Source organism: Liolophura sinensis, chromosome 10 (genome assembly GCF_032854445.1).
Source record: "Liolophura sinensis isolate JHLJ2023 chromosome 10, CUHK_Ljap_v2, whole genome shotgun sequence".
NCBI classification, from domain to species: Eukaryota; Metazoa; Mollusca; class Polyplacophora; order Chitonida; family Chitonidae; genus Liolophura; species Liolophura sinensis.
In genome coordinates this window covers 26,312,838-26,384,926 of record NC_088304.1, presented here as the reverse complement: position 1 = coordinate 26,384,926, position 72,089 = coordinate 26,312,838, and the positions used below count along the sequence as shown (strand labels likewise).

The following is a 72,089-nucleotide window of genomic DNA, read 5'->3' as shown; positions in this document are numbered from 1 at the left end:
GAACATCCAGGATTCATGTTAGCATCACACCTTAAACACATGTTCATGTGATCGTTGACGGTCTAAGAAGTCCAAAAACCACATGCCAGTGAACATCCAGGATTCATATGTTAGCATTACACCTTAAACACACGTTCACGTGATCGTTGACTATCTAAGCCCAAAAACATCCATGTGGATATCCATGCACCATATATGTTAGCAATACAGGTGGTCAGTTCATAATTAATCTAAATTCTGATAGTTCTGAACTGAGTAATATCACTTGAACATGCGATGAATTACAGGGCTTAATCCCACATTTGACAATTCTTCATCCAGATTTTGTTCATGACAACACAATAATGTCAAATACCGAAGGGTGTTGGCTTTTCACGCTACATTTGAAAATGTACCATCATGTGACATCGTCCACTCCTCTCGGTGTCAGCTGAATTACCACTGATCCTTTACTGATTGCCTTCAAGAAAAAAACCAGGAGAAAAATCATTAACAGGCAAGACAACATTTATTTCACATGGCTGATGTTTTACACCCTATTTCACACGACTTCTCTCTACCAAATAGCCTTATGAATGGACAAAACTGTGAAAAGTGACCACTCTCGCCAGGTAATTTTACAAATACCCAAAATAAATCTATTTATGTATTTGACTGGTGTTCTACGCCATACTCAAAAATATTTCACTTATACGAGGACGACCACCATTATGGTGGGAGGAAACCAGGCAGATCATGGGGAAAACCCACAACCATCCGCAGGTTGCTGGCAGACCTTCCCACATACGTCCGCAGAGGAAGCCAGCATGAGCTGGACTTGAACAAACAATGACCGCATTGGTGTAAAATTAATTGATCAGGTGGATTCAAGCCTGCAAACTCTAAGAAAGTCCTTAGCTGAACAGCACCTGTAGGAGAACTATTCAGCCAATCAGCACATCACATGGCTTCACCACACTTAGGCTCATTTCAAGAGTTTCAAGAATCACATAGAAAGCTACAAACAATTAAAAATTCCTACCAGTCTTGAGCTTTTGGCAAGCCTTGCTCTGCGTGTGTTGGCTGTTGTCTTCTCCTGCCGTTGAAGTACAACGCGTGTGTGTGGAGAATGGAGCCAGGTCCTCCCCAAGGCTATGTTTACGGCTCCGAAGTCTGCTCCCAACAAGTTGTTAGTCACCTGTACAGAAAAAAATGGAGTAGTCAGTCTTATACAAAACACTTGAAAGGTGTTCCAAATTTTAATTTATTTATTTTATACAGTTGATTGGTGTTTTAACATGTAGCTACTCATGTCTCGGTTTGAGAACAAGACTTACCAGAACAGCACAGGAGAACTCAGAGCTGATCAATCTCAGTTTTAGGCCTATCTGACACATCAGAGCATGACCTAAAATTACCAAAAAAATTGTACATGTAAATCTTCAGGTACATGTAAATTAATCTGACATAACAGAATTACTGAAAGTTTTCCCATGACTTGAAATTGAACATCCCTTGCTAATGAGGACTTTAATCTGAATACATCCTTTCAAATCAAGAACAAAATGTTACCTCTACCAGATAGAAAAAACGCAGCTTTACCTGTGCACATAGGCTCTGAGAAATACATACTCTAATGATAAAAAAGCGATCACTTGCTTACTGATCAGTTAAATAATTATTGGTTATTAAATGAATATCAAATGATGTGGAGTTTTTACAAGCCTGCTGCAAATTCACCCTATGCAAAAATAGTGTCCACATCAGCGGGTATTTGTTACCTATTTATTATATGTATCGACCAAAAATTAGACAATTCAATTTGGGAGCAATGGTTTTTAAACTATAAACACGAAACATCAACTTTTGACACAAAGAGGAAAGGAAGTGAAACTTGTAGTAATATTTTTATGAATGGTATAAGAATACGCACAGACAGAAAAGATGTGATATCAATGGATGAAGTTACGCTAACATCACGTGGTTATTGCCATATTTATTTACTTATTCGACTTGTGTTTTATGCTGTACTCTAGAATATTTCACTTAAATGATGTCGGCCAGCATTATGGTGGGAGGAAACTCAGGGCTACTGCCACAGTGTAATTTGAAATACGTGTCACAACGGGGAAAACAATGACAAAAAACAGATAAACCTAGAGGTATAATATACACACAATGTTACAGAGAAATGCAGCGTTGTCTGTTTATCCAGTACTGACAATTAATGAAATGTTTGTTTATTTATTTACTTGATTGGTGTTTTACTCTGTATTTCACTTTTACAATGTTGGTCAGCATTATGGTTGAAGGAAACCGGGAAGAGCACGGGGAACCCTCAACCATCCACAGGTTGCTGGAAGACATTCCCACATACGGCCGAAGAGGAAGCCAGCATGAGCGGGACTTGAACTCACAGCAACTGTATTGGTGAGAGCCTCCTGGGTCACTGCGCCGCGCTGACGTGCTAACTACCTCGGCCACCTCACCCCCTGAAATGCTTTTCTTGTATACAAACCATCAGACTGCTGGCCTCCTAATACAGGGGAGATAACCCTAGTCACACTGTCCACAACGATCAACTTGAGAGAGGTGTGAAAATCATCTGACTGAAATGAAGAAATATGCAGCCTTTTGTTAAATACTAACTTTTTTAAATCATTCAATAGTTCCAGGGTTTTTTTTTTTTTGATGGGAGAAACTAGAAAAGATACACCCTGATTTCAAATCCTGGCTAAATCTACAGCCCTGGTATACCTCATCTCATGCTAGTGTGAACATTCAGACAATTTCACAAGCTGAATACCATTTTAATAAGCACTACCTTCCTGGCCAGATTTGATCGGGTTTCCTCCAACATTTCCAGAAGACTGAAGATGTCCAACTTCTGCTCACAGCAGATACAGTTCAGGGATGCTGGGATATCCTGCCAGAAGGAATACTGAGCTGTCAGAAAACTTTTATTTCAATTGCTGTGGACTGTACTCAATACACCACATATATGCATGTATTCAAGCGTTGTTCACATAATATATACACTATATGTCAGTTTATGGGTAGAGAAAATCAGAAATCCTGCATAAACCCCAGGAAAGTTTGTGACAAAACTTTCACACATGTGACACAATAACTTCGACGTCATAAGGTTGTTAATGTTGGAAGACAAGTGGAATGTAAGACTGCGTAAACAAGACTCATTTCACCACTTAATGCTTAGCAATGTTTCCAGGGGGCTGTTTCTCAAAGGGGCTGTAAAGTTACGCTGGCTTAATCGCCATGACCTCGCATACTGAAAACAAACGCCACCTTGGTATTTGCGACTGGATTTCATTATGACCCCTTTGAGAAACCGGCCCCCAGGGCTTTATGAGTACCAGATTAAGGATACCTGTGATTTATACACTTTTGCCTGACCCTGAAGCTGCCTAACATGAACCTACATACACACATATAGACCCAGCCAGAATACAAATCACATACTTTAATTATGCTTACATGCATTAATGACTTAATATATTGTCAATTCATGCATTTATGATAATTCACTCATGAGTTAAAAACAAGTGAGTTGCTATGGCAATAAAAAAAAAGAAAGCCTGTGTGTGAATCTCACAAACAGAAATCTGACTTTCAAGTTTCAAATGTTTCCTACCTTACAGCCACGTTCCTCCAGCACCTCTTCCAACCTTTCCGCTGTGAATGACCCACATGTGTCTATGAACAAGACACTTTTGTTCGTTTCCATGGCAACCACGGCAGCCACGGTAAAACAGAGCTGAAATGAAATCTCATAATCTGAACATATACAGGCTAAAGTTTGGAACAGGAACAAGAACAATGCTGCTTCATATTTTAGCCTTTTTGTCTGTTGGTCTGTTTTACAAAGTGTTTACAAAGAGTTTTACAAAGTGTTTTTAAATTGTGATAGGCTACATGTCATACATATAAGTTATCAGGTAGGTATAACTGTCGTTACCTATGGCAGGGCCAACCTTTACCTGCCATCACAAAGCCCACCTCTCATCACACACCATCACAATACTGAGATTACAATGTGCAGTCAATCCACCAAGTAGAGACCAACACAAATATGAGCGCTACGATTTCGGTGGCCTCAATTTCATTCCAGAGGAGATTGACAGCCTCAAAGATCATCACCGCACGTTAAAATGAAACCAACCTGTAATGTTGACAGCATCAAGTATGTAAGCAATGATTAGTGACTTCTCAGCATTTGGGCCCTTTTAAAATTTTGCAGAATTGAATTAGTGATTTTTAACCACACAGGTGGACAATTTTTTGGCTAGTAGTTCTTATATACATATTTGTGTTGGTCTGTACTTTCGCAGGACACGTGAAAAAAAGTCTCTTAGGTCAGAGTTGGCGGAACTCTGACACTATTCCAAGAAAATCAAATAGAGCATTGTGTAGCTCTATCCCGTAGTGTTAGCAAAGGTGTAGAGGTACGTGGAGATATTGAGCGCAAGGGTACGTAAAGGACATCTCATTACATATTAAACTCGATCTATATTATAGACACTTTCTCAGTTTTAACTTCTGGGAAGACAGACAAATATGTTCATGACTCAAACAATGTTTCTTGAATAATCATGAATAGCTTTCTATTTATCTTTATATGTATTTACTTGATTTAACAACATACTGCAGAATTTTCCCACTTTCAGGATTGTGGTCAATCTTATGGACAGAGAAAACCAGAGAGCCTGTCGTGAAAAAATGACCTTTGGCAAACTTCTGTGAATCACCTACTGATTGCCACCACGGCTACGAAAACAGATGAAGTGAAATCAAGAAAATTTCCTTTCAGAATTTTGGACTGTTCTCCTGGTGATTTTAGTCGCTAAATGCCAAGCTGGATTTGAACTTGCGCTGACAACCGACCTGTGTTTTACCAGCTGAAATATCCCCTACTACTTCTGTAAGCTCTCCGGTATATATTCCTCCATCTAACAGTTGGTCTAATCTGCAACACAAAATCATCACAAACTTTACCAGTAGTTGTTTTTCTTGTGTAGTAATTTCACACAAAACAAATAAAGTTCAATCATACACTGGACAAAATAACAAAGGCATGTTAAAGTACGAGACCTGATTAACTGCCAAATTTATATGACACAAAGATTTCATTACTATGAAAACATGAATATAAAACCTGTGAGAAGCAGTTTTTCTTTTACTGTTATTTTTTACTTTTTGTATTTCTAAATAAATTTTATTATATGAACAATTTTCTACCAATTTTTACTGACTGTCCTTCTCATACACAGAATAATGTAATGCTCAACAATGTCTCTCATCAGGAGAGCCTGGGCTTATACATGTACTTGTAGGTTAGCAGTGGGTTCCCCTTCTGTGTTCAGACCGTCTTCAGCCCCAGTGCATACATCAGATCTGCAGTAGCAGACACTTACACTTGTGATCCTGTGGACAGGATGGAGACAGATGAGAGGAGGTGAGTGTAAACGTCAGCCCCGGTCACAGGAAAGGCAGAATACTGAGCCAGTAACACACGCCGTATTGACAACAGGTCCTGTGGAAATATACACGCAGAATTTGAGTAACCCCAGTTTAGCATATACTAGACCTGATTTAAATTTTCGATCATAAACAATTTTACCTCATTTTGAGAGTTCCATTCATTTCAGAAATGCGTTATAAGGTATACTTAGAAGGTATGATGTGATATCCTACTGGCCGTGCCACCCGTGGCCTTTTTTTTCCTTTCGCCAATGTGACTAAACTGATCAGAAATGTTTTAACCGATCAGACAAAACAACGTAAACAGCAGTTCTGAAACGCTGTGAATTTTTTAATTCACGTTTTGATTTCGCTCCTGGCGAAAGTATGAAATTTACATTTACCATACTTATGTGAAATATACACAGAATGATGGGTACAATGGCCAACTTTCTAGTGCAGCATAATGGGGTCACGAAATATGCACCCCCGGTAATGCCGACTTACTATCCCACCTTGTACGGTAACGAACGCTCAGACGATATTTTCTCTAGGTTGGACGAAATGTAATCAGTAACGGAACAAATTCCAAGTTCTTCTAATGTCTGGAGAAGCTTTGGCGTGGCTCCTGTACACATGCCAACACGTAGCTTCGGCATTTCTACATAATCTTGTCTGCTATGCCGCTGAAAGTTTGTAGTTTGGCGCGAAATTCAGCATGGTGTTTTTTACCTCTCCACACAGAAGAGCTCTCGTTTCAAAAGTAGTCTTACATACACATTTTTATGCTTTAACGTAGCTATAGGAGAGATCGCACTAAAGTGCTCCATCAGACTTATGCTCAGAATGTTCCTACGTGTATTCTTAGTAAAACCCACGCATTGTTTGGTCGTTGGCCTACCTTATTAGAAAGAAACTCCCGCCGCCTTGTTTGGCTTCGCTTTGACGTCGGTAGCCTACATCTACTCAGAGAAAACGTAGAATTCTGCCCTCTTGAACTTACTGTAGAGTTTCTCTATCCGTACTGATTGTCCATCCGATCGCTACAGAACACATGACAGACGGGTATAGTAGCAATATCTAGACTGACATTTTGTGAGGAAGGGTGGGCGGTAGGCCTATAATCAATGTGTAGAATTCGACGTTTTCCTATAGCAGATGCACACTAGACTTCGCCCCGCTGGACCAACCTTGTCATATACGGCTTGTGGCTAACCGGGTCAAGCGCGTAAATGATTAATCTTACGGATATTTATACAGATTAATTTATCGGAAACATAATACACTGTGTACGATAGCATATTCATGTACTGTGCCATGTATTGCTTGTTGTTACCTATACATGTAGGAGCCTGCTATCAATAGGCCCTACTGACATAGACGGGGATACATGTATTTATTGTGCTGTCTCACTGAAACGATATGCGTATTTCAATGAAACCAGATACTGGTATACAGAGTCTACCTAATGGGAGCACCGTATTAAATGTTGGAATAACCCATGTTTGCGCTTAAACATTACTAGAATGTATCCAGCATTGAATTATATATATATATATATATATATATATATATATATATATATATATATATATATATATATATATATATATTATTTTTTATTTTAAAAATCCCCGAATATACTAGGTATATACATGTATATAGGCCTAGGCCTGTAGGCTCCTTGGCACTGACGTATGGGCCTATAGGCCTATTGATTAATTATGCCTACACACTATGTATACCCGTGTATATAACATACATGTATGTGCTTATGTTCAGCTGTAGATAAAATGAATATGTCTATATGCTTCAGTATTTCTGAGACAAAAATATACCAGCTTGCAACATATCAGTTCAATGCATTTCTCACATATGTTGTACTATGTAGGCTTTCGTATATACTGTATAAACAGGTGCAGTGCAGCTCAGTGCAAGGAGCCTCTCAACAATACGTCCCTGTGAGTTCCTCTTCGGCAATACTTGGGACTTAGGGTCTGTTAGCAGCCTGTTCATGCCATGGTCCGTGGGTTTCGCCACGGGCCCTGCGTGCTTTCCTCCAATCATAAAGCTGTTATGAGTCCTTAAAGTTAAACACCATGATCTTGAGTACGGCATAAAACACCAGCCAGTCATTGTCCCCAAATGGCACAGCAACCATCGTAAAGAGAAAAGACAGGACGTTATGTTGTTTAGCTTGACTTCATAATGAGTGTTTCACTGATCATTCGTGGTGTGCATTAATTGCATTACTGGTATATCCAGAGAAATGTAGTAATTAGAACAAAATACAGTGTACATGAAAATCGAATATTGCACTAAGTAAAGCTGAACAGGAAAAGCTTAATTACGAAAATAAATATCCGATTGTAGTTAAACTTAAGCATGCACAAGTTTAGGTTACATGGGGAAGATGTATATGCTATAAATTTTACGGCAATAGGTTCAATAATTTGGCAAGAGTTGCAGGACAAAATCAGAGTACATGGAGTACACTGTTATGTTATTAAGTCCTAAATGAGAGGTACTTATGAACCCTGTTGCCATTAAACAATTTAATCTGTTTTGAAATTAATCAAAAAATATGGAAATCTGTCGATTCAACATTAGTTTTTGTTAAATATACAAGACAAACACTCCGGCGAATAGTTACTTGCAGTCGGACCGGCGAGAGCCGGATTCGAACGCTCAATCACAATCGAGTGCAGTGGTACATTACACAATTCAGCCATCGACGGGAATGACAATAACTCTCTGGGAATGCTATTCAATGACTCTTATGGATCTCATGAATACTGACTCCGGCTTCCACACTCGGGCCGATTCACGTCTATTGTTGTTTATACGGACTGCATCATATCTTGTCAATACGTGTACCTGTACATGCGTTCCGGTGTGACATTGGTATGCCTGTAACACCGCCAACTTTTTTAAACGATAAGCTTCGGATATTCTGAGATTTGTTCATAAATATCGGTAATTTTTCGCTTTGGAGAAAATGTGGATAAACAACCGATAATGTTGATCAACTATATAGCAGAAGATCGGGCGGAATATTAAGAAAGAAAAAGACTGATGCATATTATATGCAGAAAGTGAGACTGCTAGCGCGGCTATATCCCGCCCAGCGTTAACGACGTGCGCAAGCGCTGGTCTGACTGACCACTACTCGCTGTACCCACTATATTGTCTAAACTATGGCCGCTCGGGGGGCACCAGAAAAACACAACTGGCCATTGTGACACTGGTCAACAGATGTCGGCGTAAACTGGACATGAAGAAGTGAATAAACAAATCAAACTGAAACAATGTGCTGACCGCGGCAGGTCTGCGTATATGCTATCGAATGGCAATGCAGGGACGTTTATAGGCCTATGGTCGCACAAGGTGAATTGCTAGCTTAATTATAACCGTGAAGATGTTTCCTTTTAAGAACCGGCAACGCCACACTTGTGGAAACCATCGTAACACAATGGACTTGATGTGAAGATGATGGTTGACATATCGAGTAGTTGTCCAACCGATGGTTTAACTTTGACCCCAGGCCGGTGTCCCACGGGGAATGTGTGACATCACCTGTATACCGAACTGTTCCAGAAGATTTCTTCGTAAGGAATGTTCATGAGGTAACAATGTATGCAGGTGAGTTGTTTATCTTAATTGGTTGATTAGTGAACATTCCTTTAGGTTTATTGTCTGGATGTGAGGATTATATGGGGTATACCCTCCGGCTGTTTGTGTATGATGGTCCATGCATTTTCTGTTATGTAAGCCTATACCTATATATATATATATATATATATATATATATATATATATATATATATATATATATACTTCTCATGATTTTTAAACATATTTTTTGTTTCATGTACCGCTCGTACAGATATGATTATGCACTTTTTATAGTATGTGACAATTGGTAAGACATGATTTCTCTTCCTTTGGTCTCTGTCACAATACTTCGTAAGTACACTTTTCATAACTTTTAAGGTAAATCACAGTGCTTTATGACGTTTTAATCCAGAAAATGTCATTGCGGAAGAAAAAGGTTACTGATATGAGAAAAATAGATTTAGTGCGTGGTTTTGCGATAGTGGTTGCCAAAGATACTCACGTCTCCCACTTTTCCACCTTCCACACTTCCACAAGTCCGTGGAAAATTTTGTGAAATTGGGCTCTGCTTCGGAGTGCATTCACGTCATAAAAAAGACCGCATGCACAATGTGGTCTTTGATCAACACCTGTTATCTGGGTCAAATGTTATGGAATGTGTAATTTTGTGGAAATTGAAAACTAAGGACCCGGTTGTTCAAAACTGGTTTAAGACTTAATACCAGATTTAACTTTAAGACAATTCTTCAATTTAGTACTTTGCTTAAAAAAATTGTGTAACACTATAATAAATATGAACTAAACTTGCTCCTGTTATACATTGACTCTGAAGCACTGCACTGAGTTGGAATAAAACTTTAAATATAAAATATGGCTTAGCACCAGGTTGATCAACCGAGCCCAGGGCCGGTTGATCGAAACTGTTTAAATACTTAATACCAAATTTAACTTTAAACCAATTCTTCACTTTTGTACTTAGCCCAAACATAGTTGCATAACAATAAGAATTAAATACGAAATTAGTCTGCTGCTGTTATACTTTAGATTTTGACCAACTGTATTGGCTGCTGAAGAGGGTTAAACTGTTAAAATTTGACTTAATACCAGTATTAACTAATACACTTTTGAACAACCGGTCCCAGGGCTACATGCTGAAGGACAAGGGCCCACTCGCACGACACTCTCATAACGTTAAGAGCACGTAACTACCATGGCGACGTAATCCCTACAATGCTGGTTGCCATAGTAGTTACGTGCTCGTAACGATAAGATGGATTCGTGCAAGTGTGTCACGTGCTGTGTTTGTTATATGTATCTGGACAATGTATCCAGCTGGAATTCTGAACTTATCGATTGTCCCATATGGACGACAGCCTGGTTTTAGTCTGTGGAATGGGAAACTTTTCCCGTTGTGAAGTCGTTTCTTCCTGCCTTTTCGATGTAAGCAAACCTACAACATTATAAATACTCAATGACTTCACGAGAGCAATGGACAATTCGGCCATTTGGACATGAGTCGCCACTGAGTTGGAAAAAGTACCCTAATACTTCATGTATGCATCGCGGGAAGTTGGCAGATAGTGTTTCGGATTGAATTTTACGTACATGTATATAGTGGTCAGAATTTCATAGTAAAAAGAAGCATACCAGCATGGATCCAGGTCAATTTGCGACTGTTCGACTGGAACCCAGCGAATAATTCAGTCAACATAGGGTCCTAGTTACACACGGTTATCTCTACTGTTATCATTTCAGTAACAACAGACATGGCGATCTTTATCAATATAATTGCGCAATATCTTGTAATATATTTGCTTCGGGATCCATTTGAAAAAGCGACATTTACCACCAAAGCCCTCGCGATTCGTGCTATCCGGCAGCTGTTGGGTAGTGATGACATTGCGTATTACCGGGGAGTGAACCAGTTGGATGACCTTTACAACTGCTCAAACCACGGCCTAGCGTAGACACACCTATACCCATAAATGACTCAATCGTATGACCACTATACATTAGCCGACATTAATGATGCATTGTTTTACTGAGCTCTCAGGCTCCAATTAGGAGCGCTGGTTACGCAGACAAATAAAGCTGAAGCTGCCATTTAATAATTGAAACCGTGTGATCTGGATGAACCGTCGAGGGGAAAGCGTACAAGGCTAAGTTGGGTGTTTTAATGCATGACTTCAGGTCAGCAGATAGTAAGTGCGCGATTAGAAGCACTTGCTACGCAGACAAGTGAGAACACACGACGAAAGAGTGCGAGGCGCGTGTGGTTTGGGTGTATGAATAGGACCATGTGATCGCGGTGTGTGATTGAGACGCGTGTGATTTTGATGTTTGAGTGAGACGTGTGATTGGAACGTGTAACTGAGACGTGTGATATTTCTGTGATTGTAGTGTATGTAAATGTGACTTGTGAATAGGACGTGTGTTTGGGGTGTGTACTTGGAATCGGTGATTGTGATGTGCACCAGTTGCCAATTACTGGGGTATGGGTGAATGATGTGTACTTTGGTGTGGATTCTGCTGGTGGACTAAGCCTTTCACGAGTTTGGTCCCTTTGCACTGTTTTAATGTGATTGTATATTACATGTGATAACAACACAGTAATTCTAGACCAGTGACGTCTAATAAATTGCAATAGACATCACTGCATTTTTCCCCCTTCTTCTGCTTAAGACATGGTGCTAGGGGGCATGTAAATTGCTACTATTTTCTGCATTTACATGAACAGGTCCAGCTAACACTTGCTTCCTCTCCGGCCGTACGTGGGAAGGCCTGCCAGCTACCTGCGGATGGTCGTGGGTTCCCCCCGGGCTCACCCGGTTTCAAGCCACCATAATGCTGGCCACCGTTGTATAAGTGAAATATTCTTGAGTACGGCGTAAAACACCAATCAAATAAATAAATAAATTAAATTTACATGAACAGTTAGAATAAAACTAAGTTAACTGACAAGAGACCATATTTCACCGGTTACGTGTGACCATCGTGTGCCATCTATCACACTGTCGTCGCTGCTCTGGTTTTACTCTCTATGCTGTACATCTTTATTTTTTATTTTGTGTATACTGAGGTGTTTGTAAACGCGCAATTGTAACGCGTTACTTAATTGTTGTAAGTGCGAGTGTGATTGGTGTGTGTAATTGGCAGGAGCCATTATGACACTTTTATGGTTGTTTGAGTAATTCGTATGAACGATTGTGACGCGTGCGTGGTTGTGTGCGTAATTGATCCTGGTACGATTGTGACGCGTGCGTGGTTGTGTGTGTACTTGGTAAGAAAGATTGTGACGCGAGTGTGATTGGTGAATGTAATTGATAGGGGCGATTGTGACGCATGCGTGGTTGGTATTTGTAATTGGTAGGAGCGATTGTGACGCGTGCGTGGTTGGTAGGTGTAATTGGTAGGATCCACTGTGACGCGTGCGTGGTTGATGGATGTAACTGGTAGGAGCGATTTTGACGCGTGCGTGGTTGGTGGGTGTAATTGGTAGGATCCATTGTGACGCATGTGTAGTTGATGGATGTAATTGGTAGGAGCGATTGTGACACGTGTGCGGTTGTGTGTGTAATTGGTATTGGAGCGATTGTGACGCGTATGTGAAATTGGAAGGAGCGATTGTGAAGCGTGTGGTTGGTGTGTGTAATTGGTACTGGAGCGATTGTGACGCGTGTGTGGTTGGTGAGTGTAATTGGTAGGAGCACTTATCACGCTTGTGATTGGTGTGTGTAAATGGTAGGATGGATTGTGGCGCGCATGTAGTTTGTTTGTGTAATTGGTAAGAGCGATTGCGATGAGTGTGTGGTTTGTGTGCGTAATTGGTACTAAAGCGATTGTGAGGCGAGAGTGATTGGTGTGTGCAATCGGTACTGGAATGATTGCGACGTGTTTGTGTGACTGATGTGTGTAATTGGTACTGGAGTGATTGTGAAGTGTCTGTGAAATTGGTACTGGAGTGATTGTGACGCGTGTGTGGTTGGTGGGTGTAATTGGTCGAAGCGCTTGTGAAGCCGGTGTGGTTTTTGTGTGAAATTGGTAGGAGCCATTGTGACGCTATGTGGTTGGTATGTGTAATAAGTACTAAACCGATTGTGACTCGTGGCTGGTTGTTGGTGTAACTGGTAGGACCTATTGTGACGTGTGTGTGGTTGGTGTGTGAACTCGGTACTGGAACGATTGTGACGCTTGTGTGGTTGGTGTGTGTAACTGGTACTGGAGTGATTGTGATGCGTGTGTGGTCGGTGGGTGTAATTTGTAGGAGCGATTGTGACGCGTGTGTGGTTGGTGTATGTAATTGGCATGAGCAATTGTGACGCATGTATGGGTGGTGGGTGTAATTGGTCGAAGCGCTTGTGAAGCGAGTGTGGTTGTTGTGTGAAATTGGTAGGAGCCAGTGTGACGCGTATGTTGTTGGTGTATGTAATTAGTACTAAAACGATTGTGACGTGTGGCTGGTTGGTGTGTGAAATTGGTTAGAGCGACTGTGAGGAGAGTGTGATTCGTGGGTGTAATGGGTAGGAGCGATTGTGACGCGTGTGTAGTTGGTGTGTGTAATTGGTAGGAGCAATTGTGACGCGTGTTGTTTAGTTGTGTAATTGCTACTGGAACGAATGTGACGTCTTTGTGGTTGGTGTGTAATTGGTAGGAGCGATTGTGTCGCATGTGTGTGATCGGTGTGTCTCTTGCATACGTGTGATTATTTATTCACTTGTTTGTTTATTTATTTGATTTTTCCTTTGTTTTACTATACATGTCAATAAGGCGATGAGCGCATATCTTTTGAAGATAAATAGATGCTATATTTTATTGATAATAGATTACAAACCGTTTACGGACGAAAGAGCGCTTGATGTCCAAATATCTGCAGCTGTGTTGTTAAAATAAGCTCATCCACTCCTAACCGTATACATCTTTGAAAACAGACAATGTCTTTAATAAAATCCATGCTAGATTACACGATTCTTCTTTTGCCCTTCAGTTTGTGATATTCCTTTTGTGGAGCACGGGGAGGTAACTCTTCTGGAAGGCGGACGTAAAGCCGTGACCAGATGTTACGACGGATACCACCACACCTCCGGAGACTCGATGCGAATATGCAACGTTGTGAATGGAACATGGAGTGGGGATACCATTATTTGTCAGTTGTTGCCTGGTTAGTGAGAAACTGTCAGTGATAATAACTGATATATAAACATATGTCTGTGTAAATGGATATGTAGTGAAGAGTAAATATATAAAAGTAAATATATGAATAAATCGAAAGCGCTCTTTCTAAACTGTCTTTTTGTTTCTATTATTTGATTAATTCAAATGAAATTAATCACCATGCAGTCCTCTTAATATTCTTTGCCATTTTCTTCCCTCCACAAACAGGTTTGTCAAGCACGAAGATCATGCTTCTGATCATAGGACCCATCCTCCTTTTCTTCGCCGTCTGTCTTCCCATCGACTACTATTTCTTCAAAAAGCGGAAGCAGGAATCACGTGAGCAACAGGGAATGGTGTATCACCGCGAGCTCCGTCGGGTGGGGATGACCCGGGCGAGCATGGAGGGCACACTGGAAGAGCCGGATCCTCGTCCATCCGGCGCCTTCGGCTCTCTCCGCAATCATATTACTCGATTCAAGTCTTTAATAGGCATTTTGTCGTTGAAACGAAAAGTCACTGGTAGTGGAATGGATCAGGAGAATCCCAAGCAAGAGAAAGAGGTCGAGGAAAATGAGAACAGCGGGCCGAAATCGGACCTGGACATAATCGCTGAAAGTGAAAGTGAAAGTGAAACTGAAAGTGAAAGCTCCTCGGTGAGTACGGACAGAGGCATTCGACCAATCCTTAATCGCGTTACGGACGGCGTTCTGGCGGTGAATGAGCCAGTCATATTGAAGGTTTGTCCGACGGAACAGGCAATAAAGACGGGTCAGGCGCCTGTAATGGCTAAACTGCCGCCCATAAACCAGGTTCACCCTGTTCAGGAGAAACGACAGCTTTACGCCATGAAAACAACGTCATATCAGAACCTGGCATCAGGCGAAAAGTGTGTAACGGAGCCCATCCCCGTGCCATTAGGTCGATCTGTTCATATTTGATGAAAACTGGACGTTGAAAGTGGCAGTGCTAACATACATCTAACACGCATGGTTGAGACGGGTAATCTTGACTGATATAAAATACCTAAAAGGAGAGAACATTTCAGGAACAGTTTATTCAGCGTGCACGACGTGACAGAGAATTCGTTAATCAGTTCGCCAGCTGGTTATTAGTTCTGTGAAATAAATATGTGAATATCAAAAAATATCAAACCAGTGATACGGAATTAAGTCAAATGCACATTGCACGCACCTGTACTTTATAATAAGTAGTTAAATCAAATAATAGTCAATTAGACCAAGATAACTGTGTGCGTAAATGAAGAACGAAATTTCTCCATCATATTACATTAAATGACAGACGCCAAAAAAAGAAATAAAAAAAGTAAAAAATACTGTCATTATCTCGCAAATCTTGTGAAGATATGCAACATGAAGATCGTCAACTAAAACAACTATTCAACTTTTCTGGTATACAAATGAAAGTAACAAAATACGTGTAGCTTAATCAAATTCGAATAATCCAATAAAATATCAATTCAGGGGGAACAACTCTTACATGGTATAATCAAAGCAACAGCGCTATATATCATTCAGATCACTGCCCTACACCAGTCACTGAAGGAATATGCTTAGCCAAGTCAAAAAATTAAAAGAAAATAAATGCATTACTACATACTGCGAACTGCTCGGTCAAAAACTCGATGAAAATATCTCCCATTTATGATAAAAAAAACATATCTAGACAAGCACTTAACTGTAGAAAACACAATGCACTCATTACCCTGTCTAGAACAAGGGAGCACTCTGCTGTGGAAATACAATAAACTAGAAGATTTACTGAATGAAAAACATGCGTATAATGCATTAACTCTACACAAAATAAAATAAAATAAAAATCTTGATTACCTGAAGAGTAAATCTCCTAGCATTTAGCGTACAAAATTTACAAGTTTCTTACAGTGCAGCAGTGCGTGCAGCCTGCAATATTGATCAGTCACGGTGGCGCAAAGGGGAATAACTCAAACAACCCATATCTTTAAAGACCAACAACTCTGTCCAAGTAGCCCCACCATAATGCTTGCTGCCGTCGTACAAGTGAAATATTACGAGTAAAACATCTATCAAATAAATAAATAAATAAAACCTCTAGTGTGGGTGCTCGGCTCAGACAGTTAAAGGGTTTCGCTGCTACTATCAGACCCTTGACGAGGTTGTGTGTTCGAACCCATAAAAAGATAACTAAATAAATGACTTTATGGGAATCAAGTTTGGACTGTGTCATTTATAATGGATAAATAACATTTTTCAGTTAAATAACGACGAGAAGTCATTAGGTGTGTGTACATATACTGTGTCTCCTTGTGGCACCGCGAGTACATGTCGCCAAATTGGTGCCACCACTGAAGTGTCATGCCCAAGACACCAGACATAACACCCCACCCAGTCACATTGTACTGACCAACCAGTGTCTTCGCTCTAACCTCTCAGTGCTGAGCGTCAAGCGAGGTAGAAACAAATACCAATTTCAAAGTCTTTGGTATGACCCTTTGGTTTGATCTCGTATCTTCTTACTTCGAGGGGTACGCTGTAACCATTAGGCCACCGACGCGGTTATGTGTCATTTACATCTCGGTGGTATCTGATCTGTGTCAAATTCCTCGACACCGCATGCGTCGCGCCCGTCTCTCGCTTAAGGTTATATCAGCACATTGGTTTTCCTTACTATTTATGCAGTAAATTTGTAACTTACTGTACAGTAAGAAGGGCATTGTCTAGGCCTACTCGTGAAATATTTTTAAAAAGAATTTCCTTTCTCTTAACCTCCCTGCCTTTTCGCCATGACCCCAGTGACCTGGGTGATTTTGCTCCAAATGTCTGTACAAAACTTGGTGCTTGTATTCAGAGCTAGCGGTGAATGCGCTGTGAGGAGTGCCCTGTGGGCACGGGCAAACTGTCTCAGAAAGGTGGATGGCCTATAGACTTGAACATGTTTATTGAAATCTTAAGGTCAGAGTTGTCAGTAATTTGAGGTGATCCACTCGCGATCCGTGACGTATATTGACGTTTCCACTTCACCATATATCTTTCGGCATACAATATTAAAAAATAATATAAGAATAATAAAAGAAGTTTTTTAAGCCGTGAATGAACGAAAAGAAAGGAAAACATGCCAAGGAGAATATAACTCACTAACACAGGCTCCACCATATGTAAGAGATCTGTCAATGCGGACTTCGTTTTTGGGCAGAAAATGGTAATATTATCTGGTAAAATCTGGTAACACAGAGATATGTTACCTGAAAATGAAATAAGAAATCAACCTGTGCTAAGCCGAAAACCGCATATGATTGTACAGTGCTCTCATTCTGCGAGCCTAGTCTTATCCAGACAAAAACGCCGTGATGTTTAAAAGGAGAAGAAAACATAAACATGGTGCCAAAATCAGACGAAAGAGCGTGAGAACTTTTTTGCAAATAAGGCTCTTTAATAATTCTTTCGATTTTTGTTTCATTCAGAAGAAAAAGAGTTTTGTATGGTGGGTATATGAGACAATCTCGTGGTATACAGTGTCTTTGAATAATAGTGTTCTAAATAAGGATGTGATGCATGTCTAATAAATTTATTTGAAATATAATAATATTTATGAGAAGCTTCCGTTACCGGGGTGGTTAGCGCGGTGCAATGAAAAAGGGCCCTGTGAGTTCAAGCCCTGCTCATACTGGCTTTCTATCCGAAATATTTTTGGGCACACCATTCAAGTGTCTTTTGCGCTTTAAAGAATAATCGAAGATATACTGAAGATCACATATACAATTAAGTTTTCGCACTCTTTCATCCAAAGTTTGTGTATTTTTTCCAATTTTTTTCCACTTGTAGCGAATCACACAAAACAGATTGTAAATTAGTTTATTTTAACACCACATGCAGTTAAGCAATGGAAAGACTTTGGCCAATGAAAACTTTTATGCTTAGAGATTATGTCCGTGTGGCACGTCGAAGTAAGCTATTTTTATCTTCAGTAAAAATCAGTTCAAAATTCATTTCAAAGTTTGATATGTTTTTTTTTCATAGCATTAGAGGAAAACAGGAATAATCGATTAAATAAAATTTAAATCTCTCAAAATTACGGAGAAGGCATTTGGAGTGGAGAAGCAAGGCAGAAAATTGGGGAACCCCAGCTGAAACTCGGAAAAGTCACAAGACTGGCCCAAACATCAACTTTACACATGTAGAGATGTGGGATGCGCTGGAGTGGACCTGGAAAACCCACAAAGTCAACGCAGAAAACCCGGCCGTTGGTTTGTACAGTCAATACAAGAAGACCAACAAATATCGTGTAATTGTAACGGAAAATATATCAAAAGTTTGACTGCATTTTATTCTGGTAGAAATGAATTAATTTTAGATGTAGCTTCACTACAATTTGAGTTGATACTTTGCTAAATTACATTTTTGATATCACTTAACGAGACGCCTGCGTTTAAGATACATCGAGTTGTCGCAGCTAGTATAAGTTAACATTAACACCTTTTTTTTCAAAATCACAACCAATGTGAATGACTTGCACCCATTTTAAATTTTATCTCTATTGCAGCTGTGACTGAGGGTGAAACGTAATGATAGAATGTATGCTAAAAGTATCACACTTTATGCTTATAGCTTTTCCATCGTCGTGAATTGTATTTGTGTTTTCCCTTCAGGACAGCTTCTTTGTGACTTGTGTAAATATTTAATATACGGTCTTAATAGGTCTTTGCTCTTTGACAGTTGAAAAGTCAGGGGCATAGATCATAGCCTCGTTAATTCACATAGTAACGTCCTAAATGGTGATCAAGATCATAAAACAATGAAAACCACCGGGCAGTTTAATTCAAGTGCCGCAGAGAGCATTGACTTGTTGTCTTTAGAATTAATACGACTCAAGCGGCAAAAGTGCACTGTTTAGTATTCACGCTGGAATTGTCGTCCATCAGGTTAATGAGGACGGGGCAGCATTATTTCACCATCGATTTCACCTGTGCCTTCTACAAGTGTTGCAATGTGCAAAAGCAAACACAAAATTACCAGCGGAAAACTATTGCTTATGTTAATGATTACTTCGAATGGAAGCTTTAATCAGTATTTTGTTTCAGCTAATTAGTGCCGTTGATTGGATGAAATATTTCGTGGCTTTCCTCAGTAAAGGTATGTTTTTATGTGCTTAATTCACAGACAAAAAAAATCGAGACTCTTTAATTAACCAGTTCAGATCTAAACGATAAAATTTTTAAAAAAATGTCAGTATCTAGGAGACAAGCGGAGTGATCGAACCGCTGCCACAGCTATATACGTAAATCATTTACAACATATAAAGGGATAATACTGTGTATTTGTATCGTATCTCAAGTAAAACAATCCAGGATCGATACCCATCAAAATAGAATGGACTGTTCCTTGTGCCAAGGTCAAGTTGGGTGCATGTTTTACCATAAAGGTACTGACACACGTTTAACAATGGTGAAAAATAGTTTAAAAATTCCATGTATCCATATTCACAACCAAATTACAAACCAAAATTCAGTGGCCCTTAACCTAAGGCAAAACTGAACCACTGCACCAAATTTCAACAAAATTCCTTCAATACCTCTTAGTAAATTTACACATAGACAGATAGACAGGCAGATAAGCAGACAGGTATGTAAACAGACAGACGAACAGGCAGGCGGGCAGAGAGACGGACAGGCAGGAACGCAGAGAGGCAGGCAGACAGGCAGACAGACAGACAGAAAGGCAGGAAGGCAGAAAGGGCAGGCAGACAGACAGACAGAAAGGCAGGAAGGCAGACAGACAGACTGGTAGGCCGGCAGGCCGGCAGGCCGGCAGGCAGGCAGACAGAAAGGCAGCCAGGCAGACTGGCAGACTGACAAATGAAGGTGTTAACACGCCAATTCACAGCATATACAAAGCTGGGGTCCGTTTTCTGACTCCCCCCACGCGGAACACGCGGAACACAGAGTACCACCTTCATTCTCCCACAAAGCTCGCAAACCATGTGGATCTGCGTCTGCGTGATAGATGCTTTCAGCCGCCGTAGGTTGCGCCATCATGACAATTTGTGTTTGACTTTAGGACCTGCATTACACCCATTTTGAAAAACGTGTCACAGGTCGTGAATCGAAATATCCAGGAAATAGAGTGGATATACATGTAATATGTTCGACTGTGTGTCTGATGTGGAAGATTTTGTCCTCCGTATTCTTCTAAAAAATAAATTTATTATAATTTAAAAAATTTTTAAGATATATTTTTGTCATCATGAACTGTTCTTGAACAACATGTGCTATTTTCAGCCTACCTTCTCCACTCCCCGTGCACTAAACAAGGAAAATTTCCCACGAGCAAGTTCGAGTTCGCCGGTAAATGCTACACGCTGAACTACAGTCATGGTATGACTCCAAAAGACATTGTGACTATTACTCTGGACATCTTGATATGATTGACAAAACTCTTCTCAAAAATGGATCCGTTTTCCGACAGCTGTTTTATGAGTTGTGTTGATACAAGTGTGCATGGCTCGGTCTATCAGATTGACAGACTGAAGGCGAGTGGAGATGGACCAATGGTGAGTGAACAATATAACGTGATTAGCGTCTGTCACTCAAGGATATCTCGAAAATCCTGTTCCCACATTTTTCATTGCCACTGCAGAAAATTGTCAAATATATGAAATATAATTATGGTTTGGCTGTTTAAAGGGGGCCTACGTGGTCGAGGGGGAAAGCATGCCAGCACGGCGCAATGACCCAGGAGCCTCTCACCAATGCGGTCGCTGTGAGCTCAAGTCCAGTTCATGTTGGCTTCCTGTCCGCCCGTAAGTGGGACGGTCTTTCAGCAACCTGCGGATGGTCGTGGGTTTTGCCCCGTTTCCTCCCACCATAATGCTGGTCGCCGTCCTATAAGTGGAATATTCTTGAGCGCGGCCTAAAACGCCAATCAAATAAATAAGTAGATAAATAACTGTTTACATCCCAGAAGCCTCTCATGAAAGAGGCTGTGAGTTGTGAGTTGAGTTGAGAGGCTGTGAGTCCACCTCTACCTGGCTTCTTCTCCGATTGTAAGAGGAAAGGTCTGCAGCAACCTGCGGAATGGAGGCAGGTTTTCTCTCCGGTTTCCTCCCACCACAATACTGGCCGCCGTCATGCAAATAAAATATTCTTGAGTACGGCGTAAAACACCAATCAAGTAAGTAAATTAAACAACACACACAAACAACACACAAGTGGTGTAGTTCCGAAAAACGAAAGCTTCATTATGACTCAATATTTTAGCATTTTATTATGACATCATTAGGAGCAACAACACATATTAGTCTAGGAAGAGTAGGCTTAACATATCTAAATACATATTTATCGGTCAAACAAAAATACAGTGTACTTGTGTAGTATAGTATACATACGATTTTATAAGCAAGAAGGTATCAGGACCTATGGTGACAGACAGAAACAAAACAAAACAAAATAAGATCAATTAACCTGGTTTAGTAAAGATTAAAGAAAAATCTTTAAAAAGTCGAGACAGCTGAGGAAGATTCCCACGCTATAAGACCACGTGGTGCCAAACCAGCAAGAGCTCACGTCCTCCCGAAAATACACAAAGATTATGACGAAATCTCATCAATGAGATCAATTTTAGACAGAAATGGGGCCGTGCGGTCGCGGGGAGTTCAAGTCCAGTTCATGCTGGCTTCCTCTCCGGCCATACTTGGGAAGGTCTGACACCAACGTGCGCATGGTCGTGGGTTTCCCCCGGGCTCACCCGGTTTCCTGCCACCATAATGCTGGCTGCCGTCGTATAAGTGAAATATATATTCTTGAGTGCGGCGTAAAACACCAATCAAATAAATAAATAAGTAAATCAAATGGGGCCGCCTACTTCAGTGTAGGGAAGTGCCTTGCTCACTGCTAAATCCCCTCTCACAGAATGATTATTTATTTGGTGGACCGTTTTCCCAAATTTTACAAAGAGCCCCACAGGGCTCAAATGAGAGCAAACCATGGTTATGGGAGAGCCTGTTCAAGTATGAAAAGCAAAGATAGTCATTCAAGGCTATGGAGGGGCTAGGGATATACTTTACATCAGATCTGGCTAGGAATATAGTAGTACATGAAGCGGCGACCAGAACTGACTTACAGTGAGAACAGTGAGGTAGGAGTGAAGTATTACATTCATGATGGAATAAATTTTAAGTAGATGACAAGAAACTGCTTTTAGAGAAACAACTGATCACTTACTTTTTCTCTTTGCAGTCTTGGGATTTCCTGGACGAGAGCCCTGAGTTGATTTAGGCTCTGTCGAAAGAAAAAAAGGAAGCCGGAACCTAACATAGAACCTTATAGAAAGCCCTGTCTAAAGACTTTCTTTGGTCAGCTATCTGAGAAACGTAAAGCCACAAGCGGAATCTAAGCAATTCATTTGTCCAAAGGTCTCTGTGACGTACTTTGGCATTTTCTCAGCCTTGTCGGTCCTGATTTGCTTTTGATTTTACAACAAACGTCAGAGCCGTGCACAGTCAAGGAGAAACCCACGACCATCCGCAGGTTGCTGAAAAGCCGTCCTAAATACGGCCGTAGACAAAGCTAGTAGTATCTACAGTAGTTCGCACTACACAAAGTATGCAGAAAGTAGTGTTTATATACAATTCTAACTTCGAAAAGCCAAAAAAAAAAAAAAAAAACCAAAAAAAAAACCATATCTTCATAGCAAATAAGAAAAGCGTTTCATAGCTTACTCTTTTCCACAGGAGGTGTTTGGTCATTTGCAACAGCATCTGTTCGAAATACAAAATGTTGTAAACTGTGAGCAAGTCGCTACCAGACTATAGATCATCCCAAAGGTAAATTCAATTTCTCCGCTCGATTAAACTTCACGAGAAGGGTCGCCCATTATATATGCCATCTGGGTTCCTGGGTCACACACTCCTACCGTTTGAAACCGCGAGGCTTTTGAACCATGATAACCATCAAGATGTAAACAACATAGTTACAGACTGAAGGCAGCGGCCATTTTGGAAACTTTAAATCACCCGAGGCGTTGAACTTCAGGAAATATAGATAAATATTTACCTTTGGTGTGATCAACAGATCGGGATTTTAACAGCCGGGCACTCCTTAGGGCCCCAGACATTGTGAAGAAGTAATTAGACAAGCCAGTAAAGTTATAGTCAAGTGCGTTCCTAAATTTTACTAAGTATCCTATAGCAGTGAATGGAAGCAATCTATGACTCTGCGAGCATCAGTCTAAATATAAAAAAGCAGACAGCGTCATTCATGGCTAGCTTTTCCATAGTTCAAGAAATTGTGTTTGCTTCCCTGTTTTTGGGTTGCTTTTTAAATATAATGTCTGCATCCAAAGAAGAGTCGTGTAAAGGGTTAGGAGCAGGTATTACTTCACATGCTTTTTAAAATTTATTTAAAACTTCCATAGATACTTTGAATGTGTAAATTCAATCACAACTTAATGAATGTATTTTTCGCTGGCTGCAGAATTATGGGACTGTGTTAGAGTTACTCTTCTGCTGATTTTCACAGTGAATTTACAGTCCAACTTTTAATATTTTGTCAAGAAAATGTGAGATAACTCTTACTATTAAAATAAAAACTATCACTATAAGTCACAGTTTTACAATTTTATAGTGCTTTAAACTTAAATCTAAGACAGTTTCGTGATCCTGGGACCGGAAACACTGTTTGTTTGATTTTTTGTCGGGGTTTTATATGTTGTAACCTAGCCACCCTACCTTGCAAACGCCAAACAGTCTGAACTGTTGCGAGAATACACGGTTTGATGAAAGATGATCGTTTTTGTCTCCAGGATTGGTTTTTTGAACAACACGTGTTCGAGAAGAGAGTCCCTGCCATTACGATGTGTCCTCGACTGTGCATCTACCCCATATACCGGGTTTTCAACTACATCTGGCAAAATGGCAAATGCTGAGGAAACAAACTGGATGGCGCGAAGAGGTCAGCGTGGGACGCATGGGAAATTGTTATGATTTGAACCTGCAAACATGGCTTTATGGGATTGTCAGTAAGAGTAATGTATTTATTTATTTATTTATTTGATTGGCGTTTTACGCCTTAATCAAGAATACTTCACTTATACGAGGGGGGCCAGCATTATGGCTAGAAGAATCCGACGACCATCCGCAACTGATTCCACCTCACATTACACGCATATTATCATACAATACTTCTGAGTAGGGTGACGCAAACAATACATCTTACATGTAATCATTTATGTGCAATGGAGAAGTATTGCTCTGTCCTCCCACTATACAGCGTAAAACCCCGCTCAAATAATAAATAAATATGTAATATTTCTTTCTTATATGTCTTCCATTGCCAGTGGAATGGTTGGAGACGACTTGCTTTTCACCAATCAGGCCAACACTGTATTTATTTATTTGATTGGTGTTTTACGCCATACTCAAGAATATTTCACTTATTCGACGGCGGCCAGCATTATGGTGGGAGGAAACCTGGCAGAGCCGGGGGGAAACCCACGACCATCAGCAGGTTGCTGATAGACCTTCCCACGTACGGCCGGAGATCAGATGCTTTCATTCGTTGCCGATTCTAATGTCATGTAATGATTTTCAGTGTGACATCATTCAGCAGACACTCGGTCATCATCTATAAAAAGCGACATAAACTATTCCCGAAAAAAATCTTTACTTTACATACATTTTATTCAAAGTAACGACATCCCGGAGACATCATAGACACAGACATGACCTTTCAGAAATGAGCGCTAAGTCTTTGGTATGACTCGACCCGGGTTTAATCCGAGGTTTCCCGAATTCCATGAGTAGGTTCTTAGCACTAAGCCACTGAAGCGCTCCCACGGGCACTGTCGTCTGCTTATCGTTACCAAGGCTCCAGCAATTGTTCGGTCAGGGAAATCTACAAAGACTAGAATCTTAATCTTCCGCAGATTAATATTTCATACATGTCATCTTATATTCATGTTTACTGTTTGTGGTTTGAAAGCATACTGTATCCCACATTCATTCATTCACATAATAACGCTTTCGACACAGACAGAGGTCATAAAAAATTGACTAAGACCGAAAACAACAATAACAGCAGACGATTAGTTTTGACGTCCGTGTATATCACGTGAGCTCGTGCACAGGCATCCACACATTAACAGGACCTTCCATCCATATTCGGATAGCTTACATTAGGTGACATAAGAAATGCAATAGTTAAAAGAGAGAAAAAATAGTCGTCAAGCTTTTACAGTTGTATAAATGTCGACTATTTCGCCTCAGGTAGCAGTGACTGGTACAGTTATATGGATGGCAAACTTACTGGTTTATTTCCACAGTGGTAAGTAAGATTTCTTTCATTTATTTACTTGATTTGATTGGAGTTTTACGCTGTACTCAAGAATATTTCACTTATACGACGGCGGCCAGCATTATGGTGGGTGTAAGCCGGGCACAGACCGGGGGAAGCCCACGACAATCAGCATAATTTTTCTGCGGTCTCGTAAGACCATAATCTTCCCTCCATGCATTACTTGCCTCCTCTACTCAATGATCGAAGCCCGATGACATCATGTTCTGGGCTGAACGTTTGTAGATATGATCGATTGTCTTGCTCCTTGTAGGATTTAATATTTTAATATCTGATAAAGGTCAATCTTATAGGGGGGGGGGGGGTATTCAGGGTTCAGGTATGTGTCTTTGCTTAAATGATATTATACCAACACTTTCGCGCAGTAACGGCTATTTTAAAAAGTTTCTTTGGGGAGAAGTTTCTGAAAGTCTTGTTTTCACCTCATTGTAAAAGTTTCTTTGGAGGGAATCTTTTCGAAAATCTGGTTTTTCTCTCATTGTAAAAGTTTCTTTGGAGGGAATCTTTTCGAAAATCTGGTTTTTCTCTCATTGTAAAAGTTTCTTTGGAGGGAATCTTTTCGAAAATCTGGTTTTTCTCTCATTGTAAAAGTTTCTTTGGAGGGAATCTTTTCGAAAATCTGGTTTTTCTCTCATTGTAAACGTTTCTTTGCAGAGAAGCTTTCAGAAAACCTGGTTTTCCTCTCGTTGTAAAAGTTTCTTTGGAGAGAAGCTTTCAGAAAATCTTGTTTTCCTTTCACTTTAAAAGTTGCCGTGCAGAAAAGCTTTCAGAAAACCTGGTTTTCCTCTCGTTGTGAAAATTTCTTTGGACAGAAGCTTTCAGAAAATTTGGCTTTCCTCTCACTGTAATAGTTTCTTTGGAGAGAAACCTTCGGAAAATCTGCTTTTCCCCCTTATTGTAAAGGTTTCTATGGAGGGAAGCTTTCCCAAAATCTTGTTTTCCTTTCAATGCGAAAGTTCCCTTACAAAGGAGCTTTCAGAAAATCTGGTTTTATAAAAGCTTCTTTGGAGAGAAGCCTTCAGAAAATCTACTTTCTATCACATTGTAAAAGTTTCTTAAGTAGAAGCTTTCAGAAAATCTGGTTTTCCTCATATTGCAAAAGGCCTCTTTGTGGAGAAGATTTTAGGAAATCTGGTTTTCATCTCACTGTAAGTTTCTTTGGAGAGAAGCTTGTAGAAAGTTTGAATTTCCTCTAATTTTAAAAAATTTCTTTGGAGAAAAGCGTTCAAAAAATCTGGATTTCCTCTCTTTGTAAGAGTTTCTTTGGAGAGAAGCTTTCAGAAAATTTGGTTTTCCTCTCGTTGTAAAGGTTTGAGGAAAAGCTTTCAGAAAATGTCGTTTTCATTTCATTGTAAAAGTTTCCTCGGACAGAAGCTTTCAGAAAATCTTGTTTCCATCTCACTGTAAAAATTTCCTTGCCCAGAAGCTTTCAGAAAATTAGATTCCCATCTCATTGTAAGGTTCTTTGGAGAGAAGGTTTCAGAAAATCTGGTTTTCCCCTCACTGCAAATGTTTCTTTGGAGAGAAGCTTTCAGAAAATTTGGTTTTCCTCTCATTGTAAAAGTTTTTTGTGAGAGAAGCTTTCAGAAAATCTGTTTTTCCTTTCATTATAAAAGTTTTTGTGAGGGAAGCTTCAGAAAATTTGGTTTTTCTCTCATTATAAAAGTTTTTTTGAGAGAAGCTTTCAGGAAATCTGGTTTTCCTCTCATCCTAAACGTTTCTCTGGAGAGAAGCTTTTAGAAAACCTTGTTTTCATCTATGTTGTAATGAGGCAGCATCATATATATATATATATATACATATAACGTTAAGAATCGTCCGTTTAGTAGTGAGACACCCACCGTCTAAAGGCGCTGATCCCTTCGGGGGCGGTAGATCGAAGGTCAAACCTGGGTCAGGTCACACCCAGGACCTTAAAAGAGGAAGTTGTATCTTCTTCTTTTGGTGTTTACCATTAAGGGGATAGTGCAACGGCTGGTTGACCCGAATCAGCATAATGGCTCGGGTGGGCGTCTTACTTGATTAGTCGTTTCAATGAAGCAGCACCGGGTAAAAGAGAGGTGGAAATCCGGCCTGCGACAAAGAGGCACGTTACACGTACAAGCACTGTAGGGACTCCTTCTCCTCCGAAAAATTGTACGACCTTTAACCCTAAGCACTGACTCACTCTAAAGAGGGTGAAAGCGAAATTAAATTAGAATTAATTATATGACAGGAATTAATTAGTTTCATTATATGACTTTCGCTTATCCACATAGCCACATACATGTACCTTCATTTCTTGTCCAACAGATGCTGTTGCCCCAGACCCGACACCACCGGTGGAAAGCAGTAAGTTGTGTGTCAAATGTTTTGTGTCGTTTTGCTCTTTTAAACCTTAAACCTAAACATATATTAACCATCCAGTTCCTTTTCTTAACTGCTTTCATAAGGCGGGAGCTGTGGGTGGCAGAAAGTACACTTCTGGCTTCTGACATTCTCTGTTCTAAATTAATTAATGAAATGGTTCAATGTCATGTGGCTATATAGTCTCTCTGGATCTTTCTCTAACAGAGTCAAAGTTATCTCGACGTTCTCGTCTAGAAAAGCGCAAGTCGGAAAAGAGAATTAGTAAGTCTGGGAATCTAAGTAACATTCTCTTATAAGAATTTAACTTTAGCCAACATCTTTTCACACCCTAAAAATATCCTTTGATGTGGTAGGAATCTTCTCAGTGGTTAATTTCAGATCTGACAATTACAGCTCCATAGATGTGTTGGCTATCATATCTGCATGAAGCTGTCGCTGGCTCAGACGACTTAATCTCACTGCGACATCCAGACATTTGTCAAATGTCGTCGCGGGTTCGTTTGGGGGCTGTGGTTTTATGTCAGAGGTTTGTCAAATCTGCGAAGGGCGATGCCCCAGGAACTTCGGTTTCCTTCATTCACGAACCATACCGAGTCATGTAGATAAAGAAATTATTGAGATCAGTGTTAAATAAAGAAATAAATAAATACCTAAACTGAAGTAACTTATACTCTCAGCATCTTCTCTGTTCTGGCAGTCCACTCTTTACTCTTAGAATTTGTGCTTATAAAAACAACAGTATTTATTAATACCCAAGTAGGGGAAGTAATCCAAATGGCTTTTGAAACGAAAGATAGACTGACAAAAGTATGAACAACATTTTCCCACCCAAAGCACCATCTGTCTAGACGGCAGTCAAGCAATTAATTTCATTTACACGTTGTAACCGTGGTGGAACGGAACTGTCCGTTGGTGGTCATTTTCACGTTTTGCTGTTAATTCTAAATACCTTACTCGTTCAGTTTCCAGGATTGCAATCGGGGATTTCCTGATTGTAGATCAACCCCTGTTCGAGAAGAAAACGTATGCAAGTACCATGTGTTCGCGATACTGTCAGGACCCATGCCGGGTTTTCAACTACAACACGCAAACAGGACAATGTCGTGGGTTTGCAGACAAGAAATATCAACTTAGCGGCGTGAAGAATACAGCATGGGACACATGGGAAATCGTTGCGACGTGAAACTGATTCCAATTTTACCCTGACAAATGTCTATATATCACAATATATAACTTGGGTACAATCTCGCTGATACACATCCATGTACATTCACAGAAAGCGATGCTAGAATTAATTCGGAAGTGGGAAGGTCTGCCAGCAACCTACGTATGGTCGTGGGTTTCCCCCGGGCTCTGCCCGGTTTCCTCCCACCATAATGCTGGTCGCCGTCGTATATGTGAAATATTCTTGAGTACGGCGTAAAACACCAATCAAATAAATAAATAAATACAATGCATTCTGCTGTTGCAGCAGATTGTTTTGTTAAATATAACACATATTCTATTAATTCAGTGTATAGTTTCTTTTAGATTAACAGGATATTATGTTTAATATGACAGAATTTTGTGTTATAATAACAGAATACATTCTGTATAACATCACTCAGGCAACAGATTTTCTGATGTAACATTTATTTATTTATTTATTTATTTAATTGTTGATTAACACACATTGAGTTAATAATATCATTGATCTATATGCATTTTAACCTCAGTCTAGATTTTGTTCATTAAAAAATGCCTTATTTCATGACGATTCTTCATCGCAGAAATCAATGGGAGACTCGATGGAGAAACGGATTCAATTCGTGCATTGGACTGGGGATATTTCGATTCTCCTCAGTTCCAGTGTTAGTGACAATAAGTGGTCAGATGCGTAATTTTAAGTTCGTTGAAGATCACTTGTTTCTCACCAAGATATTCGTTAGAGGTGTTAAAGTTTGCTGTAGTGACTTATTGACGGCCGGTGTTTCGCGAGGAAATACCAGTTTCCTCCAGGGAAAAACCGACCACCATTGTACCTATTTGATTTATGTGATTGTCTGTTTTTTTTTTTTACGCCGCTTCACGAATATTCAAGAATTATTCACTTATCTGAGAGCATTAATTTTTATAGGTGGAGGAAACCAAACGCCATGGTATATGTTAATGAAGAAATTTGCATGGCTTGAAAAAGCAATCAGATACATCACTCAATGTTACCCGTTCTTGTAGTGATTTCAAGTGAGATATCTTTCTATAAAACATACGAGAAAGTATTGAAAATCTTTTCTCCTACTTAACATATTTTAAAGAAAATAGCGACATCCTGAAGACCATCTTTTCTCCCGTCGTCGTTTAAGTCAGCAGTCCTAATCTTAGAAGTTTTCTGGGTTCCCGTGCAAGAAAGTCTGAAAAGTTCGTTTTGTGCATAAATATTGATAGAGACAAATGGAAGCTGTTAAATGGGCTGACGCATCTTATAAAATTGGAAATGTTACTTGCCACTTTTACGTGGGATGATTCCGATTTATAGTAGCGAATACTTTGTAAAAAAATTTTATTTCTGTGTCAGCTGAACTTTTGAATTGACTATCCCTCCATCAAATAAATGTTATAATACTGTATCATTTCTTGGCGGAAATCACATGTAAGCGAACTTTACCATTATTGTATCACTGCTTGTCTTGTTAACCCGGGCAAGCGGATAACCCGCCTCCCCGGCTGTCCGTTACAGGCCAGGCCCGTAAGAATTAATGTCCGGACTGGTACGGGACCAGTGTTCCTAAGTGGAGTGAATTTGGGGCTTACATGGGGTCACTTGGTGGGGCCCATGTAGGGTGTCTGTGTGTCTCAGATAGGTTGAATATGGGCATCGCTTGGGCGGTATGTGGAGTTTTTCTAGGTTGTTTGTCAATATGAACGAGATTTTGTTCAAGCTTCCAACCATGAATGCACAGTATGAACAAATTTACCTTTTCCTGGCGATATTTCAGCCATGTTGCGGCAACCTTGAAATATTAACACTTATACGTGCAGCTGCAATAATGATAGTCGAAGGAACCAAAATAATAATCACGGGAATGAATGAATAACTGCATTAGTGTTTCACAACTCTGGCATATTTCAGCCATATATCGTGGAGGATTGATCACAGAAGAACCTATATACCTGTACACAAAATAATCCAGCTCTTATTCCTGTTTAACATTAACTATAAATCCGTTCTTAGGAATTCAGTTCCCTAGTGGCAAAACTGTATTGACACTTTAAGAAACATGCATCACTGATACTTAATATTTGGGTACATCTACGATAATCAGAAAATGGCGTACCCCAATATACAGAAATCAAACCAATAAATAAACCAGAATTTCACAGATAAAAATAAAAAGTTTTTTATTTGAAATTTAAATTCCAACCTAAAAATTGGCAATAGGAATGCACTATGTTTAATGGAAGACTCTTTAGGTCCCCAGTTCAATCCCTGACTGGGTGCATCAGCTGAATGTGTTCACTTTTCAGCACATTTTGCCCTGTTTCCATCTCAGTCTCGTCCCCCTATCAGCCATTTTGTGTAACTCTCCTTTCAATGTCAAGTTTGGTACAGACTGTGGATTGTTCTTTATTGATCCTGCAAAGACACTGAATAACAAAAGTTAAAAACATCTTCTGTAAAATTTCTTGACTTGGATTTATTTATATATAAACAAGTTGATTACACTATTGTTGAGCTTAGCGCACAAATTTGTTGAAGCAGTGTGGCTCAGTGTTTGCTTTGTGTATTCATCCATGGTCCTTCCCCCTAGGTCTCCTAAAACGTTCACCTGTAAAATAATAGTGATAAGGATGAGCTATGTACATTGTACACATACACATTATAATATGTGCAATGCTGAAAGTTACTATTATTAAAGCAATTAGATGCAGAAAAATTATTGAATAAAAACCGAAAAAATGATGATGGCAATCCAATTTAAGCAAACTTTCAGAAAACATCTAAACACATATGTACAAGTAAATTAAAACAAAACAAGTAACCAAACAGGTAAATTACTATACCGGTATAGACCATAGAGTATCAATTCTTTGAAAAGGTAAAACATCACCTCGAACTACGCTGGCAAGAGAGGTTGATGTAATAATTAAACAAACGGCATTACAATCAAGCCCATAAGAATAACTTGAAATAAAAGATACTTTTTTGAAAGTTTACTTCTACAGGAAGACTAGAGCAAAGAACATTTATGTGTTTCATGAAAACAAACATTACCGATACATGCAGGAACCTATACAGCCTGGGCTAAACCTTTGTCGAAACAACACGTGTTGTAGTTGGGGGAAAAAAGATTCAATGAACAGCAAATATTTATTCGATGTTTTCCTAGTAAACTCATGCCATGCAAAGTTACAGTTCATAAGGTGAATGTAAAATATATATCCACAAACACTTCGATATCGACTGCAAGTTGTGTAAAATCGAAACAGGTCAAGGTAAAACAGCGGTTAGGAGTTCAAATCGTGCGTAGTCTTAAGAAATACTGGAAAAAACTTTTGTCGTTAAAGTGAAAGACAGCACCTGACTAATGTTTCTATCCACTGAAAGACTACCATTATAATTACCTTAAACCCGCATTAAATATTATATTAGATTTTTTTTCAACCCAGAAAAATTTAGTGAAACTTCGTATTGACACAGCGTCAGAGTGTCTCCATTATCGACAGCATGGTGACGTCACGTTTACTCTAGTTCCCTAACGTCGAAGTTATTATCCGTATGATAGTCAGAGAAGTAGCCTATGTCAGATAAAAGTGGCAGGTGGATATATACTGGAACGATATTTCTTCCACTGCTTGAACTGTTGATACAGTAAGCCTGCTATATCATTTACATTTTAAGTAGTCGGCAGATAGATGCACGGCCGAGGTGTTCCTCAGGTCGTAGCCTCCGGAGGCGTTGTGCTAGTGAGTTTGACTCCTATTAAATATTTACAAAATTACAATAGGATTGTTGTACAACTAGATTCAGGCTCAATTCTGAAATAAATGGAAATAAATCCCAGCACCACTAAGGCTGATGTGGACATTCGACGGTCGCTGAATTCTATGCTTCACTTTTGTGGCGGTGGCTTTTAAGATAAGAGCAGTGCTGGCCTAGTTATCGCGGACGTCAGAGGCTTAAACACGGCGTTTCAATAATTTTACTGTATTTTATAAAAGAAAACAGAAAAAAGTCATCCCTTGTATGCAACAAAGACAAACGGCCAAAATTTAAAAGGAAGGCAAAAGGAAGGCAAAACAACTTATCTCAGCCCATGCTATAGCGTTCACCCGTGGCCTCATCGTATATTACAAATAAAATTAAGGTTAGCTCTGTGACCCGGACAAGTGTTCGGCATCCAAGGAGGCGATTAGGGTTCAGATAAACTTGTTGTTCACATCAGTAAAATTTTCATACAAAAAAATCTGACACAGAGTAAATTTTCTCCTGAAGATATACACTTCTTGACAATGAAAGGAATTTCCAAGACAAAAGTGTGTTATTTTTTTTAATTAAGCTTTATCTTGCGGCAGGCTACAAACCCGCATCATTCTGAAATACATTGCACTGAGCATTAAATGACATATCAGCCTGACACTGACGGTGGAGCATGGAGCTATATGTTATATACATGGTAGTCCATCTGTTTTCACATGATTGTCTGATTAACTTTCAACAGGTGTTGCTGACAATAAAATTCTGCTGATTGCATTTAATACGGACACTGTAACCAGTAGCTGAAACTACTATATCTACGGTATTATCGTTAATAGGGATTACACTTTCTGAATATAGCACAAATTCTAGAGCAGAAATTTACAGTTTAAAATTTCTGCACTAGAATCTGTGCTATATTCAGAAAGTGTAATCCCTATTAACGATAATACTGTTACTTAATCCACTTTCTAAATGACATCTATACCTATCTACTATATCTACGGACAGACAAATTATTTGGTGCCCAGCAGTAGTATATTAAAGTATATTAAAGCCAGAAAGCCAGTAAGGGAAAGTACTGAGATGTTCAAGGTAAACTTATGGAACAAGACAGGGCTGTGACAGTATACGTTATCACAGCCCTGCAGAGCTAGGTAGGATGATATTCAACTGGCAAAATATATTTCAGCACCATAACAGCAGAATACACGTGTATTTATTTGTCTCTAAACTACATTCCTTGTGTGACATTTTAGGCCATTTACCGTTCTCTAGCCCTCTCCCATAATGTGATACAGGTGATCTCATGGTGTCAGTCAGAAAAGAAAGACACTGTGTTTAGACGTGCTTCGGTTTTGATAGAGTCTGTCCACTCTCGCCCGACACCATGAAGTACACATGGGTGTGAAACCAACGGAGCAATGCTTTATTTCTGAAATCGGTAAATCTTTGTTTCCGACATTACTCCTTCTTTATATACCGGTTACAGCACACATGATGACTGGGCCAGCAGGATCGATACGCGGCCCTGATGGCGCAACTCGCCTTCCGTATTTCGCAAACTTCACATCACGTAAAATCACGCGAGAGATCGTGAACGTGAAGACGATTTGTAAACAAGAGGTGCTGGTCTCAAATCATGGGCAAGAAACAGCACCAGAAGGACAAACTGTATGAAATTTTCCTGAATTATGCCAACAATAAACCACTAAATTATCGTCATAATATCAGTGACACTGGAGATATAGTGCTTGCACGTCAAACGAGTTCGGAAGACGGGTCCAGTCTTGATACAACAACAACACGTGTTATTCTATCTGTTCTGGCGTGGTATTTTGAGCTTCATTATAGCATGTAACAGTGAATATGTTTAGGATGCTTTGAATCACCACCGTATCTAACCACCGAAAGAATTCGCTGAATTTGGCTCCTACTTGTTAACATTAAACCCAGTTTACTTGCATTCCCCTCCCGAAATCATGTGGTTGTTGTAAATTAAGTTTGTCTTTAGACGTTCAAAATAAATGAAACCAGAGTGTTTTTTTCTGCTACAGATACCTGACCACAACTGAATGGAAGAACCATTATGGGGGTTACAAAGGTACCCAGAATGCTGGCAGTGCAGCCAAATTCAGAAGGCTCCCGTTTGACTGCTGCAGGTATGCTCATATGAAGAATTTAAGACATCATTTGTTGGGAGTGGTAAAGTTTAGGTGTCCTGAGGAAATTTTACAGATCATGTGACAGCCTCATTAAAAGTGGGCTTGGCAGTTAGCTTAGTGATCCAGGAGCCTCTCACCAATACTATCACTCTAAGTACGTCCAGCTCATACTGGCTTCCTCCACGGTCATACAAATAAAAGGCCTGCCAACAGGCTGCAGATGATCATTGGTTTCCCCCCAGGCTCTACCCGGTTTGCTGCCACCATAATGCAGGCCCTGTTCTGTCAGTGAAATATTCTTGAATACAGTGGAAAACACCAATCATGCAAATAAATGAATTTAAAGGGATGTGCACAACTGCATTCATTCATGTCCTACCTCCTTCTGTCTGACTAGAATGGGTCTGCATCCGCACCTTTAAACTTTACTACATCGTATTGGTCCAATGGCAGTTGAGAGAAAAACTTGTTTCATTAACTTCAGTCCCTGCTTCATGTTTAGACTAATTTTTACCAAACGACACGTGATTTCATGAATCATTTGGAAATTCATTACATGTGTCTCAGTGACACATGGTGTCTAGTAGAAGTGATGTGACACTGTCTATCAAGCGATCATTTGGTTTGCGGGTGAGTTTGTGATTCTAACATCTAGTCCAACTTTGACTTTTGATCATTCTACATGTACGGCTGGATATTGGATTTATACACCTCTGACTTCTCCACAGTTATCTGTTTAATTGATACCCTTTCATCTATTAATGCAATAGGACTTATTGTGTTAACATGTAGATGTTTCACAGTAAGCTTTAGCATTTTTTGAATATATACATTTACTCTGGGTGAATTTGACATATTTCATTTTATCTCAACTAAATTTAGGTGTTGCCATTGTGGTGATGAACTGAGAATGTAACAGAAGATTGTATGGTATCACATTGTCTTGTTTCAACTTATCCATGCAGCCATTCGAACTAGATTTACGTGTTGCCATTGTGGTAATGAACTGAGAATGTAAGAGAAGATTGTATGGTATCACATTGTCTTGTTTCAGTTTATCCATGCAGCCATTCGAGCATCCACTTTGTACCAAAGAAGGATTTGTTTATGATCTCATGTAAGTTTCCTCTTTTGTTATCAAAAAGCAGCTTTTCTGCTCAAGTATGTGTGCTGACATACATATGAATCTTAAAGTATTTATTAAACCTGAGGGTTTTACTTCCTGATGTGCAGTGAAGGACATATCATGACATTAAAGGACAAAAAAGAGCTTCTTAGTCTTGTTCATGGGGGTCTGGTTGGGGGTGGGTTATACTTTGAAACTATAGTCTTCTTAAGACCCCAGCCAGTCATTTTTGTAATTTTGGTATTTCACCTAAATTTAGGTATGTAAGAAAGCACATAAAGGGCTTACAATGATAGTTTTCCTGCCAACAGTTAGGTTTGTCTGATTAAGAAATTAACTTAATCAAAACACCTAATTGGCCCCATAATGTGGTTGAATCAATCAGAATCGAACAAAGTGTGTAACTTGAAAAGTGGAAAACTTTACATGAAATATAGTAATTAGCCAGCTTTCATGCATTAAAGGTAAGAGTTGACGTCTGTTTTGGACTGCAGGTTTCGTATAGAAACGGTATACTGTTTGTCACTGGTTGCTACTGTGGCCATGTTGATATGTTTTAATGCATTATTTGACTAGGATATTCCCAACAAACCTCAAAGTACCTTTCTAAGATCAGTAGAACTGTCATGCTAAGAATCCGGCAGACTTATTATAACCATAATACTTACATGTATATGTGGTCATTTTAGAAATTTTTTTTATGTCGGATATAATGCAATATATTTACATGTGTGTCAAGTGGTGAATAATTGTCATCCTGCCATCCTATTCAAAATTTGCCAGTGTTATGAACTTATTACGGTAAATCCATTATATCTTTATGTAATGGCAAGAAATATTTTTTCATGCTCACCATTTTCTCACAAACTTTGAGTCTATACCACCAGTGTTTGTAATCTGCTACTTTGTACTTTGGACTTTCCTGATAATAGTGCACATGCACCCAGCATACGTGTAATACAATGTATGTTTTAAACTTGTAGGCTTGTATACATTAGGATCATATAGGCGAATGATGCTGTGATGTCACCATTAGCTACTGTAGATAAATCTGCAGACAACTAAATATTTACATTATTGTAGGGTTTTCATGCTGACTTTACACAAGCTACGTAGGCAGAGGTTGAATGAATGAATGAATGAATGATTATGGCTTAATGCCACTGCAGCAATATCTCAGCCATATAACTTTTTCTCTATATGTACAAATTTATTTATATATTGAACACGCAGCTGTTGTAGCAATAGACACAGTTATATGTAAAGTGTGTATATATATATATATATATATATATATATATATATATATATATATACTCGCTTTAAGGTGATAAAACCATACCGCAATCATACACCCACGATAGTACCATAGTTACGCCATGATACTCACATCTTGATCAGATCTTACGCCTATAGTGAGTGGACAAACAATCACCATCCCACCATGGTGGGCCTAGCATACATGTAGCTGTACTGTGTCCCGGTAGTGAGCAAAAGTGTGGTGTCACAATAATAACAAAGGGATGTTTTGGTACATTTATGTTCCCTCGATATCTGCCTGCTGTGGTATAAGTGAAATATTCTTAAGTACAGTGTATATCACCAACCATATAAATAAATAAATATTACATTTATGTGACAATCAGAGAAGAAATATACATGTACGTATAGAACTGAAGTCAGTTTTGTAAGAAATTTAGCCCTTGTATCATAAATGAAGTTTGTAGTGGTAGGTGAGTATTCATGTATTTTAATTATTTGGGTAAATTGTAATTGAGTACTGGGCAAATAAAGGCTAATTTTGAGTTTCAAATTTGCAGGAATATTGTACCGTTCCTAAAGAAGTACGGAATCAATCCAACGACAGGAGAGGTAAGGTTATAGAGGATTGCTGGCTCAAGTTACACAAAATATTCATAGACTGTCAAAAGAAAAGCACATGGCCTAACATTTTGTACTTAGTAGTATATCAGTTGAGCGATCTACATTACTGTTTGTAACTTTAATGTTTCAAATTTATAATTTGTTTACATCACACACACATTTATATATTAAAGGTATTTCTTTTTTTACGAATCACTTCAGTGATAATAAATCGTTAATGAAGCATATCTGATTGACAGCAACCATATTTGGGTTATTTTCTGTGTTGTCTGCTTGGACTGGGGAGTGTAGTACATTCCACTAAATGTATGTGCTGCATTTTACCAACAAATCATGATTTAGTCTGAAGATGTAAGTTTTGCCCCTCAGTACACAATAAGGCCTGGGTAGTATTGCTTTGGGAAATGGTTGTATGTTGTAAGCTTTAACTTAGGACACGAGTTGCGACTTTAATATGCCCTTCAGCGAAATGGGGGCTAGTTGTCTTCAGTGGATGTTGATTTTGTTGTCTAATTTCACAAATGATGTAGCAGTTGTCAGACACATGCACGTCCATGCATAAATGTGGTCACTTACTAGATACTGAATAAAAACAGCCTTTTACTAGAAAGTATAGACTTTACATTGCTCTAGCAAAGAAATTCATAAAAGAATATTTAAACACATATTTTTGAGTATACATGCGATATCTATAGTGTGTATTAGCTAGGTTATACTCTTAGTTTGTTTTGAACCACTCACCATGTAAATACTGTGTATTCCCCCTCAACCAACAATGATAACATAAGATGAGAATACTTCTCTTTTTAAACCAATTAACTTTAACAGTGTACAACAGCCTTATGGGACAGCACCTGGTATCATTTTAAATCAGTGTAAAAGTAGTTGTTTGCGATTAAGAAAATAATGATTTGAGATTGTAATCATTGTAACGTTAATCAGAAGCTTTTGGGGTTTTTTTCGGTGCAGGTACAAAATAAAGCCTATATGACCTAAAATTTCCCCACAAAATTGCATTTTTAGAGGAAAATAAATGTCCAAAATATTTTTTTTTGGTGCTGAAGCTTACAATTTTCCAGCAGAAAATCATCCTGTGTTCCTAGCAAGCCTCAAAACACCTTCTAAAATCAGTAAAACATCCAGAATCAGGAGAAATGGGCAAGTTAATCATGGACAAAATCTGTAGTCATTTAGGGTATACACGCTAATTTATAAAATGGTAATCTGCTGCTGAGTGCTGCTAGTTATTCACCAGGGTATGCGTGGGATTGAGATCTTAACCCTAGGGCATACCCAGTAAATATCCTGATCTTGAGAAGTCCTGTATCAGGAGCTGGCAACAGTTGTTTGTAATTGCACTGGCAAAATCACTGATTATGTGATGTTGAAGTGTGTTGAAGTGTGTATATGTCTTGTTGAAGTGTGTATATGTCTTGTTGAAGTGTGTATATGTCTTGTTGAAGTGTGTTGAAGTGTGTATATGTCTTGTTGAAGTGTGTATATGTCTTGTACATATTAATGCCTACTTAACGTAATTACGGTAATGGGACTAAAGTTTCATCTGAAAACGTGCAGTTTTAGGAGCAAATAAATGCATTAAAATATTACTTTTGTTACTGAAACTTACATTTTTCCAGTGAGATGCAGTGTATCATACTACCTTACGCACAAACCTCAACATCTTTTCGGTCATGAGTTTTAGCTATTTCAAGACAATCTTAAGGTGAATGGTCATTCCCTAAAGAGTGATAGCTTATCATATCTCTGTGCTCTATAGTGCCTTGTGGCACATTTTCAACGGTGTGGAAACGTGTCAGGAAAAAAGGGAGATAACCCAGTTGATTGTGGCTGCATCCCTTCTTTCCTTTTGTACATTATGGATACATGAAACCCTGCGTTTCCTAATTTTATCAATCTTCCATTGATTACACTTCCAGAAAATGACAGCAAAGGATTTAATCAAGTTGCATTTTCATAAAAATGCAGAGGGTAAGTTTTGATAGCAATCTGAGATAATTTTATGTATATGTATAAAAAGCAGACTTTTTCGTTCATGTTTTAAATATATTTGATCCCTAGTTTTAGACAAAAATTAGGGTTTCGTGTTGATTGGAAGCATTTTCACAATAAAACTTACATGTCTTCAGAGCAAAAAGAACATTTTTTCTTGTCACAAATAGAAGTCATTTCTATGAAAACAGTTCATTCATCAGTGCCTGACATTCAGGAGAGATTTTCTCCAGACTCTTCCTTGTTTCTTCCTTGCATTTAGCTGACCACTGTATTAAAGGTAAAAATCCTTAGTGTGGTTCCACATTAAACACCAGTTATATGGTAACATAGAAAAATTAAAGTCTGACTGTAAGTCTCATTGCTCTTGTGTTATGGTAAGTTTTGTATTAAAGGAAAAGAAAACACAAAAATGAGACAAATACCAAATGAAACAGAGGGAAAAGTTTTTTTCTTTCAAGATTAAAGGGTACTTGAAAATATTTTTGTATGGTGGGTGTTGGGGACCACCACGTACATTTGTCATGTTTGCATAATAATGTTCTAAAAAATGATGCATGTCTAATAAATTTATTTGAATGTGAATGTGTTGTTTATATCCAAAGACATGCATTTAATCTGAGTTATGATTATATTTATGAACATATTAAAAATATAAATACTGTATGATTAAAACTCAGGTTGAACACATCTTTTAGGAGAAGAGACAAAATTCTAGCTCAAATGTATTTATTAAACATGTGGAACTTGTATCTTCATATAAAACATAGATATCATATACAAAGTGGTGGACCAAATTACCAAATGATCAGGTACAAAACCTGGCCCTGTGACTTTATACATGTGCAGTGTATATCAGTACACACATGCAAGCTTTCCTCCTAATTTCAGGAAAGTACCATTGTCCAGTAACATACAAAGTCCTAAATGAGAACTCCCACATAGTAGCTGTAAAGGTCACTGGAAATGTGTTTTCATATGATGTAAGTATATTTTGTTTTAGCTGGAATAATCAGTGTGAAAAACTATGTACATTTTGAAAAGAGTAGTGGGTTGCAATAAGGCTCTCCTTCTCTGGGGAAATCAACCTCATTTGATCACAGATTATTACATAAAAGGACATGCAGGGCCAAATAAGAGATTTCTAATTTGGGCACCTTTCTTGTCAAGATTAATTTTCACAAAATTATTTCCAGATATTAAGAAACCAGAAGTTAATGCCTTACACCCCGAATTCTAACACCTCTGTTAAATGCGCACTAGGCACAGAATAGAACCCCATATGTTGTTCATTTTTCTCATAACCGAAAAGTATGAATAGAAAAAACACTGAAAAGTTGCAAAAACTACTTTTTTTAACCCATCTCAGACTTCAATCCAAAACTAACAGAGGAAAATATTTGCAAAATAAACTTTTTAGCATTTTTGGATATACATTTAGTTGTCAATGGTGGGCTTTCTTTACCTGTTGATAGTTCTGTTTATATTTTTATCTCATTCTCTTGAATCAGGTGTTGGTGTTAAATAACATTCAAATGAGAAATCTGACAAGATTACTGCATATTTTTTTGTTACAGGCTGTGGAGAGGTTGAACTTGAAGGCTAAATTCATGAGAGATTTGCTGACAGACGAGCCTTTTACCAGGAAGGATTTAATCACAATACAGGTGAGTTGATTGAGGTGCTGACAGATGAGACACTTACCAGGAAGGGTTGGGTGACAATACAGGTGAGTTGATTGAGGTGCTGACAGATGAGACACGTACCAGGAAGGGTTAGATGACAATACAGGTAAGTTGTATCACTGAGGTGCTGACAGATGAGACACTTATCAGGAAGGGTTGAGTGACAATACAAGTGAGTTGACTGAGGAGCTGACAGATGAGCCACTTGCCAGGAAGGGTTAGATGACAATACAGGTAAGTTGTATCACTGAGGTGCTGACAGATGAGCCACTTACCAGGAAGGGTTGGATCACAATACAAGTGACTTGCATCACTGAGGTACTGACAGATGAGACACTTACCAGGAAGGGTTGGATCACAATACAGGTGAGTTGTATCACTGAGGTACTGACAGATGACACACTTACCAGGAAGGGTTGGATTACAATACAGGTGAGTTGTATCACTGAGGTACGGACAGATAAGCCACTTACCAGGAAGGGTTGGATCACAATACAGGTGAGTTGTATCACTGAGGTACTGACAGATGAGACACTTACCAGGAAGGGTTGGATCACAATACAGGTGAGTTGTATCACTGAGGTACTGACAGATGACACACTTACCAGGAAGGGTTGGGTGACAATACAGGTAAGTTGTATCACTGAGGTACTGATAGATGACACACTTACAGGAAGGGTTGGGTGACAATACAGGTAAGTTGTATCACTGAGGTACTGACAGATGAGCCACTTACCAGGAAGGGTTGGGTGACAATACAGGTGAGTTGTATCACTGAGGTGCTGACAGATGAGCCACTTACCAGGAAGGGTTGGGTGACAATACAGGTGAGTTGTATCACTGAGGTACTGACAGATGAGCCACTTACCAGGAAGGGTTAGATCACAATACAGGTGAGCTGTATCACTGAGGTGCTTGACAGATGACACACTTACCAGGAAGGGTTGGGTGACAATACAGGTGAGCTGTATCACTGAGGTACTGATAGATGACACACTTACCAGGAAGGGTTGGGTGACAATACAGGTGAGCTGTATCACTGAGGTGCTGACAGATGAGCCACTTACCAGGAAGGGTTGGGTGACAATACAGGTGAGTTGTATCACTGAAGTATTGACAGATTACACACTTACCAGGAAGGGTTGGATCACAATACGGGTGAGTTGTATCACTGAGGTACTGACAGATGACACACTTACCAGGAAGGGTTGGATTACAATACAGGTGAGTTGCGCACTGAGGTACTGACAGATGACACACTTACCAGGAAGGGATAGATCACAATAAAGGTGAGTTGTATCACTGAGGTGCCGACAGACGAACCACTTACCAGGAAGGGTTGGATTACAATACAGGTGAGTTTTATCACTGAGGTACGGACAGATGAGACACTTAACAGGAAGGGTTGGATCACAATACGGGTGAGTTTTATCACTGAGGTACTGACAGATGACACACTTACCAAGAAGGATTTGATCACAATACAGGTGAGTTGTATCACTGAAGTATTGACAGATGAGACACTTACCAAGAAGGGTTGGATTACAATACAGGTGAGTTGTATCACTGAGGTATGGACAGATGAGACACTTATCAGGAAGGGATAGATCACAATACAGGTGAATTGTATCACTGAGGTACTGACAGATGACACACTTACCAGGAAGGGTTGAATCACAATACAGGTGAGTTGTATCACTGAGGTACTGACAGATGAGCCACTTACCAGGAAGGATTTGATCACAATACAGGTGAGTTGACTGAGGTGCTGACAGATGAGCCACTTACCAGGAAGGGTTGGATCACACTAAAGGTGAGTTGTATCACTGAAGTATTGACAGATGAGCCACTTACCAAGAAGGGTTGGATCACAATAAAGGTGAGGTGTATCACTGAGGTAGTGACAGATGAGACACTTACCAGGAAGGGTTGGATCACAATACAGGTGAGCTGTATCACTGAGGTACTGACAGATGAGACACTTACCAGGAAGGGTTGGATCACAATACAGGTGAGCTGTATCACTGAGGTACTGACAGATGAGCCACTTACCAGGAAGGGTTGGATCACAATACAGGTGAGTTGTATCACTGAGGTACGGACAGATGAGACACTTACCAGGAAGGGTTAGATCACAATACAGGTGAGTTGTATCACTGAGGTACTGACAGATGAGACACTTACCAGGAAGGGTTGGATCACAATAAAGGTGAGTTTTATCACTGAGGTACTAACAGATGAGACACTTATCAGGAGGGTTGGGTGACAATACAGGTAAGTTGTATCACTGAGGTACTGACAGATGACACACTTACCAGGAAGGGTTGGATTACAATACAGGTGAGTTGCGTCACTGAGGTACTGACAGATGAGGACACTTACCAAGAAGGGTTGAATCACAATAAAGGTGAGTTTGACTGAGGTGCTGACAGATGAGACACTTACCAAGAAGGGTTGGATCACACTAAAGGTGAGTTATATCACTGAAGTACTGACAGACAACCATCACTTTTTTTTGAAACAGAGTATATTTTTGTCTTAATTTTACTGTCTTAATTTCTATTTCTCTTTACAGGATCCTACCCAATCTGGATAAGTTCAACATTTCAAGTTTTTATCATGTGAAAAACAACCTCAAAGTAGAAGATGGTATGTTGACTTGACGTGATTCATTGTGGATACAATGTACTTAATATCATATATTGTTATAAGAGTGTGAATCTTCATTCTGTAGACTGATTTCAGAATTCATGAAATTGAAAAGCATCCATTTTGTGTGAAAGCTTTATTAAAGGCTGCATTATAAATGAGATAGGTCAGTCAAATGTTAACAAGTCTTCCCCCAGTACGGCGCTAAGACCCAGGAGTCTCCCACCAGTTCATGTGAGTTTAAGCCCAGCTCCCGCTGGCTTCCTCTCTGGCCATACTAGGGGAAGGTCTGGCAACAACCAGGGTATGGTCGTGGGTTTCCGCCGGGCTCTGCCCACTTTCCTCCCACCATAATGCTGGCCACTGTCGTATAAGTGAAATATCATTGAGTACGGCGTATACCACCAATCAAATACTGTGCTTTCCATGAGTATGATCTACCAGCATAAGTTTTGCTAGACCTACGTATATATATATTTTGGCAGCCATGTTGGAGGAAAGTTGTTCAACATTGGTCCATGTTGATATGAATGTAAATATTTATCTAATTCTTTATTAATATTTCACCTTCTGTGATGGTGATGCCATGTTCAAACCACACAGTTTGACAGAGTAAAATTTGGTCTTGCACAAGTGAAATATATCTGAGCACTAGTCATGTGGAAAGAGAAATGCAATTTAAAAAAATTCATGATGGAAAAAAAAAGTCATGAAAAAAAAAATTGGTTGATTTTTTTGTGTGCATGGTTTACAAATGTTGAGCGGAAAGAATTATATGTTTTTCTGTAGAGTCGGTGGACAGGTTATGAAGTGTCGTGATCAAAAGTCAGTTAAATATATATTGGTTGGACAATTGTAGTACTGTATTTACTATATTTATTTCGTTCATCGGAGAATAGGTTGTGTAAGCTTTTTGTACATGTGAAGGTCATATTGATGAGGAATTCTGTTATGTGAATATAGTGTATAGCATATGACCTAGCGTATTTCATCTAAAGTTTAGCGTTTTTGAGTTAATACATTTTTGAGTTAATACGTTGTGCTTGATTTCGATTGATTCATCCAACTTTATTATGGTGCCAAAGAGTTTTGTGTGAATTTCTTCTGTGAAGTACCGATGGGATCAAACATGTCGTCTTTAGGCCTTTATGTGTTCTGTATAAAATGTATTTTTAAATACCAATCTTTAGATGAAATTCAATGCTTGTCCTCATATCTTAGCAAAGCATTCTTCTCTGAACAGAGGACAAAGAATGTTACAAAGATTGTATTTATGAAATATACATGTAAGTCTGTTACAAGATCTGAATGTATTTATAACCTGAAACATAAGTCTGTTACAAAGATCTGAATGTATTTATAACCTGAAACATAAGTCTGTTACAAAGATCTGAATGTATTTATAACCTGAAATATAAGTCTGTTACAAGATCTGAATATAATTATAACATGAAGTATAAGTCTGTTACAAAATCAGAAATGTATTTATAACCTGAAATATAACCACAATGTTTCTGATTCCATTTCATTTTTGGCTAATTGTGCATTTCAGATGAAGATGCCAAGAAGAATCCAAAATATAATTTAAAAACCATCAACTCTGAGACAAGAGACATTCTCAATGAGCTAGACAGAGATTACAAGACCCCAGAAGTAGGTACATTTCTTTACCGTAAAACAATATTTAAATGTTTGTAGATACACGCAAATGGTCAAGACTGCCTATGATAAAACTAATCCTTCAATCAAGTGGCAAGATGTTCACACCCTGCTCATGAAGTCAGGAGATGTTTTCGGTACTGACATGCAGGTGCAATGGTTTAGAGAGAATGCCATGTTTTTTCCACACATAAACCTGACATGTCTTATAAGCAAAACATTGTTGAATTTGGTATTAAACATGAATTACCAGATGAAAGTAGATTAGATATCGAAAACAAAAGTACATTTATCATAAAAATGGAAGGTGATAATTTTGACCCTGGTGTTTTTCTTACTATATAAAGACAAATTTTAGACCTTGATTACTCCCTTAAGCCAAAATGTTTAACACAATGAATAACACATTTATGTTGTATTTTATAAATGTTTCAGTCAGTTTGTTCTTTGTTGTTCACAGTATTTGATGAAGACCGATGACAAGGGGAGGAAAGCAGACAAAATCAGTGCTGTATGTATACATTATGTATAATACCAATCAGTGATGTGCATTTGTAGATCTGTGTTGTAAAATCCTAATATAGGATCATTGAGTGTTGTACAGTATCATCCTAAATTAGGATCAGTCAGTGCTGTGTGTATATGTATAGTACCATCCTAAATTAGGACCAATCAATGCTGTATGTACAAGGGTAGTGCCAACCTAAATTAGGACTAGTCAGTGCTGTATGTTTATGTGTAGCACCATCCTAAATTAGGATCAGTCAGTGCTGTATGTATATGTATAGTACCATCCTAAATTAGGATCAATCAGTGCTGTATGTACAAGGGTAGTGCCAACCTAAAAATTAGGACAATTCAGTGCTGTATGTATATGTGTAGCACTATCCTAAGCTAGGATCAGTCAGTGCTGTATGTATAAGAGTAGTGCCGTCCTAAGTTAGGATCAGTTAGTGCTATTTGTATAAGAGTAGTACCATCCTAAATTAGGATCAGTCATTGATGTTTGTATAAGAATAGTGCCATCCTGAATTAGGATCAGTCAGTGCTGTATGTATATGTATAGTACCATCCTAAATTAGGATCAATCAGTGCTGTATGTATATGTATAGTACCATCCTAAATTAGGATCAATCAGTGCTGTGTGTATAAGAGTAGTGCCATCCTAAGTTAGGATCAGTCAGTGAATAGTAGCGCCATCCTAAATTAGGATCATTCAGCGCTATTTGTATAAGTGTAGTGCCATCCTAAGTTAAGATGAGTCAGTGATGTCCGTATAATAGTAGTGCCATCCTAAATTAGGATCAGTCAGCGCTATTTGTATAAGTGTAGAGCCATCCTAAAGTTAGGATCAGTCAGTAATGTTTGTACATATAGGTGCAGTTGCAGGCGTAAACCTGCGTCTTACAATAAATCCATGATTCAGCCAGTCTCTCAGTCGAGCCATCTTTTGTTGTAGGCTCATTACTCCACAGGTGCAGTGGCAGCATCCTTCACATCTACAGCAGCCACACCCCAGACGGAACACGAGGCAGGTAAGTGAGTCAGTCAGGCTGTATTTAAGTTATACGGCTTCTCAGTGGCAGCATCCTTCACATCAACAGCAGTCACACCCCAGAAGGAACACGAGGCAGGTGAGTGAGTCAGTCAGGCTGTATTTAAGTTATATGGCTACTAAGTGGCAGCATCCTTCACATCTACAGCAGCCACACCCCAGACGGAACACGAGGCAGGTGAGTGAGTCAGTCAGGCTGTATTTAAGTTATATGGCTACTCAGTGGCACCATCCTTCACATCTACAGCAGCCACACCCCAGACGGAACACAAGGCAGGTGAGTGAGTCAGTCAGGCTGTATTTAAGTTATATGGCTACTCAGTGGCACCATCCTTCACATCTACAGCAGCCACACCCCAGGCGGAACACGAGGCAGGTGAGTGAGTCAGTCAGGGTGTATTTAAGTTATACGGCTACTCAGTGGCAGCATCCTTCACATCTACAGCAGCCACACCCCAGACGGAACACGAGGCAGGTGAGTGAGTCAGTCAGGCTGTATTTAAGTTATATGGCTACTCAGTGGCACCATCCTTCACATCTACAGCAGCCACACCCCAGACGGAACACAAGGCAGGTGAGTGAGTCAGTCAGGCTGTATTTAAGTTATATGGCTACTCAGTGGCACCATCCTTCACATCTACAGCAGCCACACCCCAGATTGAACACGAGGCAGGTGAGTGAGTCAGTCAGGCTGTATTTAAGTTACACGGCTACTCAGCGGCAGCATCCTTCACATCAACAGCAGCCTTCACATCAACAGCAGCCATACCCCAGACTGAACACGAGGCAGGTGAGCCAGTCAGTCAGTCAGTCAGTCAGACTCTGTTAGTTACATGGTTACTCAGTGACAGCACCCTTCACATCAACAGTAAGTTGAGCCAGTCAGTCAGGCCCTGTTAGTTACATGGTTTACTCAGTGACAGGATACAGATAAATGTGGTGTCAGGCTAGTGGTTTACAGTCAGGCCCTGTTAGTTACATGGTTTACTCAGTGACAGGATACAGACAAATATGGTGTCAGGCTGGTGGTTTACAGTCAGGCCCTGTTAGTTACATGGTTTACTCAGTGACAGGATACAGACAAATATGGTGTCAGGCTGGTGGTTTACAGTCAGGCCCTGTTAGTTACATGGTTTACTCAGTGACAGGATACAGATAAATGTGGTGTCAGGCTAGTGGTTTACAGTCAGGCCCTGTTAGTTACATGGTTTACTCAGTGACAGGATACAGACAAATATGGTGTCAGGCTGGTGGTTTACAGTCAGACCCTGTTAGTTACATGGTTTACTCAGTGACAGGATACAGACAAATATGGTGTCAGGCTGGTGGTTTACAGTCAGGCCCTGTTAGTTACATGGTTTACTCAGTGACAGGATACAGACAAATGTGGCGTTAGGCTGGTGGTTTACTCCAGGTATTCAGGTTTTCTTCACACATTACACATTGAGAAATTAAAAAAAATAAAGAAGCTTTCTTGACTGGCTTGAGATTTGGAACTTCAGGACAACATTTCATTTTTCTGTGTTATAGCTGCTATTGATGAAGACCTGCTGAGGTATGAGAGGGTGAAGAAGAAGGCGTACGTGAGGATTGTCACCAGTCATGGTCAGCTTAACCTGGAACTCTTCTCAGACATGGTAAGTTTGCTTGTCTGTGTAATTAACTTATTGATGGTTTACATGGTATTCAAGAGCATGACACTGTTTGATAAAGGATTCGTGGAATGTGACCGTTTTGGAGGTGAAACAGTATGAATTATGACATCTCAAAGGTGACTAATATTGTGCTGGGAATCAGTGCAGTACAATAACTCGGGAGCCTGTCACCAATGCAGTCGCTGTGAGTTCAAGTCCAGTTCATGCTGGTTTTCTGTCTGTACGTAACTGGGAAGATTTGCCAGCCACCAGGGCTGGTGGATTTCCCCTCGCACTAGTTTCCTCTGACCATAAAGCTGGTTGCCATCATAAAAGTGGTTACGTTGTAAAACAGAAATCAAAGAAATAAGTTAATCCTTATTGTCTGGATGTGGAGATACATGTACTTGCATGAACTTACAGTAAATCTCTTCAGCACTTGTTATTCCGCACAGGTGCCTAAGACATGTGAGAACTTCTTGAAGCATTGTGCCAGTGGTTACTACAACAACACCATATTCCACAGGTCTATTAGAAACTTCATGGTAAGTGACGGAATTATCAATATGTAAAGGTAGATGTTAAAGTATTAAGTTAGGTGTACATGTAAAAGCGGCTGGATGGCTGGTGTGGGGTATAATTTAATTCTTCAACCTTTTCGCGTGTTTTCGAGGTGTTTATTTAAGCATATTGTGTAGGCATTATTCTGGTATTATTCTGTGTAGACTGATAAACTTTTTGTGAAGGCTGGAAATTGGGCAACACAAATAATGTAGTTTTGTCTCCAAAATCAAATTAAAAATGCGCATAAACTGAAAGTTGCTCTTTCACATATGAAAAGGTTGAGGAATTAGGGTGTGTATATGCCTGTGCGTTTCACTTGTTACAGTTAGCCTTGACTTGACCTTAAAAGCTGTTGGTACGCACAAGTTTAAAATGAAAACTAGCAGACAAAACACTTATGGGAAAGTAAGAAGATACAGTGTGTATTTCATTCTTATTCTGTTCTTGTTTGTTTCTCATTGAATAAAAAAAAAGAGATTAATAATATTGTATTGTGTCACCTGTCTCTTTCTGCTTCTGCCAAATGGTGACGTTCCATATTTTAATCATCTTCGGTTCAGATGCAGAAATGTTTTTTTAACATTGGTCACATTGTTATGCTTATGGTGGATTTCAGTTTAAAGAGGCTATAGCAGAAATTTTGGTTCATATTGGCTAATAGCAAATTAAATTTTTTGTATTTTCCAAGAATAGCTTAAATTGCTGAATTTCAGTAAATATCATGCTTACTTGAACTGTAATTTTAAAATGGTTTAAAGTTTGAAAAAGTTACAATCCATCCTGAAATTTTAGAGTGAGTGAGTGAGTGCTTGGGGTTTAACGTCGTACTCAACAATTTTTCAGTCATATGACGACGAAGGAATCATTAGGGTGCATGTACGTATAATGTGCCTCCTTGTTGCAGGACGGATTTCCACCGCTCTTTTATTTAGTGCTGCTTCACTGAGACGACTTACCGAAGGCAAGTAAGCCGCCCCGCCCGAGCCATTATACTGATACGGGTCAACCAGTCGTTGCACTATCCCCTTCATGCTGAACGCCAAGCGAGGAAGTTACAACTTCCTCTATTAAAGTCTTAGGTGTGACTCGATCAAGGATTGATCCTGGATCTACTGGTCCCGAAGCGGACGCTCTATGAAATTTTAGAAAGTCAATAGCCTATTTTGAACAGTAACATGTGCAGATAAAATTTAAAGTCAACACCATTGTTTTCTTTAAAAAATTGTCATAAGCTGATATAAAATTGATAGTAACTGCTCCAAACTCATATTGTAAGTGTGGTAGTTACAATCAACTTATATTAGATTCAAGAACCAAGACGTAAACATGGCCATACTTTATTTCTCAGCTGATGGGATTCTGTCTGTGTTTCAGATACAAGGTGGAGATCCTACTGGTACAGGCAAAGGTATGCAGAAAACTTTCAGTTCTCATTACTGGAAAGCTTCAACCGTTTCATTCTCTTTTAGCACTTATTATAATGGAATTTATGCATACTGTGCATACAGTCATTTATAAAAGTGATGCTAAAATGATTTCTTTGTGTCACTAAAGATGCAAGCTTCATAAAACTGTCCAAATTATTTCTCTACACGTACGCTATAGTTCTTTCAGAATGTTTCAAAATATTGGCGGCCGACAGGGTAAGAAAGGTTGAAGAATTAGGGCATTTATTAACATATGTTTTGCATGTTATGCCATTCTTTTATATAGTTTGTATTTTTGACATAACAGGGCTGTCAGTATTACGAGTGTTTCAGTAACCGGGCTGTCAGTATTATGAGTGTTTTAGTAAACAGGCTATCAGCTTTACGAGTGTGTCAGTAACCAGGCTGTCAGTGTTACGAGTGTTTCAGTAACCAGGCTGTGAGTATTACAAGTGTTTCAATAACCGGGCTGTCAGTATTACGAGTGTTTCAGTAACCAGGCTGTCAGTTCTTACGAGTGTTTCAGTAACCAGGCTGTCAGTAGTACGAGTGTTTCAGTAACCAGGCTGTCAGTAGTACGAGTGTTTCAGTAACTGGGCTGTCAGTATTACAAGTGTTTCTGCAACCTGGCTGTCAGTATTACAAGTGTTTCAGTAGCCGGGATGTCAGTATTATGAGTGTTTCAGTAACCAGGCTGTCAGTATTACAAGTGTTTCAGTAGCCGGGATGTCAGTATTACGAGTGTTTCAGTAACCAGGCTGTCAGTATTACAAGTGTTCAGTAACTGGGCTGTCAGTATTAAGAGTGTTTCAGTAACCAGGCTGTCAGTATTATGAGTGTTTCATTAACTGGGCTGTCAGTATTACAAATGTTTCAGTAACTGGGCTGTCAGTATTGCGAGTGTTTCAGTAACTAGGCTGTCAGTATTACAAGTGTTTCAGTTACTGGGCTGTCAGTATTACAAGTGTTTCATTAACTGGGCTGTCAGTATTACAAGTGTTTCAGTAAATGGGGCGTCAGTATTACGGGTGTTTCTGTAACTGGGCTGTCAGTATTACAAGTTTTTCAGTAACTAGGCTGTCAGTAATGCAAGTGTTTCAGTAACCAGGCTCTCAGTATTACGAGTGTTTCAGTAACCAGGCTCTCAGTATTATGAGTGTTTCAGTAACCAGGCTGTCAGTATTACAAGTGTTTCATTAACTGGGGTGTCAGTATTACGGGTGTTTCAGTAACCAGGCTGTCAGTATTACAAGTGTTTCAGTAACCAGGCTGTCAGTTCTTACGAGTGTTTCGGTACCTGGGCTGTCAATATTATGAGTGTTTCAGTAACTGGGGTGTCAGTATTAAGAGTGTTTCAGTAACTGGGCTGTCAGTATTACAAGTGTTACAGTAACCAGGGTGTCAGTTCTTACGAGTGTTTCAGTAACCAGGTTATCAGTATTACGAGTTTTTCAGTAACTGGGCTGTCAGTATTACGAGTGTTTCAGTAACTAGGCTGTCAGTATTACCAGTGTTTCAGTAACCGGGCTGTCAGTAGTACGAGTGTTTCAGTAACTGGGCTGTCAGTATTACCAGTGTTTCAATACCTAGGCTGTCAGTATTATGAGTGTTTCAAAACATACAATGTAGCTGAGCAGAATTTGTCGCAGATAAAATACGTCATATTCCTTTTAGACATGTTAAATGGAGGAAGGTGTCAATTTGCCTCTGTTGACAACCTGTAAAAACACATGATTTCATAGTGTGTGTTCATTGCGTTTATTTCCCTATGTGTGAGGGGTTATGAGTGATTGTGCTCAACAGAAAAGCCAGAGCTTCCTGACACACTGTATGAGGATTATTTTTTCATTTCAGTTAAATCAGTTTCTTGTAACAGGCAGTTCTTCCAGGCAGTTCTTCCCCTATGTTTACACTATACGCACTTGAAGTATGTCCCTCATTATTACACGGGACAGGGGTATCCATTAAACACCATGGACTCCATGGGGATACATGCCTGTTTCCACAATATGGCTGTCGTCATATATGAAGTGAAATATTCCTGAGTATTGCATGAAACACCATTCAAATAAATAAATCATATATCATGCTTCATGCAAAACACACTTCAATATGACATGTTGATCTGTGTAAGATGGATGAATCATTCAGAATCTAGGAGAATGTGTCGCTTGGAAACTGCTAAACATCTGGTGAAATACAGTACAAGTACAGCCAATTAGTCCATCTCTATATACTGTGGCATTGTGTCGCTTGGAAACTGCTAAACATCTGGTGAAATACAGTACAAGTACAGCCAATTAGTCCATCTCTATAGACTGTGGCATTGACTCTTTAATTCATGTGCGTTTCTGATTGTTTCCCTGCTGTCTGTTCCCAGGGGGAGAATCGGCCTGGGGTGGAACGTTCAAGGATGAGACAAAACCAAACCTGACTCACTCTGGGAGAGGAATACTCAGTATGGCTAACAGCGGACCCAACACCAACAAGTCACAGTTGTAAGTCATCAGAAAAAGTTGTGAGTCATTAAACACCAACAAGTCACAATTGTAAGTCATCAGACAAAGTTGTGAGTCACTAGACAACAACAAGTGACAGTTGTAAGTCACCAGACAAACCTGTGAGTCATTAAACAACAACAAGTGACAGTTGTAAGTCACCAGACAGACCTGTGAGTCATTAAACACCAACTAGTGACAGTAGTAGGTCATTAGACAACGTTGTGAGTCATTAAACACCAACAAGTGACAGTTGTATGTCATCAGACAAACCTGTGAGTCATTAAACACCAACAAGTGACAGTTATAATTCATCGGACAATGTTGTGAGTCATTAAATACCAGCAAGTCATAGTTGGAAGTCATTAGACAAAGTTATGAGTCATTAAACACCAACAAGTTATAGTTGTAAGTCATCAGACAAACTTGTGAGTCATTAAACACCAACAAGTGACAGTTGTAAGTCATCAGACAACGCGAGTCATTAAACACCAAAAAGTCTCACTTGTGAGTCATAAAGCACCAAGAAGTGATAGTTGTAAGTCATCAGACAATGCGAGTCATTAAACACCAAAAAGTCTCACCTGTGAGTCATAAAGCACCAAGAAGTGACAGTAGTAAGTCATTAGACAAAGTTGTAAGTCATCAGGCAAACCTGTTAGTCATTAAACACCAACATGTGACAGTTGTAAGTTTTCAGACAACACCAAAAAGTCACACTTGTGAGTCATAAAGCACCAAGAAGTCACACTTGTTAGTCATCAGGCAAATTTGTGAGTCATTAAACACCAATAAATCACGGCTGGGAATCATTTGACACCAGGGGTTTAGCATGCCAGCATGGTTCAATGATCGTGGAGCTTTGTGCATCTACTAATGTGGTCACTGTGAGCTCAAGTCCAGCTCATGTTGGCTTTCTCTCTGCCTGTACATGGGAAGGCCTACAAGCAACCTGTGGTCGTGGGTTTAACCCCGGGCTCTTCATTGTTTCCACCCCCATAACACTTGCGATGGTCATATGAGCGAAACATTCTTGAGCATGGGGTAAAACACCAATCCAATGAATAAATTAATTTAACACCAACAAGCCACAGTTGTGAGTTCTCAAAGACAAACAATCCACAGTTGGGAGTCAGTAAACACTCACAAGATACAGTTGTAAGGTATCAGTGACAGCTACCATGTAGGAGTCATTAAACACCAACAGATCAGAGCTGTAAGTTATCAGACACCAACAAGTCAGAGCTGTAAGTTATCAGACACCACCAAGTCAGAGCTGTAAATTATCAGACACCAACAAGTCAGAGCTGTAAGTTATCAGACACCAAAAAGTCAGAGCTGTAAGTTATCAGACACCAAAAAGTCAGAGCTGTAAGCTATCAGACACCAACAAGTCAGAGCTGTATGTCACCAACACCAACAAGTCAGAACTGTAAGTCACCAACACCAACAAGTCAGAACTGTAAGTCACCAACACCAACAAGTCAGAGCTGTAAGTTATCAGACACCAAAAAGTCAGAGCTGTAAGTTATCAGACACCAAAAAGTCAGAGCTGTAAGCTATCAGACACCAACAAGTCAGAGCTGTATGTCACCAACACCAACAAGTCAGAACTGTAAGTCACCAACACCAACAAGTCAGAACTGTAAGTCACCAACACCAACAAGTCAGAGCCGTAAGTTATCAGATGCCAACAAGGCAGAGCTCTAAGTTATCAGATGCCAACAAGGCAGAGCTCTAAGTTATCGGATGCCAACAAATCAGGGCATGTTTTTATGAAAGCTTCAGACATCAAATAAATTCCTACTGTCATGTTGCATTTGTACGGTCTGCAGCAATACAGAGAGCTTTGACTCTACAACTGCATGAATGTAGGAGTATTAATACAAACTGTCCCTGCATAAATGTTTATCTTAAATTTTATTTACTTTTCAGCTTCATAACTTTCCGTTCATGCACACATTTAGATGGGAAACATGCAGTGTTTGGAAAGTAAGTGTAGCTGGTGTGATAGATGGAAATGATAAGCCACTTGACACTTCATGTCTCATGGTTAATTATTTCAACCTCTCACCAGCAATATTTATGGTATAACTGTGCCATATCTCCTATTTTTTATTATTAAATATGGTTATAGATCCCAGTTAACGGCATTAAGGGTATTAATACCCTAGTTATTTGTTTAAGTGTATGAAATAATATTAGGTTATTGTGAAGTGTTTTGTACGTTATGGAATGGTATTATACAAGTATTATACATATGTAGGTATGTAGTAAGAGGAAGTATACACTGTCGGATGTTTCTGAACATTAAATATGGTCAAAGATTTATTTTTTTTAGATGCAGACATGGTTGATTTTGTCCAGTATTAAAACGTGGGAGCTGCGCATGGTCGTGGGTTTCCCCTGGGCTCTGCTTGGTTTTCTCCCACCATAATGCTGGCCGCCGTTGTATAAGTGAAATATTCTTGAGTACGGCGTAAAACATCGATCAAATAAAAGATAATTAAATAAAATGTGAGAGTAAAAGTGTAATAGAATTATTTGGCATTATTCTTTCATCAGGGTAGTAGGAGGGCTGGACACATTAGATAAAATGGAGCAAGTAGAGACAGGGAAAGATGACAAACCCAAAGTAAGTAAGACTACATGTACATGTACTGTTACGGATGGTCGTGGGTTTCCCCCGGGCTCTGCCCGATTTCCTCCCACCACAATGCTGGCAGCCGTCGTATAAGTGAAATATTCTTGTGTATGGCGTAAAACACCAATCAAATAAATAAATAAATAAAATGAAGCTTCTTTAAATTTTGATAAGCTCTCTCAGGTTTTTTGTAAATGTTAGAGCACAAATCAGTATGGAGAACTAAAAGTGATTTTTACATCAAATGCATGTACATATCACAGTGTATTTTTAAGAACGGAAACAGTTATTTTCACAGCATTGAATCTGTATGCGTATTTCTGTATTCATTTGTATCTAAAAATGCATTTATGTTGTAGGAGGAAATAAAAATTATCCAGACAACCATTTTTGTGAATCCGTATGAAGAGGCTGATGAACAGGTAATTATGGCTCATGGTTTTCTGGGTAGTGAAATTTAATTGTTTTATTTTAAAGGTAAAAAATTAGTCAGATGTGAATGGAATTGAGTATCTTAGCATAACTACCCCAAATAACCATAAATTACGCCCATAACTAATTTGCCCATTTTTCCTGATTCTGAGAGTTCTCTTGGTTTTAGAAAGGCGTTTTGAGGTTTGCTTGGAACATGTTGTGATATTTTACTGGGAAATTGTAAGTTTCAGCTCCAAAAATTACATTTTGTGACATTTATTTGCGTCTAAAAATGCACATTTGTGGGGGGAATTTGAGGTCATTTAAGGTAAACTGTTAACATGTGAAAGGAGGGTTGTGCAGAAATTTTCTCTCGTATGTTTGTCAGACATGCATACAATGTGAAAAGCCTTCAACAGTCCATGTCCAAATAAGATTTTTGAGACTATTAAAAAGTTTCCATGAAAAGATAAAAGATTAAAATTTGGCAACGCTGATCAGTTCCCAGCTTCCCAGGCTTGGTGATTTACTCTGGTTCCTTTCACCCATAAGCCTGATGGTTGTATTTATTTATTTATCTGATTGGTGTTGTAAGCCGTACTCGAGAATAGTTCACATATACGACGGCAGCCAGCACTATGGTGGAAGGAAACCGGGCAGACCCTGGGGGAACCAGTGACCATCCACAGGTTGCTGACACACATTCCCACATAGGGATGATGATTTTAACATAAATGACAAAGTTCTAAGTAAGACATTAAACACCGATCAATCAATCTGTTTTCAGCTTCAGAAGGAGAGAGATGAATCTGAGCAGAAAGATCAGGAGGAGAGGGAAAAAGAAAAGAGAAAAGCTGTGAGAAAGGAACAGGAGAAAGGGCCGAAATTGTATAAATCTGGTGTTGGCAAATACATCAACCCTGCTGCTGTGTAAGTACAATGTAGCTGTGGAGTTTGGGCTGATTTTGCCAGTTTTGACTCCAGTCAATGTTTAAAAATTCGATTTAAGTGCTTTTATTTGAACCCCAAAGTACAAAATTGAAAACACCCGACAAGCGTAATAACGAGATATACATGTGTCACAGTTTGATCTTTATTAGTTGAATTTTGAGTTCACAAAATCACTTTGTGGAATAAGATTGTAGAAGTTTACATTATTCAAAATGGTACTGCAGGAAAATGTTGGAGTCAGAGGTGGAAGTTAGATAATTTCATGCCTTCAATAGCTAGCCTGGTTTGTCCAAAACAGTAGTCATTTTCCAGTGTGAATGTACATGTATCATAAGATTTGTTTGCAGACAATTTATTCTTTATTGATGAATGTAAACGTTTTCATTCTATGAAGTAGACACCGGGTACGAGTGTACTTCCATAATTCCCACCAATAATTAGCTCTTACCTGAGAACATGACCTCCTGTGAATCATGACCTTCTGTGAATTGGTGAAAAAATTCCAGTCATTACTTCCTTTTGTTGTGGAAGAAATATTGAATAATCTTTAACATTCCATCAGAGATTTTTTATCTTGGTCAGGTTACTGTGAGGTATTTTTATTTTCCAATTGATAATGCCTACTTTTGTCCATTCCCTTTAGCTATTTGCATTTAAAAGCCTTGTTTAGATAGATTACAGTTGAGATGTTATTTGAACTCTACTTAAAGGAGAAGAAAATTTAAAAAAAAATGACACTACAGGCTGAAAAGAGCATATTTTCCCATCTGGTGGTGCCTGCTGCATAATTTGGAGATTTTTTCCTCGCCATACACGTAAAGCCTGAAAACGACAAAGCTGGCATAAATCTCTGAATTCGTCGCGTCCTCCATCTTTAACACCCTGTAATTTATGCTGGGGATGTGTTGCCTCTCAGCCAATGAGAGTCGTTAAACTGCCAGCTTGTTCGTGTAAACTCGGAACCTACGTTCAACATTCCGGTTTCCCGATCGTCAAGCGGAAAACGAACTGTGCTGTTCGCTACTTTCTGGGAAGAAGGAAGTTCCCCTCCTAACAGAGAAGACTTCAGGACTAGTTCTTAGGCAAAATGGAGTCGCTCACAGCGGATTTTGGCGCTGACTTTATTTATGATTTATCAACTTGAGATACATATTAGAATTTTTATGGCATGCACCATAGGAGATGCATACTGTTTTTAATGGTATTTGTTTGATATTTAAAGTTTCTTCTCCTTTAAGAAAATAACGTCATTCTTTATCACATGTATTTGGTTTAAGGGACAAATGGCAGAATATAGTCTGGTTTGTCTTTACAGAAAACGTTCTGATGATGCTGACTCAGGACCAGTACCAGAGAAGAGGGCGAAAACGAAAGCCTCAGGCTCGTACAGCCTCAGCGACTTTAGCTCTTGGTAGTCATATCAAGAACAATTTTATACATTGTATTTCCGACTCTCATCCCATCTACCATGAGCACTGTGGACAGTCGTTTCAACCAGGCGTTATTACAGTAAGAGTTTTCGTCAGTGTTTCAGATCCATCTTTAGTAAACCATATTATAATTGAATCACGTGATGATATGAAAAGATTTGTATGAAGCAGAAAACAAACTTTGTTTTTTTTGCGCATATTTTGCTTCAGTATTCATTGACATCGTTATAGAATAAGAGCATGGTACGTGTGATTTCTGATCATTAAATAATCGTGTCCTTTGTACATTTCATCTCATAGAATTGTAAGCATATGTATTATAATGTAAATAAAGAATATCAGAACATGCCTTTACAGTTTTGGGTGTGCTGTTCTTCTGGCCCCCAGTATTATGAAGCGATCTTTGACTGGAGTCAAAATTTCAAATCACTTTGAAATTATTTCTTATGTAACAAGGTTAAAATATTGCTTGACAACGGAAATTCTGCGTAATTTATGTTAAACAAATTAAAGCTAAAATAACGGGAAGGAACATATACCATGTTTAATGATTGAAATTTTGACTCAAGTCTAAGTTAGGATAACTTAGTGATCCTGGGTCCTGGTTGTTTCTAAGCATATGCTCTTCCAGCCTAATGTCTGCCCTGAATACATGTAATGTGGCATTTGTGGGGACATCATTTTGTGATGACATTTAAAAGAAATATGCATTATTTCTGAAACAGTGGGAAATATATTTATGTAGGAAATGTCATTCAAGGTAGGAAAAAAAGAGGGAAATTTTAAGGGCATAATTCTAGGCCAGTGACGTCTACTAAAAGGCAAGTAACATCACCATATTTCTATTTCCAAATCAAAATACATACTAAATGTAGCACAGTTTAGCCTCTCATTCACCAGCGGTGAATGTGGTCGCTGTTTTTAAGTCAATACCATGCTGGCTTCATTTCCGGCCATGCGTGAGAATGTCTGGTAGCAAGAAGCGGATGTTCGTGGTTTCCTCCCACCATAATGCTGGCCGCCGTCGTACTGGTGAAACATTCATGAGTACGACGTAAAACTCCTGTCAAAACAGATCAAACATACTCTGGGGTTGTAGAGACGGTAGAAAGAGACGGCTCCTGACCGTGTTGTTCAGGAGCTTAATTGCCTCCCAATCGCTAGGTCACGTGAGATGTGGGTTCTATACCTTTCTCTGACACGCAGTGTTCAATACTTCCATGCTTCTGTTGTTCTCACGGCTTCAGTGGCAATACGCGGTTGGTCGTGCTCATGTAGTCTTAAATGAATTTCTCTTGAGACCATTTGTTTTCCATGCATGAATACCACATATACGTATGTCACAAGTGAGAAAGTGTCCAGTATAATTAGAAAATAGTAGATGCTTTACTCGGGCACTAAGATTTCTCAATCCAAGACATACTGGCCATGCATCAATACTACATATACGTATGTCACAAGTGAAAAAGTTTCCAATGCAATTTGCGAAAAGTATTGGGCGCTGTACTTGGGCACTATAGTTCTCAACCCAAGACATACTGGCCGTCAGCGTACAAATGAAATATTTCTGAGTGGCGGTAAACAACAATAAAAAATTTCTTTCCCAATGAGAATTGAGGACCCCCTTTGAATTCTGAACACTAAAGTGGTGGTGAGATGGGTTATGTCAAAGCCTTTAAAATCGATAGACAATGTTTACTGGTGGACCTTGGGTCCGGATACTGTGACTGGATAAAGTTTCGTGCCCGGTGTTTTTGGCATGACCCTGCAGTGAGGCATTTCACATTGTTGTTGGCCTGTAATCATGAAACATCGTCGTCATATGCTCGAAATAATTTAAAGTGACATTAGAGAAATTTTCCCTCTCAATGTGTCATAACGTCTGTCCTCGATTAAAATCGATTGAAATCAAATACACATATTTATTGTGGCTACTTACTACCTGTAAAGCCAAGTTATGGCTAAAATACCGCTATTCCCGCGTTTATCCCAGACTTTCATTCTCATCATGCAGTAAAGTCTCTGGGAAAAAACATGATGGGCGATGCCCCAGTGTGTGGCGACTGGTTGGCTTTCAAGTGTAAGTGTTTTAGTGAGGCAGCATTGCATGAAAACACAATCAAAGTTGCATTTGAACAAGCGATGTATCGGTTCTGTCGGAGGTCCATTAGTCCTTTATCAGTGAGGTAGCAGATTCTACTAATTCGAACGTAGCCTGCGTGAGACACGAGGTTGGTCAGGTATCTGGCGGTGGAAGTGCATGTTTAGGTCGGGCGGTGGTAGTGCTCTGGTAGGGCGGTGGAAGTGCTCTGGTAGGGCAGTGGAAGTGCTCTGGTAGGGCGGATGTAGTGCTTTGGTAGGGCAGTGGAAGAGCTCTGGTAGGGCAGTGGTAGTTCTATGGTAGGGCGGTGATAGTGCTTTGGTAGGGCGAAGGTAGTACTCTACTTCGTCCAAAGCTGACCGCCCCGCCGTCATATAAGTTAAACAATATCATAACTAAGGCAACATTAAACATCAATCCAAAAAGTAACCGAAATAAGAACGATAAAAGTCAATCCGGCACAACATCATTACTGGATTCAGCAAAGCAGTTTTTGAATACTTGAGGACTACACGCGTTTAAAGATATCAAGATTATTTGAATGTGTTTCACATTGAAATATTCTTGAGGCATAAGCATAGATATCGGTATGGGCGTAGTCAACAGCACCTATGTCCAAATTGTGTTCTGTTCGTTTGGACTTGTCAATATTTGACCTGTTCTCTACCAGATTGAAACAGGCATTAACGTCACTGATCTACTACAGCACAACCTTAAACTATTTGCTTAACCATGGGACTGTTCACATATATACGATAGTCAATAAAGCGATAGTCAATGTAGTTTACCTTTTCTGAGTCAACAAGGATTGACCGCTGACATATATTTCTGCCTGTCCCACCACAGCGTGTAGGTAAAACGTAGAGTAGAGGCATACACCGTCTTAGCCGTGGATCCCGCCGACTCATCTGTGCTGGTTCGTTTGTCTCTCAGATGTTTGTAGAGCATTTTATTGTAACCTTTTTGTTGAGTTATAGAGAAAACATGTAACTTTTCACACTCAATTTAAGACTGTGCGAGTTTTAAACGTTATTTTATAATGAGTGATGCAGTGATTTGACCACGCGTGTCTTAATGCCGACTTCTAGAGTATTTGGGACGAGATCATTGATAGTATACATTATTTTCAGACAATACATGGCCAAGGCAGACGTACACGCGTTTTTCAGTACTGTGAAAATAATATTTTAAAAATGAAACGGGAACAAGTTGTCGCCATTGGCCTACTCCTCCTGATTTTTTCATCCTCGATTCTCGGTTATCCGGATTGTCGCTACCCGGACTTCCGGAGCACAGGCTATACGTACACAGTGGACCGGAACACACCTGCTAAAACCTGGTCGTTTTGTAACTTCCCTAACCCCAAGTATGACCACGCCCTTTGCGGGATGCCAGAGATTGACGGATATCATTACCTTTGTGACCCGGAGAACCTCCTTAGCCAGACAGATGGTAAGTAGTCTAAAGAAATATAGATTTAAAAATGCACAGATGAATGTTCTGTCGGGAATAAGATCCAGCCAAGGAAGTGTATGTGAAACCCAAATCAGTTAGTCCTTAATTTATATCATATTGGCAGACGTTATTCATTTATTTTATTCATTGATGTATGACGACAAATATTTCACCTGTATATGACAACTGTATAAAATAGTATTAACAGCGCAGGAAACCGGCGTTTGACGATTAAATTATGATAAAGGTCTACGAATATTGGTGAATGTCCACGTAATTTCTCTTACGACAGGTCGCGTCCTTCAACCAATACCAGTTAAGTTAAGAGTCTCAAGCAATCAATCATTTCTGGGATTAGAACGTCTTTGTCATTGTTGTATTTTTCGATTTAGATAAATACTATCGGGTTATGTATCTTGGGCCTTCATGCACATCAACTCCACAATTTTATACAGACTAAAGTAATTGGTGAGTTTTGTCAATTGTGGGCCTGCGGATGAATTGTATGGTGTATTCATGCACCCAGTTATCATTTATATTGTCACAAACTTCTTCAGCCCTGTCAGTTGATAATGCCCTAAAGACACTGGTGAACGATACAAACATCAACGCATTATGCGTTAACAACAACGCACAAGCAGAGAGAGTCGTCATGACAGTCATCCTTATCGACAACATCCGGGTACCTGATCTGTCAACCGATATGACGTGAGTGTGTGTATATATATACCAGAGCAGTGACGATGGTGTGGTATTTGGCAAGTGGTCACACGTAACCGGTGAAATCCAACCTGTTGTCAGTTAACTTCAATTAAGGTTGGGGCCTCCGTGGCTCAGTCGGTTAAAGCGCTAGCGCAGCGTAATGACCCAGGAGTCTCTCACCAATGCGGTCGCGGTGGGTTCAAGTCCAGCTCATGCTGGCTTCCTGTCTGGCTGTACGTGAGAAGGTCTGTCAGCAACCTGCGGATGGTCGTGGGTTTCCCCCGGGCTCTGCCCGGTTCCACCCACCATAATGCTGGCCGCCGTCGTATAAGTGAAATATTCTTGAGTACGGCGTAAAACACCAATCAAAAAAAAAAAAAAAAAAAAAAAAAAAAAAAATCAATTAAGGTTTTTGTCGTAAATGTTCTTGTAAATGATTAAATAGTAGCAACGCATGATACCCCAAAGCTCGTATTTTAAGCAGAATCGGGTAAATATGAAGTGAAATACACGTAAATTGGAATTTATTAGACAATTAAAACTACTCAAAATGATGTGTTGTCGTCACACGTTCGATAAACATTGCCATAAAATTAATGGCCAAATATGAATATGAAAGCAAACTCAATGCTACGCTAAGTTGTGGCGTGCATCGCTCCTTCGGGTGTGAAAAACGCCATTTCAAACTACGCCCCCCCCCCCCTTCAATCACCCCATATGCCTGTCTTGTTCACCCTGGTTTTATTCTGCAAGCTGTCATATGTTACACTGTATTCCTACATAAACCAGGATTTGACTAAGCATCTCAGAGGCCTGGTTCCTTTACATTGTATTCAGGTCATTGCGTGTTCAATGCGAAGACAACACAGCATTTTGAGTAATTCTAGACCAGAGACGTCTAATAAATCACAGTTAACGTCACAGTATTCTTTACGCATTTCTGATTAAGCCAAAATACTAGGGAATTGTAAGTTGCCACTGTTTATGTATTTGCATGGATAATTAGAACGGAATCTTAACATTGTTAGCATTAACATTAACATTTCATCCATTACGTGCAACTATGTATGCCAGCTCTCACACTGTCGTCACTGCTTTGGTTTTACACTCTAGGCTGTGTCGTTTATATTGTACTTTGTCCTACTTTGTTAATTGTTATCTCTTTTGTATGTTCTACCAGTAAACTTATGTCATTTTGCCTACAGCTACATGTCAGAGAAAATATGCGGCGGGCATCGTAAGTTTGTAATCTTGCTCCAACAACTCCATTGAGGATATGTGTAGCCAATTGGCCTACGTGGCATTTTTGCAACTGTGATTGAAACAAATTTCTCCAATTGAAATAATTGTTTCGATAGCGGTAATCAACTTGGACTTTATTTCCAAAATTATAATTTCCATTGTCAACTGAATTTCAGGTGCGTTAACGATTGCGGAGAAGTACAACCGACTTTAAATGTTAGCCAGCGTTCCGCAAGGATGGAAGAAATAGACGCTGCCGTGGTGACTTTTGCTGACGGCGTTAGATCGCACTTAAATCTGGGCCACTGCGAGAACGACGTTGTTGTAGTATATAGCCAGCGATATCATCGGGTAAGGAAACTAAAGAAAAAGACACATGTATATGGACATTTATGATTTACCATAAAATGAGCCGAAAACTTTATAACTCGGTGTGCGGGTTTTAAAATTAACAAAATTACCTAATACAGTGGGGTGTGACGGTGAATTAAACCCCTAAAGTTCAAAGTCTACGTATTCAGGAAGTGATATTTTTATATGGGATATACAGGGTATACAACTTTCTCAGCTGTTTTTTTTTGTCAAACCCAGTTCAATATTTGTTTTCCTGCTGTATATTAAGTATTGAATTGAAAATCTTTTTTATATTTCAAACCACAGTCAGAATTTGGTTTATTGTAGATTATGTTTCTCAGAGCTTCTACTAGATTCGTTAATCTCGATTGAACATTGTCAGTTTGTTTATCTGGGTTTCTTACTTTGCTTTCCAGTTACAGCCGTAAATGACGTTTAATCCCAACTGGTCATATTTCGATCTAAGATCTAAAGCTTTTTGGTTCTGGCACATGCGCATAGGTATTACTTTTTAGTACGGTATAAATACTGTTAAATAATGTTTAAAATACTTTAAATCGTTCACCTAAAGTGAACATAGGTATTCAAATTATTGATCTGGGCTAATTATCTACAGTTATAATATGGAGCCATTTTCTTGGTCTCCAGGATAATTCGAAAGACGGAGATTTTCTTCTCACTCTTTCAAGCGCGAATCTTTACAAATAACAAATTACATCAATGCGTCCTCCTCTTTACATTTCCCTGCAGATCTACACTTCCATTGGATATGCCGTCGGCACACTGATACACCCAGATGTTGTTAGCGAGCTAAACGTGAAATTCATCGAGGACAGCCTGTCGGGTAACAACAGTTTTACCGCAGCCATGGTCCGTCTGGTGGGGGCGTACCGGAGCCAGTTCCGACCTGCACTGACTCCTGCACAAATCCTACTCCTTCTGACGCTCCTCCTGGCCGGCGCTTTAGCGGGGGTCCTTATGGCGGCAGCGTATGTCTCCCCTAACATGAAGACTGTTGATATAGATGTGTGGGGAGAGAACACTACTTGTCGAGTCTTCAGGATTACCTTATACATCTTCACAGGGGTTTGGATTCTTCACTTGATCGTGTACATCGTGTACTATATAGAGCAATATGCACCCCTATGGGTCACGCTCATTTTGGCACTCGTGTTTCTAGTCAGCATTATAGTATTACATGTGTTCATGGGAGCGTGAACACTAATGATTGTTCGTGGCATTATGAGCGGTGACAGCAATCATTTATATATTTCACTGATGCTTAACATACTTAAGAGTATATTATATATGGCCCGAAAACCACCGCCCTTCGTCAGGCACCTGATAGACCTCCTGACTTAAAGCCACCGCCGATCCAGTGAATCCAGCTGGATTCCGAAAAGGGCCTTTCCGCTTCGTTGGCTCATTGATCTAAGGCGTCACTGTCGTTTTAACATGTACGTCGATCGCGTTTTTAAATCCAACGATGTCCAGTTTAAACAATAAGTATCTGAGTGGCACAATGAGATGTTTTTTACTTTGCTGACAGTTATGTTATGCGGTCTATTAATTTTGAATGAGTGCTGTTGTACTAAGTGATTTATGTGTTCCCTTTGGACGATGCTCTTTATAGTATCTCATCGTCCAAATCGGCAGAAAGATTGAAATTAACACGAAAAACCTAATCCCTCAATTGTGAGATTTCATTCATTTTTTTTGTTTGTTTTTGTTTTGTTTGTTTGCTTAATAATGACAGATTTCAAAGTAAATGAGTTAAAAATCTTTGTAGGCTATATCAGAAACAACACATCTTTAAATGGCATTTAGCTGGCTAGTTCAAGTGGCATCTCAAGGTCATGACATCGGCAGGGATAACACGTGACAGTATTGGCGTAATCGGATTGGTTCCTGTCAGTGGACGTGTTCCGAAATCATGATGAACTAATCGGAAGTGACAGTTTTGACATCGACTACCATCAGCCAAGAGAGAGGTCAGGAGCATCCTTCAAGGAGATACGGACTATATCGTATCCATCGATCAATTTGATGTTTGTTTGTAGCAAAGGGGCTTCCTCTAGAGCCAGTGGTCGGATTGAATTAGGCTTAGTAAATTTACCAGAATTCTTGTTTTGTTTTGGATGCTTTCTTTTGCACCTAGTTTTGGTTACGTATACGTTGTTATTGGCATTGTTGAAAATAAAACGCAATTAAATTGTTGTTTTACTTACAGGACGCTTTGAGCTTGAAGTATTATAACAGAACTTTGGCCGATTCCGCAATATCCTGTCTGACTTGAGTCAAAAACGTTTAAACTTGTCAAAAAGCCAAGTTTTTGATGCTGGGAGCTGAGATTTTGACACATTTGTCTTAAAAATAACATTGCTTAGGTGCACGTCAATATTTAAATTTCTCTAAAGCTAAAAAGTAAGCTCTAAAATCGTCTTGCAAGTCGGAAAAAGTTGGGTGGAGTGAACCCTTGATACCTTGCACATTGATTGTAACCTTGGGAACTAACCTACAATTTATGCATTGACTAAAACATTACAAGCGTTTATTGGCACTATATGGAAATCTTAAATCCACGTTCTTTCGCGATGCGATCTGTTGCACCGTTTCTCTGAATTAATATATTCATAAATATAATCATAATTCAGATTAATTGCCTATGTTTGGATATAAAAAACAAATTTCCATTCAAATATATTTATCAGACATGTAACAAATCATTGTTTTGAATGTTATTATGCAACGACGATCAATAGCAAAAGGTGATCCCAAATAACCACCATACAAAAACATATTCAAATCTGCCAAAAAAAAATCGAAAAAACTTTAAAGACCTTTTTTGCAGATAAGTTTGGACGCTCTTCTGATTTTGACATCATTTTTATGTTTTCTTCTCCTTTAATAATTTGGCACACTGGTCTGAAACCCAGTTTTACAATCACCCGCGGGGATTCCATATGCTGAGCTAAAGACACTCCATAACGCTTTTCCTGTGATGTCAGCAGCTTATGCTTTCAGATCTAGTCAACTTTGACAGGCATAATAGTGGCTGTATATAGATCCTGCTGAGTGTGTACCACGTATTCTTGATGACACCGCTCTGGCTGAAGTACCGAAGATTGCCAAGGTGATGTCGGTCGGTCGTTTGGGAATAATCGGCTGATCCGAACTGACAGCTGACGAGCTGATCCGATCTGCACATGACGATACTAGCGGATCAGCCAGGCGTATGGAATGCTGGGATACACCGATTTAAATCTGATATGAAACAAAATCAGATGAGCTTAGCATGAAAGTTTGGTGTTGACCGAACTGATCGGGTAACTGGATTAGCTGTGTTTTTGTGCATGCTCGGAATCATCCATGAATCGCTGTGTTTGGTAAATTGATGTTCTGTCAGATCAGCGGAACTCCCAATTGTCGATGGACTGGATATTGTGTATGGCTCATACAGGACAAACAGAGTTAAGTGGCAGTCAACACGAAGGTTTTGGTAACAAAGCATTGCCAGCCATCAAAAGAGAAGTGATTAACATCATTCCGAGAGAACAGCTACACTATACATGTAGATGACGATGGTGTGTTGCTTTGGGAAAATACGATGCAGCACGGGTCCAGTGAATTCATACCTTTCAGTACAATAAAAGCTTCAATGAGGTCTTTATAACATCATATTTTTGGGGGAATGATTTAAATGGCTCGGGACGTAAAACTCGCGGAATTATTCGCGGAAGCCTAAAACAAAGCTATAGAAGTGGACACATGTAAACTCACGGCCAAAACAAACTTTACAAAGAGTTCAAATCAATTTATTTTGCCAAAGCAAAAAAACAGGATGACTGAAGTTTAATATCTTGAAAAGACCAATAACTTTAGATATTGAAAGTCTTGAGTAAGAACGGATAAAGCAGCTCTCAGATCATTTTACAAGTGAACAAACAGAGCAAGAGTAGAAAAATAACCATTCCATCCTGGTTAACAGTGGGCTGGGTATACAAAAAGTTGATTATTTTTTAAAATCAGTCAATATCAAAATCCATCAATATTGCGTGTGCTCACTCCTTGCTTCAATGCGTGCAAAAACTCGCCGACGCATAGAAAAAGTCAATCATCTGATGAGATGACATTCATTTTGGAGAGCGAACGCCGGTTATTGTCGGTTGGCTGCAAGGTGTGGCCTTTGTCTTACTCGACGACCCATGGTATCCCAAAGGTGTTCTATGGGGGACATATCTGGGGAACGTGCAGGCCACGGCAAGGCGTTGACGTCGTTGGCGTGCAAGAAGTTCTGCACAACTCGGGCTGTATGGGGTCTGGCGTTGTCATGCTGGTACATGACACCAGGCGGCTGCTGTTGAAGAAATGACAGGACAACGAGACGTAGAATTTCTTCCATGTAACGTTGAGCTGGTAGGTTCCCGTAGATGATAACCAGTGGTGTCCGTTCTTGTCAACAAATCCCACCCCACACTATCACGCTGCCGCCACCAAACGGTACCACCTCCTGTATGCATGATGTAGACGTTCATTCGTCTCTTCGACGGTAAACTCGCTGTCTGCCATCGGCTTGGAACAGGCAGAAGCGGCTTTCATCCGTGAAAACAACACGCTGTCAATCTCGTCTCTGCCAACGGCGTACAATTCGAGCCCATCGCAACCTCTGGCGACGATGTTGGGCTGTCAACAACTGCCCTCTGAATGGTCGATAGGCCCTAATTTCGTGAGCCATGAGTCTCCTGGACACGGTCTGCCGACTGACCCGGTGATCTATGGCATTGATTGACGATGACGTCACTGTCAGGAAGCGCTTCCTCAGGTGTAAGGTGCTCAGGTACCCTTCTTCTCTGGGCGTCAGATATCTGCCCTGTCTGCCTGTAACGTTGCATCAAGTTTGACACAGTTACACGAGAGCAGCCGAAGGTCCTTGCAATGTGGGCATGAGAGGCTGCCATGGCTACCATACTCAGGGCCCTCTCGCGTTGTTCTGGAGTCCATCGAGATATTACTTTGGTGGTTTTCTGTCAGTGTGCAAGTCCAGCGCAATGTGTGCACCTTTTCATACATTTATAACATGTGCAGTTGCGGCCATCCATGGGCCAGGTGATTTTTCAACTTTCTTCTTTGTCTCAAAACAAATTCGTGTGGGCATATATGAGGCTTGTGGCACATGGGAATATGCTTCGTACAATGTTTTCCTACAATATTTTGGGATTAATTTGCTGAAAAGGTTTGTTAATTTTAATTCACGGAGTCGCAAAGTTTCTTTTGGCCGTCAGTTTAGTTAAGCCACAGTTGTGTAGTAAGCCTAAATGGTTAATCCACAATAATCTACAGCTTAATCCGCAGTGAGCAGACTATCGTGTCCGAGTGGCCAAGACGCCTTGTAACGCCAGGACACGCGAGATTTGGAATCAATTCCGGCCTGGGACAGAGAATTTGTGGATTTCACCGCTCCCACTATTCGTGGTGCCTTCGTGACAATACATGTATAGGTGGTGGACGACACCAGCGTGACTGTTCACGAAGTCGCTGAACGCCACTTGTTTTCCACCGATGTGGTGAGACGTGACATGGTGTGTACGTCATATGTGGGAAAATTGCTCAGTAACTTACCAATGGCCTGTGGTTCACACTGTATACTCCGGTTTCGTTCACACTGAAGATCGCAATAGTATAAGTAAAGAATTCTTAAGTTAAAAAAAATACAATACAAAACAAAAATAAAAACAATCGATCAAAATGAAAACGCCATCAAGACGATGGAAATTGCATTTTAGCGAAGCCGGTCAGTTGCCTGGGTGAATTAAAGAAACTGGAGTGCCTGGTTTCAAATAGACTATACGAGATTCTGCGAGAAGACTCGGTTTTTGCCAATCATCTGTATAACTCGCTCTGAACGTAATCCTCTATATATGGATTCCTGTTAAGACCAGATGATCGCCTCGATCATGCTGGGTGTGGAGGAGGCGTATGTACATGTATAGTGTAACAGATAAACAAGCCGATAATGTGTTTCCAGCATATACAACAAAACCCATATCGATTTACCTAATCTAATTCACTTGTCTTCTCCCAAAGGAGAGCCGTCTATAAAGTGAGAGAAATTGCTGGGCAGTTTCAGCCATTTTTTTCGGATATGTCTACAGGGTCACTCCAGAAGAGGCTGTCAATCTGTCTTGCTGGAACAGAATGAGCAAGAAACACTCGTCCACATGTTGCATATATGTGGTAAACAAACTGATTCATTTGTAAATGCATTATATGCACGATCAACAAGGTAGGGACCGAAGCAGACATGTGCTCATGGTGAAATTTCCGCACAGCAAATGACGATGGTCACTTAAAGGAGACACTGTTACAGTTTAACATCAATGTTTCGACATTTTCAGTCAAGACTGAATGAAGAACTGATATACGGATGTCTTGAGTGATTATACCAAGTACTGAAATCTTTTTCAACAACAAAGGCATATATCCAGCTACAAAACAAATAATTCTTAGAATAGGCTGTCCAATACTAAACCTTTTTTTCTCATACTAAGCGCGAAGAAAGGTAATGTCGACGTTACCGATTTGAAAGACTCCATTTCGCCTATGGTTTCACTCGGGATTGAAATCAAACACTCTCTCCATCATGATACCACACCTAGCCGTGTGTACGTCAGTCAAGTTGACTGTACAGTAATCCAAAATTTTGCCATCATGTTGTTATGTCAGTCTAATGTAACTGGGATTGGGCGTCGTTATCTGGTGTCTTCGCCACAGGCGTTCCAGTGAGGTAGCAGTGTATGTCGGGTCTGGCCTGCTACACGGAGACACCACCTTGAGACCGAAATATCCATCAATGAAGCAAAGAAAGAAAGATGGAATATGTATATGTATATGAGCATGGATTTTACGTCGTCCTAAACAATTTTCAGTCATATGACGACGAGGAGTGTGTGAGAATATTCCGTGTCTTCTTGTGACAGGGAGAATCCATGCCGCCTCAGTTGCCGTCACTGAAGTGTCATGCCGAAGATACCAAACGTGACACCTTATCCAGTCACAGTACACTGGCAGCG

The 72,089-nt window shown here is 39.6% G+C and overlaps 3 protein-coding genes across 3 annotated transcripts; 2 read left to right on the top strand and 1 right to left on the bottom strand.

The window, feature by feature from the left end:
- Positions 1-397: 397 nt before the first annotated feature.
- Positions 398-6,149, bottom strand: LOC135477035 (DNA repair protein RAD51 homolog 4-like). The gene is made up of 9 exons (XM_064757185.1): positions 5,973-6,149; positions 5,412-5,530; positions 4,882-4,963; positions 3,632-3,754; positions 2,804-2,905; positions 2,498-2,588; positions 1,317-1,387; positions 1,022-1,177; positions 398-460 (listed from the first exon to the last, which is right to left on the bottom strand). Exons 1-9 carry the CDS (start codon positions 6,114-6,116, stop codon positions 398-400), a joined length of 951 nt encoding a protein of 316 aa, XP_064613255.1. The 5' UTR covers positions 6,117-6,149.
- Positions 6,150-34,464: 28,315 nt separating this feature from the next.
- LOC135476253 (RING-type E3 ubiquitin-protein ligase PPIL2-like) lies at positions 34,465-59,378 on the top strand. Its single transcript, XM_064756215.1, is given in 21 exon segments — positions 34,465-34,544; positions 34,928-35,032; positions 36,090-36,152; positions 37,982-38,033; positions 39,983-40,034; positions 40,947-41,038; positions 41,633-41,722; positions 44,316-44,324; positions 44,326-44,389; positions 45,942-46,042; positions 46,509-46,559; positions 47,508-47,583; positions 49,134-49,240; positions 49,693-49,782; positions 51,176-51,209; positions 53,609-53,726; positions 55,662-55,718; positions 56,292-56,361; positions 56,730-56,792; positions 57,572-57,714; positions 59,051-59,378. Coding segments are annotated over 21 exon segments (1,569 nt in total). The 5' UTR covers positions 34,465-34,512; the 3' UTR covers positions 59,151-59,378.
- Positions 59,379-62,209: 2,831 nt separating this feature from the next.
- On the top strand, positions 62,210-67,225 carry LOC135476730 (uncharacterized). Its single transcript, XM_064756850.1, has 4 exons — positions 62,210-62,718; positions 63,279-63,429; positions 64,842-65,016; positions 65,770-67,225. The coding sequence occupies exons 1-4, from the start codon at positions 62,460-62,462 to the stop codon at positions 66,235-66,237; spliced, it is 1,053 nt and encodes a 350-aa protein (XP_064612920.1). The 5' UTR covers positions 62,210-62,459; the 3' UTR covers positions 66,238-67,225.
- Positions 67,226-72,089: the final 4,864 nt, after the last annotated feature.

Coding starts and splice junctions, on each gene's coding strand:
- LOC135477035 (XM_064757185.1), bottom strand. CDS start 6,116: ATGCCGAAGCTACGTGTTGGCATGTGTACAGGAGCCACGCCAAAGCTT. Junction 2,906..3,631: donor TGGAGGAACGTGGCTGTAAG/GTAGGAAACATT, acceptor TCCTTCTGGCAG/GATATCCCAGCATCCCTGAA. Junction 1,388..2,497: donor AGGAGGCCAGCAGTCTGATG/GTTTGTATACAA, acceptor TGGTAATTTTAG/GTCATGCTCTGATGTGTCAG.
- LOC135476730 (XM_064756850.1), top strand. CDS start 62,460: ATGAAACGGGAACAAGTTGTCGCCATTGGCCTACTCCTCCTGATTTTT. Junction 62,719..63,278: donor CCTCCTTAGCCAGACAGATG/GTAAGTAGTCTA, acceptor AAACTTCTTCAG/CCCTGTCAGTTGATAATGCC. Junction 65,017..65,769: donor ATAGCCAGCGATATCATCGG/GTAAGGAAACTA, acceptor ATTTCCCTGCAG/ATCTACACTTCCATTGGATA.